The sequence below is a fragment of the Hemibagrus wyckioides genome, linkage group LG18, assembly GCF_019097595.1.
Source record: "Hemibagrus wyckioides isolate EC202008001 linkage group LG18, SWU_Hwy_1.0, whole genome shotgun sequence".
Lineage (NCBI taxonomy): Eukaryota > Metazoa > Chordata > Actinopteri > Siluriformes > Bagridae > Hemibagrus > Hemibagrus wyckioides.
The window spans coordinates 18,746,784-18,818,872 of NC_080727.1; the positions used below are offsets into that span (position 1 = coordinate 18,746,784).

A 72,089-nucleotide genomic window follows, 5' to 3' on the forward strand; every position below is an offset into this window, starting at 1 on the left:
CTCACCACTGTCTTGTACAACTTCCCCTTGATCCTTGCTGAAATTTTTCTATCACACAGAACTCCTGACACCTTTCTCCCATTCCAACCTCCCTGCACTCGCTTCTTTACCTCTTTCCCACACTCTCCATTACTCTGGGCTGTTGACCCCAAGTACTTAAACTTCTGTACCTTCTTCACCTCTTCACCCTGTAATCTTACTGTTCCACTTCCCTCCCTTTCATTCACACACATGTACTCAGTCTTACTACCACTGACTTTCATTCCTCTTCTCTCCAGAACAAACCAATTAGTAATCGATCAGTAATGTCAGTTATTACTTCTCAACATACTTTACTGACGTTTGTTTAGAACTTTCCTAACCTAAATACACCTGCATTCATTAATGTTTATTTACTACTACATGACCGAAGTTCACATAAATGAGCAAAAAAGTTGAATTACAGCGAGGTAACGAATGCTGCTCATTTCCTCAACTCCGAATCTAAATACCGGAAGTTGGGATTTGTTGAATTTGTTGAATTTATTGTTTGATTGTCGAGATCGTGATCAGGTTAGCGAAAATGTTGCTGGTTTGTTCATGTTCATGTACATGATTCAATTAAATACATTTAGTGCACTCCAACATTGACTTATTTGCCTTACTTTTCTTCAAAATACATTCGGATCCTTGTGCTAACTCACTGCTCTATAACATTTGAGATCGAATCATTGTCTATCAATCAAGAATATTGCATGTTTTTTCATCTTTTATTAGTTTTTGTTAGCTAATCAAGTCGTCCAATCAAAAAATGAAAAAAAAAGGAATGAAAACAATTCATATTTAATGATTAAACTGATCTTGGTTAGCTTAATGTCTACTCATTTCTTTGTTAGCATAATTAGCATTTACCATGCAGCTATTATTGGCTAGTGGCACGGTCGACTATATGCTATAATCAAGACTATAAGCAAGTTATAACATGGTAAGTTCACTGCAATTTGCCTTTTTGTGAATCTTTTAATAATATCGTTATTTGTTACTTATTTGTTTGATGGAAATCGTTTGAGGCCTCCACAAACGAGGCCTTCCCATGACAAAGCTTCAATTAATCCACATATTAAGCTTGCATTCTGAATATCGATTGTTAAATATTTCAATTCTATTTCATAATGATTGATCATGAACACCAGTGTATGTGCAAATTACTACGTAAGATCTGTTCGTATCTTAAAAGACCGGAACGCTTGGTAAACAATAAGCAGCTCTCGAATGGAGCCGAACAAATAAATGACGTCCTGAGAAGTTAAGACAAGATTGATAATTGAACATTAGGAATTAGACGCATGATATTTACTTACAGTTGTTAGTTGAAGTGTATTAAATCTAAATTTATATATATAATTTCATATTTAAGGCTACGGTAGCTTACCATTATTGTCAAATACGTTTCCCAAACTCAGCCAATGTAACCCAAAGTGCCACCAAGTGCCCTGGAGTATAACCACATGAATATGCGTCATGAAAATCAGCCTTAATTCTATATATTAAGCTAGACAAATGAATGATTCCATGTTAATGGATGTTAACATATTGTTAACATCGATATTTGTTATGAAACAATATACATAGTTTTAAATTCAAATTCAAATTTGTCACATACATATACATACACAGTACGACATGCAGTGAAATGTTTTTTCACGACTGTCCGGCATGTAAACATTTATAAAAAGTATGAGAGAAAGAGATCCATAAAAAATAAAGATTAAAATAAAACTAGAGTATCTTAAAAGTATAAAAATAGAAAATAGAAAATATAGTAAAATAAAATAGAAAATAGATAAATAAAAATAAAATATGAAAATATAGGTGTAAAAATATGAAAATATAGGTGTAAATAGATAAATAAATATATATATATATATATATATATATATATATATATATATGCACTAAACAAAGTGTTTTATTCCAACCAATAATTTTATATTGGAGTAACATTAAAGAAATTAATTAAGGATTGTTTTATGCGGTTTCTTAAATGGAAAGATGTCTAAGCACAGCCGTAGGAGGAGTTTTTCATTTCACTTCGTGCATAATTCTGTACATATATAACGTGTATGTGAAAAAATCTGGATCTCGACTCAGGACTTACCACAAGATCACAAAAAATCATCCCGGCTTCCGATTTCTTCCCATTGCAGATCCTCTTCAATAGAATTGAGTTTGTTCTTCAGCTCTGATCAACTACTGAAGCTTGTTAAAATCTTCAGCCTTTCTCGAAAGAACTGAAGATCTCTGCTGGAAGTTCTGTCTCCATGTGGACGGCACTAGGAATACTAAACTGAGTGTTTTAGTTAAAACTAATCGTTCAGTCTTTAAGGTAATCCTCTGAAGAAGGTCGTACTGTTAGACGTCTGGGTGATTTCTGTGGAGGCTGTTCTCTTCTCTGAGGTTTGAATGAGGAAGTGGATCTTGAGCAAATGATGAAAAGAGGACAAGGGTTTTTTTTTTCTTGTGGTTCTAAGTATCTTTAATCTTCTTCAAATCTGTCATGTTTTTCCAAACTATTATAATGTGCTAATTAAAGTGAAGTGACATTTATTTATTCATCCCTTTTTTCTTCATCAAAAAGAGCAAAAAGTAACATCATGTTCATCAGTACTTTCTTAGTGGTAACTTTTAATCTATTTTTATATACTATAACATTCCATCAAAAACCTGTTTTTTTATATTTAAATATATATTTAAAATGTTATGGTCTATGGTCAATTTCAAGACATCATTGCAAAGAGTCTTTTTGTTTAGAGAAATCTTTTTAAATATCAAATACCAATAAGTAACAACAATAAGAAAATTGAATTCTTTCAGTAGAACCTTGTGTGCTAATCTATAAAACCATCTCTAGTTAGCAGGAAACCAACATGAGTCAGTCGTATCTGTTATGGCTTTGAACTGCAGCATCAGCTTCCAAAAACAAGTCTAAAAAAGAGAGTGGACAAAAGTGTAGAAGTCACCTGAATTAATTTTGCAATTCTGACCTAAAATGGAAAAATGGGAGAGCTGAAATCATCCTGCATTGTCTGTATTTCCTGTATACAGTCAGGACCTGCACATTCAGCTGGTTTTATTAGTGTTGTAATGTCACAGTAATGATTCAATTAACAGTAAATAAGCACACAAGCACATAATGCATTTTCTAACCAATTTAAAGACACAAGTATGTTAAATATTAGGGATGTGATAGTCAATAGATTGTGGCAATTCCAGTTTAAAGTCATCTTCCAAGTGGTACCAGCCAAAGTATTTGTATTTGACTGGGAACCAGTGCAGGATAAGATAGGATAAGATAGGAGTGATCTGTTCATATCTTCTGCTTCCAGTTAGGACTCTATGCTGATGCTGTATTCTGGACAAAAGTACATCTTTAATGAAGGTAGGTAGGTAGGTAGGTAGATCTTACAAACCTATGTTACACAGTAGCATTGTCTATAATGCACAGCAATGACTGAGTAGGCAGTGCACTCACACACACACACACACACACACACTGAACTCTTCTAAACTCCAACACACACTCAAACATTCAACATTCCTCCATGTCTATAGCACCAAACATAGTATAACTGCAGTTTTTTGCACATTTACTCAATCTGCCGCTGTTGAAATTTTGTGTTGCACACATTTCAAACTGCCACCAACTACTGCTATAACAGAAGTGTATATGTTTTGCAAGAACTTTGTTTACAGTTCTCTTATTTTTGCACACTGCACTGTATAACATATTGTACAGAAGATGTACTAGTCAGCAATATGTTGTGTATTTTGTGTATCTGTCCTGTGCTGTTGTTTTGTTTGTCTTGCACTCTTTGCACTAGGTTGCATGTGATGCTCTTTATGTGGCTAGGACCCCTTACCAACCTTAGCTGTATGTTCTTTCCTGTGGCTTCAAGGTCCTGGAGAAATGTTCTTTGATTGTGTATTGCTTCAGCTATATGTGGTTGAAATGACAATAGAAGCGGCTTGACTTGACTTGACTTGCAGACGCAAGCAAGTTCTGTGCAAACATCAGGGTGAAAGATAAAAAAATAAATATATAAATAAAGTCCAGTAGTAGCAAGCAGCAAGAGGAATATGTGCAAGTGAAAATCTCCAGTAGCAGCAAGCAAAGAAAGAAAGAAAATGTAAGATAGAGAGTCACTCATCAGTTTGTGTTTCCACCCTGACAAAACAAAAGAGTTCCTCAGTCGTGCAGGACAGAGACAGCAGAACACACTCCTCTGCCTGGTTAATGTACCGTGCAGAGGGTGGTGGGTGTTGTCCAGGATGGAGAAACAGCCTTTATTATCACCACATATACATTAAAACACTGTGGAATTCATGCTTTATGGAGGACAGCCAATGATCTCTCTACTGTATAGGAGCAATATCTCCGAAATAATCATACCATTATTTTAATAAAGGGGGTCCAGGTGAAAACTTAGAGTGCATTCTATGTTTGTTTGTTTTTTGCAGTATTTAAAACATGCAAATATAACTTTCCTAAATAAAATGTAAGCAATTTAGGGACTGGAAACTCCAAAATATCCTCAAGAAATATTGCCACTTGGGACCTACATTAATATTTCCACCTGAAATATTTAAAATAATTCATATTTCATAGTCGTTTGTTTCTGTTATGAGATATGAGTAAGCTGACAATCTTGAAACCTGTTTACCAGAAAACTGCACGCACACACAAACCACATCCAACCCAGAAAACTGGTCACAAACACGTGGTGAAGTGGTGGTGATAACTTAAGAATCCCTTCATCCCTTCAGAGTTAAAAGACCTTTTTTTTTTCCTTTTTTTATAAAGAACCATTTGAAGGTTGTTGTATGTGAGTTGATGCACCCTGTGATTCTTCCTACTTTAGAGGAAAAACAGAAACATCACATCACCTCCTACTCATCAACTTGTGAATGATCAGGTCCTTTCACTCTTAACCAGTGATGTAAATCAACATGGCCATGAACTCTGCCTCAGCTTTAACATCATCATCATCATTATTTCTACTGAGAAAAATGATTTACTGCAATAACATCGGTACAGTTCCCACCCAGTTACCTGAAACAGTCATTTCTGTTAATTCTTCATTTCAGATCTACACTATACACTCTATAATCTGACTCGGAGAACATCTACCTAATTATCTCACAGTCTCTTATGAAATCTGGCCACAATTCTATTAGGATCATGTCGTACGCAACAAAAACACACTCTGGAAAGTCTATGTGGTTTTCTACCCAACCACCTTTTATGATGATGAGCTTCCTCCTACTACAGAATATTCTATTAAAAAAAAGAGAGAGAGAGAAAAGGACATCCTGTACCAGCACTGCTGCTTTCAGTACTGATGTCCACTGCTGTCTGAATATAATCTTTATAGATGGGTGTAATAGTGGATAAGGATGTGACCTGGTCATGTGACATGGCTGTAGTCCGAGAATGTTGAGTAATAAAATTCATGGTAGCCATATTGTTACTTTGAGAAACCTCGAGCAACACAAACACATAAGAAAAACACAAATGTCAAATAAGAGCAAAAACAAGAGTTAAAGTGACACAGTTGTTACTCATAACAGTTAGATTTTATCTAGAACAGGAAACTGCAGTGGACTACACATATACAACGCCTACAAATGTGTCAATGCAGACAAGTGGGAGGACAAGAACAGAACTGGCACAGAAACTCTTTCTTTCTTTCTTTCTTTCTTTCTTTCTTTCCTTCCTTCCTTCCCACAAGTCGATGTGTTGGAGCTGATGTGGTGTTTCTGGTGTTTTCCCCTTAATAGTGTGCTTCATCTCAGATGCAACATCATCATTTTTTATTTATTTTTTTAAAAAGGTTTTTAACACTGAAGGGATGATGGGGTTCAGTCTCAAATATGAATAGGATTTACTCAAATAAATTTGCTGTAACATAATTAAGGTTAATTAGGCTTCAGTTCCAGTGACCAATTCATATATTAATATTAATAACATATTAATAAAACAATAATAATGCAATAATAAATCATTTTAAATACATTTCCAGCTCTCCAACTTAATTCCACTTCAAAAACCATCATGCTTGTTTTGTAACTTATTATTTAGTATCTCAGAATGTTGTCTTTCCTGCAAATGTATATAAGCAAATATAAAATATAAAATGAAGCCATCATTCAAACTGTTCTTCAATTCACTTTCACACCACCGACTCTGATGATTTTTTCAATTTTTCCAAGTGACCCCTGAATATTTGGACGTAATTCCTGAATAATAGACTTAAACTTATTCAATTACCTAAATAATAAGACCTTAGAGGGTAAAATGTGTTGTCTTGGTGGAGTAGTAGAGTACGACATCACTTCACAAATAACACGGTAAACCACAGGGTTTTTGTTTAAAGATTTAATGAATTTCATTCATTTTAATGAAAAACATTCTTCTCTTCTACCAGCCCCTGGAGAAAAAGACATGGAGAAAAAGACCTATGTTTTAAACAGAGGTGGTAAAGAAGTACATTTACTTGAGTACTGTACTTAAGTACACGTTTTGAGTATCTGTACTTTACTTGAGTATTATTTTTTCTGGATACTTTTTACTTTAACTTCACTACATTTGAAAGACAAATACTCTACTTTTTACTCCACTACATTTCTGTCAATGTCATTGAGTAGAAAGTAGTTACATTTATCATAGGATGATTTTTTTTTCACTCTTGTAGCGTCACGTGTTGTAAAGTTCAGTGGTTTTCCATAATTTTTTGAACTCAACTGGTTGACAAAATGGACGAATATATGCTTTGTATGTTATACACCACCAACGCATTGGTAATGATGTTAGTTAACACACAAAAACGTATGCTGTGTCCAAATTCTCATACGATGTGTCCTAAATGGTATTCAAAAATAGAATTAGTATGCCCCAAATCGTAGTATACTGAAAAGAGTATTCCAAAAATTCCTGGATGGTCTACTACTTCCGGTAGAAATTCAAAGTGCAGAACAATGCACACTCTAACGGGTAATATTGCCCACAATGCATTGCACACAGGAGGAAGGATCCTGGACAATGGTGTAAATGCATATGAAAACGGTGTAAATGAATTGTGGAAATATATATAACTCTTTGTTAAAGCAGTGTTGCTGTTGGCTGGTTGTACAGCTACAGTTGTGTAGCTGGGTTTTAAAGCAGGTTAGATTTTTTTTCTGACCAGTCTTCATTTACAGACCATTTGATTGAAATGTACATGAGTGGATACACATAGATGTGTACAGGTACATCTCAAAATTTAGAATATAATGAAAAAGGTCAATATTTTTTGTCACTCAGTTCAGAAAGTTAAACCCATATATTATATAGATTCATTACACATAGAGTGAAATATTTCAAGCATTTATTTCTTGAAATTGTGATGATTATGGCGTACAGATAAGGAAAACCCAAAATTCTGTGTCTCAGAGAATTAGAAGTTCAATATTGGAAAGTCATGGTGTCGCACCCTAATCAGCTAATTACCTCAAAACACCTGCAAAAGTTTCCTGAGCTTTTAAATGGTCTCTCAGTCTGGGTCAGTAGGCTACACAATCATGGGGAAGACTGCTGACTTGACAGTTGTCCAGAACACAGTCAATGACACCCTCCACAAGGAGGGTAAGCCACAAAAGGTCATTGCTAAAGAAGCTGGTTGTTCACAGAGTGCTGTATCCAAGCATATTCATAGAAAGTTGAGTGGAAGGAAAAAGTGTGGTAGGAGAAGGTGCACCAGCAAAAGGGATAACCGCAGCCTTGAGAGGATTGTCAGGCAAAATCCATTCAAGAATTTGGGGGAGCTTAAGACGAATCCTAGACATGGCCTACAAATGTCGCATTCCTCGTGTCAAGCCACTCCTGAACCAGAGATAACGTCAGAAGCATCTTACCTGGGCTGTGGAGAAAAAGAACTGGACTGTTGCTCAGTGGTCCAAAGTCCTCTTTTCAGATGAAAGTAAGTTTTGCATTTCATTTGGAAATCAAGGTCCCAGAGTCTGGAGTAAGAGTGGAGAGGCACAGAATCCATGTTGCTTGAAGTCCAGTGTGAAGTGTCCACAGTCAGTGATGATTTGGGCTGCCATGTTATCTGCTGGTGTTGGTCCACTGTGTTTTCTGAAGTCCACAGTCAACGCAGCCATCTACCAGGAAATCTTAGAGCACTTCATGCTTCCTTCTGCTGAGAAGCTTTATGGAGATACTGAGTTCATTTTCCAGCAGGACTTGGCACCTGCCCACACTGCTAAAGGTACCATAAGCTGGTTCAATGACCATGGTGTTACTGTGCTTGATTGGCCAGCAAATTCGCCTGACCTGAACCCCATAGAGAGTCTATGGGGTATTGTCAAGAGGAAGATGAGAGACACCAGACCCAACAATGCAGATGACCTGAAGGCCACTATCAAAGCAACCTGGGCTTCCATTATACCTGAGCAGTGCCACAGGCTGATTGCCTCCATGCCATGCCGCAATGATGCAAAAGGAGGCCCAACCAAGTATTGAGTGCATAGAAACGAACATACTTTTCAGAAGTCTGACATTTCTCTTTGAAATATCCTTTTTTTTATTGATCTTATGTAATATTCTAATTTTCTAAGACACAGAATTTTGGGTTTTCCTTATCTGTAAGCCATAATCATCACAATTTCAAGAAATAAAGGCTTGAAATACTTCACTATGTGTGAGGAATCTATATAATATATGGGTTTCACTTTCTGAACTGAGTGACAAAAAATATTGACCTTTTTCATGATATTCTAATTCTTGAAATGTACTGGTACTTTTTTGTTGGGGCTGGTAGGAGTGTTAAATTAAAAATAAATGATTATACCTGTCTTTTTTGTCAATTCAGTTGTTTAATTTCTATATGTGTTGCAACATTCTAAAAGGTTTTAATTCCACAGAAAGTATTGCATACAACAGTGCAACAATAATAAAACAATGTGTTGACATTTACTTTTGATACTTAAGTACTTTTAAAAACAAGTACTTCTGTACGTTTACTTAAGTAAAAATCTGTCTTTACAACTTTTACTTGTAATGGAGTAATGTTTGACCAGTAGTATTTGTACTTTCACTCAAGTAAGGAAGTTGTGTACTTCATCCACCTTTGGTTTTAAAAATATATATATATATATATTTGTGTGCCTTGAAGCTATCTTAAACTATAATCTTATCAGATAATAAAATATATTAGTGAAATAAATTGACAAGCAAATGATCAAAACCAGCAGAATTAGCTAAAAATAAATAAATAAGTAAGTAAATAAACAAGTAGGTAAGTGCACAAGTAATTAAGTAAATAGATAGATAGATAGATAGATAGATAGATAGATAGATAGATAGACAGACAGACAGACAGACAGACAGACAGACAGACAGACAGACAGACAGACAGACAGATAGATAGATAGATAGATAGATAGATAGATAGATAGATAGATAGATAGATAGATAGATAGATAGATAGATAGATAGATAGATAAACAAATTAGTAAGTTAGAAAATAAACAACTAATGAAGTAAATAAATAAATAAATAAATAAATAAATAAATAAATAAGAATGTGAGTAAATAAGTAAGTAAGTAAGTAAGTACCTGTTTCTGTTCAGCTGAAGTATTGGGCAAGGGATTGCAGTCTTCAAGGTGTGACACTGCCGCAGGTATAAACCCCTGCCATATTATTATTATTATTAGTAGTAGTAGTAGTAGTAGTAGTAGTAGTAGTAGTAGTAAACATCCATTTTAACATTAGGTTAAGATTCAGATATCCAGCTTGATGTACTTCACTAATTAACATTAATTAGTAATATCAAATAATTCATGTCTAAGAAATGTTGCAAACTAAATACACCAGCACTGAATCATGTTTATTTATTACAAAATGACTAAAGTCCACATGTATGACTTGATCATTTGGTTAATTTGGTTAATTAGAGAGAGACACAGAGAGAGAGAAAGTGAGAGAGAGAGAGAGAGAGAGAGAGAGACAGCAGTCATTACAGAGGTAAACTTACTGGTAGCTGATTGAAGATTGGAAAACCCATCTTCATATAAAACCACAGCGTTTAAAGCCACCGGGTCGTCGACACACTGCTGAGAGAGCTACACAATACGCACAGAAATCCTCCTACTTTAAAAAACCCATGTGGGAATAAACCAGCATTTGTGTGCTTTAATGTCACATACAAGTAAGTAGGTAAGTAAGTAAATAAGGATGTGAGTAAATACGTAAGTAAGTAAATAAGGATGTGAGTAAATACATAAGTAAATAAATAAATAAGAATGTGAGAAAATATGTAAATAAACAAATAAGAACGTAAGTAAATATGTAAGTAAATAAATAAATAAGAATGTGAGTAAATATGTAAATAAATAAATAAATAAATAAATAAGAATGTGAGTAAATAAGTAAGTAAGTACCTCTTTCTGTTCAGCCATAGTACTGGACAACGGATTGCAGTCTTCAGAGTGTGTCGCAGCCTCAGGTATAAACCCCTGCCATATTAGTAGTAGTAGTATTAGTAGTACACATCCATTGTAACATTTTAAGTAAATAAGAATGTAAGTAAATAAATAGGTATGTGAGCAAATAAGTAAGTATGTAAGTAAGTAAGTAAATAAACAAACAAAGTACCCATCCATTTTAACATTAGGTTAAGATTCAGATATTCTGCTTGATGTACTTCACTAATTAACATTAATTAGTAATATCAATTAATTTATGTCTAAAATGTTGCTAACTAAATACACCTGTGCTGAATCATGTTTATTTATTACTAAATGACGACATAATTACTAAGTCCACATGATTTTTTTTTTTGTTTAATTAGAGAGAGAGAGAGACAGCAGTCATTACAGAGGGACACTCACTGGTGGCTGATTGAAGATTGGAAAATCCCCATCTTCATATAAAACCACAGCATTTAAAGGCACGACGTCATCAACGCACTGCTGAGAAAGTTACACAATATGCAGAAAAAAATCCCATTAGGGAATAAACCATCATTTGTGTGCTTTAATATCACCTTATTTATCTTGTTTTACTGATGAATAAAAATCTACTAGCTCAATAAGTTCCCAAGGACATTAGAAACTAATAGAATTAATGGAAAAAATCTAGCCATGGGGTAAGAGTGTAGGACTGAGAATAGGAACTGTGAATATTGGTACTATGACAGGGAAAGGTAGAGAGCTGGCTGATGTGATGGAGAGAAGGAAGGTGGATCTCCTGTGTGTACAGGAGACCAGGTGGAAGGGTAGCAAGGCTCGTAGTATAGGAGCAGGATTCAAGCTGTTTTATTATGGGGTGGATAGTAAGAGAAATGGGGTAGGTGTGGTCCTGAAGGAGGAGTTTGTGAGGAATGTTCTGGAGGTGAAGAGTGTTGGACAGGGTGATGAGTCTGAAGTTAGAGGTTGAAGGGGTGATGTTGAATGTTGTTAGTGGTTATTCCCCACAGGTAGGTTGTGAGTTAGAGGAGAAAGAGAGATTTTGGAGTGAATTAGATGAGGTGATAGAGACTATTCCCACGGGGGAGAGAGTGGTGATAGGAGCAGATTTTAATGGACATGTTGGTGAGGGGAACACAGGTGATGAGGAGGTGATGGGCAAGTTTGGAGTTAAGGAAAGGAACCTTGAAGGACAGATGGTAGTGGACTTTGCTAAGATGATGGACATAGCTGTGGTTACCACTTATTTTCAGAAGAGGGAGGAGCATAGCGTGACCTACAAGAGTGGAGGTAGGAGCACACAGGTAGACTACATCCTATGTAGAAGAGGCAATCTGAAAGAGCTTAGTGACTGTAAAGTGGTAATGGGAGAGAGTGTAGCCAGACAGCATAGGATGGTGGTGTGTAGGATGACTTTGATGGTCTATAAGAAGAGGTCAAAGATAGAGATAGAGAAGAAAACCAAGTGGTGGAAGCTGAAAAAGGAGGAATGTTGTGTGGAATTTAGACAGAAGTTGAGGCAGGCTCTGGGTGGTCAGGTAGTGCTGCCAGATGACTGGGAAACTACAGCAGAAGTGATCAGGGAGACAGGAAGAAAGGTGCTGGGTGTGTCATCTGGAAAGAGGAAAGAAGATAAGGAGACTTGGTGGTGGAATGAGGAAGTTCAGGATAGTATTCAGAGGAAGAGGTTAGCCAAGAAGAAGTGGGACATGGACAGGACTGAAGAGAATAGACAGGAATACAAGGAGTTACAGCACAGAGTGAAGAGGGAGGTGTCTAAGGCCAAGCAGAAGGCGTATGACGAGTTGTACACTAGGTTAGACACTAGAGATGGAGAGAAGGACTTGTACAGGTTAGCTAGGCAGAGGGATCGAGATGGGAAGGATGTGCAGCAAGTTAGAGTTATTAAGGATAGAGATGGAAAGGTGCTCACAAGTGAGGAGAGTGTACAGAGGAGATGGAAGGAGCACTTTGAAGAGCTGATGAATGAGAAAAATGAGAGGGAAAAAAGAGTAGAAGGGGTGAACTCTTAAGATTAGTTAATAACGTAATAAGATTAGAAAGGATGCAGTCAGGAAGGCTTTGAAGACGATGAAAAGTGGAAAGGCAGTTGGTCCTGACGACATCCCTGTGGAGGTCTGGAAGTGTCTAGGAGAGGCAGCAGTGGAATTTTTAACTAGTTTGTTTAACAGGGTTTTAGAGAGTGAGAAGATGCCTGAGGAATGGAGAAGAAGCGTATTAGTGCCAATCTTTAAGAATAAGGGTGATGTGCAGAGTTGCAGCAATTATAGGGGGATAAAGTTGATGAGCCATACAATGAAGCTATGGGAAAGAGTAGTGGAAGCTAGGTGAAGGAAGGTAGTGGAAATTTGTGAGCAGCAGTATGGCTTCACGCCCAGAAAGAGCACAACAGATGCAATTTTTGCTCTGAGAATGTTGATGAGCTGTGGTACTGTATGAGGAAGTCAGGAGTAGCAGAGAAGTATGTCAGAGAGGTGCAGGACATGTATGAGAGGAGCAGGACAGTGGTGAGGTGTGCTGTAGGTCAGACAGAGGAGTTCAAAGTTGAGGTGGGACTGCATCAGGGATCGGCTCTGAGCCCCTTCCTGTTTGCTATGGTGATGGACCAGTTGTCAGAGGAGGTCAGACAGGAGTCTCCTTGGACAATGATGTTTGCAGATGACACTGTGACCTGTAGTGAGAGCAGGGAGAAGGTGGAGGAAATCTGGAGAGGTGGAGGTTTGTTCTGGAGAGAAGAGGAATGAAAGTCAGTCGTAGTAAGACTGAGTACATGTGTGTGAATGAAAGGGAGGGAAGTGGAACAGTAAGATTACAGGGTGAAGAGGTGAAGAAGGTACAGAAGTTTAAGTACTTGGGGTCAACAGTCCAGAGTAATGGAGAGTGTGGGAAAGAAGTAAAGAAGTGAGTGCAGGCAGGTTGGAATGGGTGAAGAAAGGTGTTGGGAGTTCTGTGTGATAGAAATATATCAGTGAGAATCAAGGGGAAGGTGTACAGGCCAGTGGTGAGACCGGCCATGCTGTATGGTTTAGAAACAGTGTCACTGAGGAAGAGACAGGAGTCAGAGCTGGAGGTAGCAGAGCTGAAGATGTTGAGGTTCTCTCTGGGAGTGAGAAGGTTGGACAGGATTAGGAATGAGTACACCAGAGGGACAGCTCATGTTGGACGTTTGGGGGACAGAGTTAGGGAGGCCAGATTAAGATGGTTTGGACATGTCTTTGCTTAAGTATAAATAGGCTAGGCTTTCCATAATTAACATTATTCACTTTGTCAATTAATTGTTCATGTCAATGAATACATGTCTCAACTTACATCACTGAGATTTGTTTAAAATGTTCTCACTCACTGACTAACCAATAGTATTAAATTGTAGTGTTTTACTTCTACTGAACATTACAGAAGTAATACTACAAAAGATTGAATAATTTAAGAAATGAAAGAAAATTAGATATAAAAATGTATCAGACAATTAAAAATGCAGAAATATGAATAGAATTGATTTGTTCCATCTGCTGTGTATTTATTACATTACACATACTTACGTATTGTAAACTTGTAAGTAGCTAACATACTGCAACGACTAACAGTTCGACTTAACTGCTAACATCACGTTTAGCACCGAACGCAGGTTAGCATGTTAGCATGGACGTACGCATGTTTAGCGGCGTAGCACTAACTGGCTAAGAATTGCTAAATAACCAAAGCATTTCGATTTACTGTATATTTTGAACTTAGTGGGACAAAAATCGTCATTTTTTAATTAATATTGACAGAGATGCAGGTTTTGAGGCCTACAGGTGCGTCGAGGTCTGATCGATGGTCGCTAAACAAATAAACGTTGGCCTAGTGGCTAGAAGATATAGCGGCTTTAAAGCTATACAATTGACTATTTGGTAGAGATTGTAGAGATGTTAAATTGTTAAGACTATACACATAGAAGCTGAGGTATATTTAAAGCTAAAAAATATAACGCTTCAGCAGCTTACCATCTTTGTCTGCTATGCGTGGGTTAGCACTACCCCTGACCTGCTGTAAAATGTAGCGGAAGTATGTAAAAAGCTTAAAAAGGACATTAAAGCCCCGCCTAGATTTCGTACTACATCAGGTTAAAATAAATATCCGTTGCAATGGAGACTGTAATGATTATATGGATATTCCGTTTTTAAACAGACATGTTGTTTAACTCAAACCTACAGTATTAGGTGTACATATATATGCATATATATTATATATAAGCATATAAGCAATATTTACACAGTTCAGTGCATACCAGATTGTGAAAACCATCCTGATTGCCAGCTTTTTCTTGCCACAGCAAATTCTTTCACTTTTTTTTTTTTTTATCTTATCCTGGCAGTTCAACAAACAACTGGAGCGTCTCCATCCTCAAGCTTCCTCAAAGAAACTGAAGAGCTTGACTAAAAATTGTTTTCCAAAGTGAAGCTCGGAATATTCGACTCATTAAAAACTGATTTAAAGGTCATCCGTTTGAAGATAATTCCATACTGATGTATTCCGATGTATAATTCCATATAGAAACAAAGGCGATAAGAATTGTGAGCTGCTGTGTTGAAGTCTGGTGTGAGACCATTATGCAGGTATTTGCATTTGTGCATGGCTTTTATGCCAAGCAGGAAGGTATTTGTTTTTTGGTTGTATTTTCATATCATTAACATAGATAAACTAGAAGGCTGAATTTTGTGAAGGAAATTTGACTTTGATAGAGACCACTGACCAATATGGGAGCAGTGGTTACTAGGGTATTGCTAGGGGGTCGTGATGATATACTAGATATGTACTGGGGTGTTGTTAGGTGTTTGCTATGATTTTCCAGGTGGTAGCAATACCTAGCAACCAGCTGTAATAACATAGAAACCGCCTGGCAACAGCCTAGCAACCTGTCTAGAATACTATATCAAGCACTGAATAGAGACCTTGATAGATAAACATATCAGAGGGGATTAGTTACTAGGTTGTTGCTAAGGTGGTAGGTGGTTAATTACTAGGCTGTTGCTAAGGTGGTAGGTGGTTAGTTGCTAGGTTAGGTTTCTAGCGTGTTGTCTAATGTTGGCTAAAGTTGTGAGCAAGCTTTGATGTTGGCAGAACATTGTTCGGTGCTTGTTATGGTACTATGGCAGTGAAGGCTTGCTGCTATCATATTTCATGTGGTTGCTAGGGTGTTGCTAAGTGTTGGTAATTTCAGGCAGGTTGGTTGTTAAGGTGTTATTAGGTGCTTTCTATGGTTCCTCCACAGGGCAAGATCAGACCCAAAGTGCAGGGATAGCAGCCAGTCGGGACAATATACTTTATTTCTTTAAAAAACAAACAGAAATGTACACAGAGACACTCGGGGGGAAAAACTCAACACAAAATAAAATCCAGAGAACGGAACAGGCACACAATAACGACGAGGACTCAGCAAAAAACAAACACAACAAAACCCATATAAATAGGGAAGGTAATTATTGAAACATGAGGGACAAGTGTGTAGAAGCGAGAACGGGCTAAGGATTGGGCGGGGCAAACACACAAGAACACAAAACATAAACAAAGACACATGGCACAGGTATAAACAAACCCTGTCAGACCGCCCTCTGGTGTTCAGGCAGGAAACTGTCCAGCAGTCCATGACAGTTGCTAGGTGGTTGCTATAATATCACAGCTGATTGCTAGGTAGTGCTACCACCTGGATTATCGTAGCAACTACTTAGCAACACATAGTAATCACCTAGAACATTATCATGTCCCCTTAGCAACACCCAAGTAACCACTTTCATATTGGTCTCTTTCAAGCAAACATCAAATTTTCTTCACAAACTTTAGGCCTGTAATTTTATTTCTGTTAATCATTTTAAAAGGGAGTGACCACAAAGTTCACAGGTATTACGCAGGTAAATTTAGATATTAAAGGAAATAAAAAAACCACAGACGGTCTTCCTGCTTGTTGTAAAAGGATACATGCAAATGCACACTCTGGTGGTTGGTATGCAAAGACCTACACATCCGTCAGCACACCTCAACAGGAGAGCAACTTATAACTCACATAATCTTATTCACAAACATATATATATATCTTTAAATGAGCTTTAAGGACTTTTGATTTAGTATTTATGGCATCATATGGGAAAAGTCTTGCACACAGACTCAGTTCATTCTAAGAAGCTTAAAACTGGAAGAAGCTTCAGTTGTTGATCAGAGCTCAAAGTTCACAAGAATCTGCCTTGGCAAATAACCTGCAGCTATGTTTATATTCCAACTGAAGAAAATTGCATAGCGACCACCTTCAGTAGCATAGCATTCACTTAGTAACACCAGTGCAACCACCTGGTGATTGATACAGAGTGTCAGCTGCTTTCCTGGTTCTAGTAGGTGGACATAGTTTTAATCTTCTTCAGGATATCTCAATATAAAATCTTAAATCATGTGAAAGCAGGAAAAAATAAACACACAAAACAGGACAAACAAAGACTGTGCTGAATTTTCTGGATCTATTAATTCCATTGATCAAATACATCAAACCAAACCAAGGACATCAGTACTGAAGGAAGCAGGGCTGGTACATGAAGTCTTTTCTCTTTTTTTGTCCATTATAAATAGGGAGATCATCATCATCATCATCATCATTAAAGGTGGTAGAGTTAGTAATCCCACACAGAACATTTTTAAGGAACACTTTCTGACTTTTTTCTTAGAAAACTTAGAAAGCTGCTCAACAACACGTATCTTCCATCAGTGACCAAAGCCTGTGATTTCAGTGGTCATTTAAAGTGATCACGCTGTATGAAGTGATAATATGAGATTATGAGGTAGATGTTCTCCAGCAAATGAAGGGGTCACTGTTTCTGAAACCTGTAGCAGTCACTGATTTGACTTGTTTTTAATAGCTTCAGGATACAGCTTTGCAGTTATATTCTGAAATGGTTAGAGACATGGCAAGAAATGGATCATGAATATGATGAATACAATAATGAAGATCATGCTGCATGATTGTGGTCGAGCGAATGACCCCAGTATTTTCAAGGACTATTAGGAGACTTTACACTGAAAGTCAAGTATTGTGATTTAATTAAATTCCTGAAAAAATATCACCTTGGGAAAAGATATTACCACAAGATGGCGCTATTAGCTCTCGATTTAACCAGGGAGTGTATAATCGTAACGGAGGAAACAAATGATGAATTCAACCAGCATTGTCTGTCACAACACCCAACTTGCTTGAAATAACCAACACCTATCAACACCCTAGCAACCACATGGAATATGATAGCAACAAGCCTTCAACACCATACCATACCAAGCGCCGAAAATTCTGTCAACAAACTGGAATACCATAGCAACCACTTAGCAACACCATTCTATAATGTTTAATGGTCACTGTCAAGCCAACATCAAAGCTTGCACACAACTTTGGCCACCTTTAGACAACACCCTAGTAACCTTACCTACCTACCTTACCTAGCAAAAGCCTAGTAACTAACCACCTACCACCTTAGCAACAACCTAGTAACTAATCCCCTCTTATCTATCAAGATTTCTATTCAGTGCTCGATATAGTATTCCAGACAGATTGCTAGTTATTGCTACCACCTGGAAAATCATAACAACCCCCTAACAACACCCCAGGTACTACCTAGAATATCATCAAAACCCGCTAGCAACACCCTAGTAACCACTTCCCATATTATTCAGTGGTCTCTATCAAACCAACATCAAATTTCCTTCACAAACTTTAGCCTTCTATTTTACTTTATGTTAATGATATGAAAATACAACCAACAACAAATACCTAGTTGGCCCGCCTGCTTGGCATAAAAGGCATGTGCAAATGCAGATCCTCACGTAATGACCTACACGTCTTACTCCAGACTTTAACACAACAGCTCACAATTTTTTTCTTCTCAACTACAAAACTTTTGTTTCTATTATACATCGGCTTATACAGTTAACTCATCTGTATGGAATTATCTCCAAACAGATGACCTTTAAATTAGTTTTTAATAAGTTGAAAATTCAGAGCTTCCCTTTGGAAAAGAACTTTGAGTTGAGATTTTCAGCATCTTTGAGGAAGTTGAGGATGGAAGATGCTCCAGTTGTTCACTGAACCTCCAGGATTACATAAAAAAATTTGAAGGAATTTGCTGTTGAAAGAAAAATGGTTTTCACAAGGATGGTTTTCACAAGCTGGTATGTACTGAACTATATTGTTTATATGCTTGCAAATATATATATATATATATATATATATATATATATATATATATATATATATATATATATATATATATTTTGTAGGTTTGAGTTAAAAATCAGAATATCCATATCATCATTACAGTCTTCATTGCAATGGAATATTAATTTTATCCTGATGTAGTACGTGGTACATTAGGCGTAGCTGTAATGTCATTTTATGCTTTTTACGTACTTCCCCTACATTACAGCAGGACACGCAGTACTGCTAACCCACGCAAAGCAAGAAAAAGATGGTAAGCTGCTGAAGTGTTATATTTTTTATCTTTAAATATGTTTACAGTTGTAACAATTTAACATAAATCTCCACCTAACATTCATACTCAATCTTACAGTCTTAAAGCTGCTATATCTTCTAGTCTCTAGGCGAACGTTTATTTGTTTAGCGACCATCGATCATACCTCAGCGCACCTGTAGGCCTCAAAACCTGCATCTCTGTCAATATTAAGTAACATATGATGATTTTTGTCATAGTAAGTTCAAAATACACAGTAAATAAAAAATGCTTTGTGTTATTTAGCAATTTTTAGCCAGTTAGTGCTACATCGCTAAACATGCATAAGTCAATGCTAACATGCTAACCTGCGTTCGGTGCTAACAGTGACGTTAGCCATTAATTCAAGCTGTTAGTCGTTGCAGTTTGTTAGTTACATACAACATTTATTATACAATGAAATAAATACATAGCAGATAGAACATCAATTTTATTCCTATTTCTGCATTTTTAATTGTCTGATATATCTTCTGATACATTTTTATATCTAGGTTTCTCTTTTTTAAATGTTAAATGATTCAATCTTTTCTAATATTATTTCTGTAATGTTATAAAACACTACAATGTCTTGGTTAGTCACTGAGTGAGAACATTTTAAACAAACCTCAGTGAAGTAAGTTCAGATGTGTATTAATTGTTATGACCAATTAGTTGATAAAGTGAATAATTTAAATTCAGGGAATCCTAACCTAATATTTAAGCAATAACATTTTATTTTCATGATGATTCAGGGTGGGAACATCAGTAAAAGAATTAATGATTCTGAAGAGCTGCTGCTGTCTGCTTCAGCTGAAGACCAACAGGTAATAATAATATGGGGGATAATAATAATAATGATTTGGGGGATGTGGTAGCTTAGTGGTTAAGGTGTTGGACTACTGATCAGAAAGTTGTGAATCCAAAGTCCACCAAAGCTGCCACTGCTGGGCCCCTGAGCAAGGCCCTCAACCCTTAATTACTCAGTTGTATAAAATGAGATAAAATGTAAGTTGCCCAGGATAAGGGCGTCTGCTAAATGCTGTAAATGTATTGTATGTAATCAAGCTGCTTTTCCACTGATTGCATTGGTTTCTAATGTCCTTGGGAACTTATTCAGCTAGTAGATTTTATTCATCAGTAACACAAGATAAATAAAGTGATATTAAAGCACACAGATGCTGGTGTATTCCCACATGGGATTTTTATAGTCTGTCTTTTTTCTGCATATTGTGTAGCTTCCTCAGCAGTGTGTCGACGACCCGGTGCCTTTAAACTCTGTGGTCTTATATGAAGATCTGGATTTCCCATTGATCAAACAGCCACCAGTGAGTTTACCCCTGCAATGTCTCTCTCTCTCTCTCTCTCTCTCTCTCTCTATTTATCGATCTATCGATTATTTAGTAATATGACTCAGTGCTGGTGTATTTAGTTTTTCGACAACATTTTAGACATGAATTAATTAATATTACTAATTAATGTTAATTAATAAGTACAATAAGTATCTGAATCTTAACCTAATGTTAAAATGGATGTGTACTACTACTACTACTACTACTAATAATAATAATAATAATAATATGGCAGGGGTTTATACCTGAGGCAGCGACACGCTCTGAAGACTGCAATCCCTTGCCAATACTTTAGCTGAACAGAAAGAGGTACTTATTTACTTACTTACTTACTTACTTATTCAATTATTTATTTACATCTTTAATTTCTTTTGTACTTACTTATTTACTTAATAACTTAATTACTTTAATTTTAATTTTAATTTTTAGCTAATTCTGCTGGTTTTGATCATTTTCTTGTCAACTTATTTCACTAATAGATAAGATAAGTTAAGATAAGATAAAAAAAAAGATAAGATAAGATAAAAAAAGATAATCTGATAAGATTAAAGTTTAAGATAGCTTTAAGGCACACAGTTTGTGTTTTATTCCCACATACAGGGTTTCTAACTTAGGTCTTTTTCTCTATGTCTTTTTCTCCAGGAGCTGGAAGAAGAGTTAGAGTAAATTAGATTACTGAATGAATGTAATTAAAAATATCGTTAAAACACTGCTGTTTACTGTGTTGTTTGTGAAGTGATGTTGTACTTTACTCTCCAAGACAACACATTTTACCCTCTAAGGTCTTATTATTTACATTATTGAGTAAGTTTATGATTATTATTTAGGAATTACATTCACATGTAAGTTTTCAAGATGGCGGCGAGGCAGTAGCACGCAGCGGCCACTCCAGATCCTAAATGATGCTTTTCATGTGTTTTAGCCTGAATCTCAAAGTGCATGGACACTAAAGACAGTGGTGTTCACGTATACAACTGCGAGACACTATTACAGTTCAGAAATCATGCAATTACCAACCTACATGATGATGTACTCCTGTACTACTTTACCCTGGGAATTCACCACTATTTTCGTTTTCAGAGTGTACATTCCCCCAAGCGCTAATGCTAAAGAGGCACTATGGGAACTCTGTGGGGCTATTAGCAATCTTCAGAATGCTCACCCTGACAGACTGTTTATTATTGCCAGGGATTTCCCTAAATTCCATCAGCATGTTGACTTTGTGACGAGAGGGGCGAACACACTGGATCTTGTTTACTCAAACATGTAAACTGTATGGAGCCCCGTCCCCACCTTAGTCAGACCACATCTCTGTTATGCTAAGACACTTTAAGATAGTTTTGAAACAGGTAAAAACCTGGCCAGCAGGAGCCACCGCTGATCTTCAGGAGTGCACTGACTGGGAAATGTTCAGGAAGGCTGCAACCAATGGCGACTCTATAAACTTGAAGGAGTTCACGGCATCAGTGACCAGCTACATTGGCAAGTGCTTTGATGACGTGACCAAGACCATGACCACACGTTTCAACCAGAAGCTGTGGATGACCGCAAAGTTGCTAGAGACTCCGCCTTCAGAGCAGTGGACAAGACAAGCAAGGGCCAAACTGTCCCAAGCCATCAAAGAGGCAAAGCACGCACCTGCCCAAAGAATCCATGGCCACATTCAGGACAGTAGAGACTCCCGGAAAATGTGGTAGGGCATCCAGGTGAACTATAAGACAACATCACCTGCCTGTGACAGTGACGCCTCCCTCCCAGATGAATGACTTCTGTGCTTAGTTTGAGGTACAGAACAACATAGTGGCTTGGAAGACCATCTCTCCTCCTAACGACCAGGTGCTCTGCATATCCAATGACTATCATTGACTATCGGTCTGTTGCACTCACATCCATCGTGATGAAATGCTTTGAGAGCCTTGTCATGAGGCACATCAAGAACCAGCTACCACTCTCACTGGGCCCCATGAAATTTGCATATCATCCTAACTGCTCCACAGACAATGCCATCACCACAACCCCCCATCTAGACCTCACCCACCTGGACAATAAGGACTCATATGTACAAATGCTGTTCATAGACTTCAGTTCAGCATTCAATACAATCATCCCTAAGCACCTGATTAAGAAGCTGAGCCTGCTGGGCCTGAACATCTCCATTTGCAACTGGATTCTGGACTTCCTGACTGGGAGACCTGAGACCTCAGCCCACTGCTTACTTACGACTGTGCAGCAATGCGCAATGTTCTAACAGACTGCTGTAAAGCCAACAACCTGTCACTTAACATCGGCTGGTTTTGTTTATGGCAGTAAGCTATTGAAATAAATATTAGTAATAATGTAACATGAGTACACTATATTGCCAAAAGTTTTGGGACATCTGCCTTTACCTGCACATTAATGTAATATGGAGTTGGCCCACCCTTTGCAGCTATAATAGCTTCAAATCCTCTAGGAATGCTTACCACAAGGTTTAGGAGTGTGTTTAGGGGAATATTTGACCATTCCTCTAGAAGTGCATTTTTGAGGTCAAGCAATGATGTTGGACGAGAAGGCCTGGTTTGCAGTCTCCGCTCTAATTCATCCCAAAGATGTTCTATCGGGTTAAGGACAGGACTCAAAAAAAAGTTCCTCCACAACAAACTTGCTAATCAGTGTCTTTATGGACCTTGCTTTGTGCACTGGTGTGCAGTCATGTTGGAAGGGGCCATCCCCAAGGAAGGGGCCATTCTCGAACTTTTCCCACAAAGTTGGTAGTATGCTGAAGCAGGGGCATAATTTCCACTGGGGACAAGGGGGACATGCCCCCCCCACTTTTCAAAATCCTGTTTGTGTCCCCCCTACTTTTTAAATTAGTTTGTTATGATTTTTTAACCGCGCGCCGTCATCACCTTGGAGGTGTCCGCGTCCAAGAACGCTGCGTGCACACTCTAAAACAAGCTCATTGGAAGTCAGCGATGAAACGCTATAAGCAGCACCAGAAGACTTTAATGTCATCATGGACGAAAAGAAAAAATGGACATGTGACTTGGTTGATTCAGTAAATTAGCTCAGGTCAGGATCATCATATTTTCATGAACATTCTGTGTACCATGAAAACGAGTTGACTTTAAACTGCGCATTTTCTGTCAGCAATGTATGACAAGCAGACTCTGGATGCTAGTTTAATGTTAGACTCAATATGATCATAACTCAGTGGTTTTCATATCAGAGGACAGATGAGGTGGATAGTTAGCAGGGACGATTCTAGGTGTACCTGATCACACACACACACACACACACACTTGTCCTCTGATCCTCGCTCTGCGACGCTGCGGTCTGCAGATTAAGGAACGTGCTGAAAGACGGGGAGGAGCCAAAGTCTGCCGCCGTTTTCATATGAAATTTAAAGGGGACTGAGGCGGTCACGAATTTGTGAGAATCGCAAGAACACCCAAGATAGTATGGATACATGGAATGTATCCATGAATGGATAGATGGAGGACAATGTTCTTCATATTTTTTGTAATGGTGAGATTGTGTGCCAATCTTGCATCCTGTATAAGTAGTGTATCTATTGTGTTAGCAATTTTCTCATGGGGGGGCACAAAATGGGGGAAAATGTTTTTGATTTGAATCCCATTACCTGCATTTACATAAATTTAGGGAGTATGGTAATACATTCATTCATTCATTGTCTATACCCGCTTATTCCTAGGACTCCTAGGGTCACAGGGGTCTGCTGGAGCCTATCCCAGCGCACATAGGGCGAAAGGCAGGGGTACACCCTGGACAGGTCGCCAGTCCATCGCAGGGCATGGTGATACAAAAACCAGGAAATAATTAAGTTGATTATAATGATGAATTCTGCCAAAATGAATAGTAGGCTACTAAACTGTTTATATAAAAAAGATGTCTTACTTTCTTTATTGTTTAATAGGGCCCGATCACCAAGACTTCAGAGAATCATTTTATAAAGTCAAAAATGTTCACCATTATAACATGTTTTGTGTGTGAATAAAATTTAAATAATGTGAGAATCAATTTCCACTGTTAAACAAACTTTTATTTTAAACTAACTGCTGTACCTGAAAATGTAAAATAAATCGCTTCTTGCACAGGATGTCCGTCAGAGACACATCCACCAAAGGGGCTTAGAATAGAAAAAACAAAAAGCTTTCATGAACTGTGTGTTACATCACTACTGTGTATTATCAATTGCAGATACATCAGAAACATTAATATGGAATTATATAAAAATGTTGATCACTGCTTTAATGCATGAACAACCACCCTTATTTAATGAACAAATTTTCTGTGCAGCACAAAAAACCTAAAAAATCATTTTTATGCATGTATTATAGCAGGGTAGGAATAATGATCTGTAATCCTTACTTCTGTAATCCAAAAGCATGGGTAAATTGATAACACAATAGATACACTACTTATTTGGTACACACAAACATAAAAAAAAATATTGAAAACATTGTCCTCCATCTATCCATTCAATCACATCTTTCCATGTATCCTAACTATCCACCTCATCTGCCCTCTGATATGAAAACCACTGAGTCTAACATTAAACTAGCATCCAGAGTCTGCTTGTCATACATTGCTGACAGAAAATGTGCGGTTTAAAGTCATCTCGTTTTCATGGTACACAGAATGTTCATGAAAATATGATGATCCTGACCTGAGCTAATTTACTGAATCAACCAAATCACATCCCCATTCTTTCTTTTCATCCATGATGACATTAAAGTCATAACAAACAAATTTGAAAAGTGGGAGGGACAAAAACGGAATTTTTAAAAGTGGGGGGACATGTCCCCTCCTGTCCCTAGAGGAAATTACGCCCCTGGTTGGAGGCATAAAAATGATCTATTTTAGGTATTTGTGCTGCACAAAAAATTAGCACCAGGAATGTAAATATTTTAATTTGATCATTAACTAAGAGTGGTTGTTTAAATGGTTAACATTTTCATATAATTGTTATAAAAGTTATAAAACAATTTTGCGAAAATACTGATGTAACACACAGTTCATGAAAGCTTTTTGTTTTTTTTCTATTCTAAGCCCCTGTGGTTTGGTGGATGTGTCTCTGACGGACATCCGGTTCAAGAAGTGATTCATTTTACATTTTCAGGTAGAGCAGTTAGTTTAAAATAAAAGTTTGTTTAACAGAGGAAATTGAGTCTTACATTATTTATAATGTATTCACACACACACACAAAACATTAATGGTGAACATTTTTGACTTTATAAAATTATTCTCTCAAGTCTTGGTGATCGGCCACGATTAAACAATAAAGAAAGTAATACATCTTTTTTTATATAAACAGTTTAGTAGCCTGCTATTCTTTTTGACAGAATTTATCATTATAATCAACTTAATTATTTCCTGGATTTTGTATCATCATACTCCCTAGATGTATGTAAATGCAGGGAATGGAATTTAAATCAAAAACATTTTCCCCCATTTTGCCCCACCCCCACTTCTCAGACCAAAGCTACACCCTTGTGCTGAAGCATTAAGAGTTCCTTTCACTGGAATTAAGGAAAACAACACCAGAATTCAATGATTTGGAGGGGTGTCCCAAAACCTTTGGAAATATAGTGTAGCTCTTGGCCACCGTTATTTTGTCAAATTAAGGTGATCAATCTTTGTATTGATTTGATGCAGTGATGCTTTGCTAAGAGGAAAAGTCACAGTGTCACAGTCGACTCCAAAATTTTAATTATATTGACCAAGTATGTTTTTACTATGTATAAGATTTTGACTATTTAGCTCTCTCTGTGCTTGTATAGATATTGCAAGATAAAAATATTCAGAACACTCGCAATAATAATAAAATTTGGATTATTCAGAGCTAAGAATTAAAAATACTGAAGCAGAAGAAGAAAAGCTGTACAAAAGATTAAAGCTGGCTAATGCCGTATAAGTTTTCTAATCAATTTTTAGAAAAAAAAAATGTAATGAGCATTTTAACACACATTCTTTTGGGCATTTTTTCACATTTAAAGCTGAACATTGGTGGGGTGTAAACTTTTGCACATGAACATGTAGTATGCTTTTTGAGTGTTTTATTTCATTGAAAATGTGTTCTATTTCTATTAGTGTGGTTTGTATCCAATGAGTAATTTTGTAGATTGGATTTTTTGTGGATTTATTACTTTTTGGGATCTGGTGACTCTCTCTCCAGCCCGCACGGGAAGAGCGGGTCATAAAGGGAAAGCAGTCACATTTTTTACTGAGGCTGACACACCGCTACTGGGCAGGTATTGTTGATAGTCATATTTGTTCTCACACTAAAGTGTGTTCTCACACATTTGTTCTCACACTTCTAAAGAAGTGGAAAAACTCAACTGGAAACTGAGTCATCTCAATTGTCAACTACTTAGATCATCATCTGGGCAGATTCTTCAGTCTGAGTGTAGATGGTAGGATACACAAATTGTATCCTCTCGGGCGAGGATCCTCCCCGAAGGGGAATATGAGAGTGGAGGGAGGCATTAAGAGTAAAATGCTGTGTGTCTTTCTCTTTATTCACCAGCTTTGCCTCAGTAATAAAACAAGCTGGATGTCCTGTGCCTGATTACATGATTGGATTCAAGAAACTGAAAAGGTATATTTTGTTATAAATGTCTAATATCTTTAGACATTTATAACAAAATAACCAAAGTTATTTAAGAGTGTTTTTTTCTCATGATTTAAAATCCCAGGAAAAACACAGCTGAAGCCACTTCTTTTTTTTCTTTTTTTTTACTTCTGTTTAGAAACTGAGGGTTGAATGTATGTTCTCTCTTATTTCTATAGGATTGGATGAAAAAGGTTTAACATTCACCATGGTATTTTATCAAGTGTGTGATGTTTAAAGATGTTTTCCCTCTCCACAGCAAAGTGAAGCGACATCTTGAGAAGAAACCCCCGAGAAGAGCAACAATTCGCACCATGCCTCGTATTCTCATGCAAAAGAATCCTGGCAAAGTGAAAAGTTAGTGGTCTGAATTATAATAAAATATATTGAGGAAGTATTCATACCTATTTTCTGAAACGTTGTTACTATAAAATTGATTATAATGATTTTCATTTCTTAGGAATTAAATAGTGTATACACACTACAAATAATTAAGCCATGAGGTCAAGTAGATCTCTGTAGATCATCTGTAGACCTCAGAAAAACTCTCAGGCCATGAGAACCAAGATTCTGGTCTGGTCTGATTGGCTTAAAAGCTGACTGTTATGCCTTGAGAAAATTACACACCATTACCTTTTCCAGTCACGTCTAGTTCCCAGTCACACCACATTCCCGTGTGCCCCCGGACACAATCCCAGTCACCACTGGTCCCCATTCCCTGTCATCCCATCGCCCCTGGTCCCTATTCCCCATCACCCCTATTCCTGGTTGTCTCTGGTCCCCATTTCCAGTCGCCCCCATCCCCAGTCACCCCTGCTCCCCATTTCCATTCACCCCTGGTCTCCATTCCCAGTCATCCTGGTCCCCATTCCCAATCACCCCCCAGTCCCCTTTCCCAGTCACCCCAATACCTAGTTGCCCCTGAACCCCAGTCCCAGTCTCCCAGTCCCTTTCCCATTACCTTCCTTGAATCTTATCATTCTAGTGCAGAGTACTCTGAACTTTAGATTGGGATGAAGGGTCACCTACCAGTCAGACAGTGAGCCAGACTCTCTGACATGCCAGGTCAAGGAACATACCCCAAACTTTTATAAAAACCTTGTGAACACCCACTTTTTTTAAATTATTTTGCAGATTAATGAGAGAAAGCTGTATCATAACTTAATGAAGAAATCAAGAATTTATTTATAATGCACATGACCAAAGTTGATAAAAGTGGTGTGTATTATTAAGATCACATAATAGCGCAAAAGAAAGACGTACATCATGTACTATTATTCAGACCTGGGTAGTCTGGTGAGTTATTGAGGGGGCAGCAAGTGAAGCATGTTGGAACAAGATGAGCAAAAAAGAGTGACTAGTTCCTCTGCACTCAACTGCTTTGATGCAGCTGTAATAGACCTTTCCTGACGTCTGTTTAGATACATATCTGAGAAATGGGAAACACTGAGGAAACACTGAGGGCCAAGAGGGACATGTAGGAATGTTAGGGCTGAAAAGATCACAGTCATATTTATGAAACCAGTTTGCTTTGTGACATGGTTCATTATCATGGTGGGCGTGGCCGTTAGAATTGCGGCCATGAAGGGATGCACATGATCAGCAAGTAATGATTGGTTGGTGGTGATGGTTAGGATTTTTTTTGCTGTTGTTGTTTAATAAAGCATTTAATTTTTATCATTTTAACTTATTTTATATTATAGTAAGACATACCTGCATGGCCCTGATACAACAACAAAAAACAATGGAAAAGAATCAAAAGAGGTGTCACTCAAGAGGGATTATTTTAGAGGCCTAAAGTGTTTGAAATAATAAATAATAATATTGGTTAATAACCAAATTGGATCTTAAGCCATGTGATAGATTTGATTTTCCTCCAGTTGATACGTGGCTGTCTTTATTCACAATCTGGAGGTGGAAAAGCTGCTAATTTGGTAACAATCATAACAGAAGAAATATTTTCCTCACCAGCCTGCTTACATGTAAGAAATCTTACACTCAGAGAATTAAAACTCATTTCATCAACTCCTTTTTAAACACCATTTATTTGGACCTGGTTACTGTTGAATAGATTCATTTCAATTATTGCATTTTAAATGAATTCCAAACTGGTAGCCACATAATATTCATAATGTTTTTATAATTATGTTACATTTAAAGCTGAACATGTTAGAAATCTAAAATCTATTTTTTTCCCTTGTCACTTGTGTTTTCTTTTCCCTCAGGGTTGTCTAAACCATCTTCCAAACTGGTAGCCAAATAATATGAATATGAATATTAATAATATTAATTAAAATTGTATTCATAATGATTGATTTCAGGTTTTGGATTTCTTTAGAGCTTTAAAGAAACAAATGGAAGCCCAATTTCCCAGCATCTACTTCATGTGTTATTTATTTTTCATATATGCTCCTTTATTATTACTTCCCTCTTTCATACCCTCTCTTTTCTTTTTTTCTTCCGAACTAGATAACCATTACTGGCATCACTTCTTATTTTGGTGTTTCATGGTCAAAACTGTAGCAGAAAGTTCTCATGATGGAAAAAAACGAAGCTGGTACGAGCCACCTTTAATTTGTGCTTTCATTTCCTTTAACCCTTTTAGACTAAATCTTTCTACCATTGTGTAAACAGCACATAAAGAACATTTAGACAGTATGTTCATGTCTCCTTATGACTGATCTCTGTCTTCCAAGAAAATTGCAGAAATCACTGATTTTGGTTTGTTTGTGTATTCTAACTGTTCTAATTGGATCAAACAACCTGTTTCTTTGAAGCAGAATGTAGGAGATAGGAAACAGCAAACTGCTGACTTCCTGTAAGTAGAGGACCAACCACAAATATACTGCATTGACACACTCATAGGCATTCTAAGGTGCACCTCAGTGGTATCAACTGAAGTCACAGACTCTCAACAACAACCTTTTTTGGTTGTTATCCATCTGAAAGAAATGTGCTTAAAATTAGTTTTGGAAATTTTTCACTTTTTCTACATGGTGTACATAACTCCATGTGGGAAAAGACGTTCAAGGAGAAATTGTAGAAGCTTCAGTTGATTGGAGTTCATGGATTTATTCAAGAGACTCTGCTGTGGGAAGAATCTGGTGTTCAGGATAATCTGATGAAATGGTAAGTAAAGAGCTTTACGTAATAGAATATGTAATAAAAATAAAATAGAATACGTAATAAAACTTTACTTAGATATAAAGCTGAAGGTTTGAGTTAAACAACATAAATGTGTTCAAATTTATAATATCCAAACAGATCTACTAGTAATGAATCATTGTTACATGGAATTATTAGAATTGTTAATGTTTTTGTTAGTTTATGCTGGAACCCTTCACTTGTAAGATATTGCAAATGCTCAATTTCACTGCTGCCTTAAACAAAGTGAATAAACTTGACTTAGCTTTGTTTCTTCTCAGAAGTAGTCAAGATGATGGATTAGTATAATTTTTGAAAATTTGATTTCAGTATCCACAACTTGTCATGATAATTGGAGTCAAAGAGAAGAAAAAGGTTCACGTAACTTTAACGCGCAATCGTGTGGGTGGAGCTACTGTTGGTGGTGACGTAACTTGAATCCGTATCATGGTAAGATGGTAAGGCGTCAAATAAAATTCATACATTTTTATCCATAAATATGCCAACATCTAAGTGTGAAACTTTAACAGCTGAACTGAAATTTTTTTTTTGAATCCCTATTGTTAATCTGACAATCAGACCTCGTTTATTCGTTCGTTTAGTCCTCGGACGTTGCCGATTGTTTTTATCGTGAGTTTTGAACAGATTTGACATAAACAGTTGATACAGGTGTTCATTTTTAATCGTTGTAAAATATAAGTACATGGTGAGCTGTTTAACATTTGTTGATCAACATGCAAAAGGAAAATGCGTAGGTTCAGTTTGACCTTGTGATGACCGACGACAGGCCTAATGTCTGGCAATGTTAAGTTTAATTTAAAAAAACGCAACAAAACAAAACAACAGGACATCATTTAAGTTTTGCAACAGGGAGGTGTGTTAAGTTTAATCAGTCGCTTTGTGGCTTGTTTTTCTACATTTCTAAGAACCACGCTAACCTGCTAATGCTAATCAGGACTAAAGTGATATCCTAGCTACCATGGTTGCCTCCCGGGAACTTGAGCTAAAGAATAACAAATGCAGATTTCATTTAATTTTTTTTTTTTTTTACTTAGTGGCATTAGATGAATTTGAGCTTGGTTGTTGTATATGGTGTGTTTGTGCACTGTTTTACACTGAGGTTCTTTAACTAACATTTAATCGCTAGTTAAAGGGAACAAAACAGGAAGTTTGACGTCAGGTAATTTCCTATCAGCAACACACAACGTCACAAAAACGTTTCAGGAGTTCCAGGAAATGATAATCTGTCAAGAAAATAAAAAAGCTGTAATTATGTTATCATGTAATTGTGGACTTTAAAGTCCATCCCGTGCTCTTATTGCTGTGGCTCAGGTTCGATTCCAGGGCAGGGAACTACCCCAGCCACCGAGGGGTTAATTCCCAAGCCTGGATAAAATGGGAAGGTTACATCAGGAAGGACATGTAGTGTAAAACCTGTGCTAAAATCAAATATGTGATTCAGATGATCTGCTATGGCAGCTCTGAACAGGGAACACCTGAAAAAAACAAGTGATTTAACGTTCATCGAAGGAACCTTAACGTAATATTGTTACTGCTACTCTTCTTACTTCTACTAGTTCTTCTACTGCTACTAGTACTGATGATGATGATGATGATAATGATGATGTTACAGGGTCTGATTCTGTGCAAGAATAAACAAAGGAAGCCCTCCGAAGAGGACAGAGGAAGCCCTGCTTCACCTGGACAAGAGCAGGTAATCAAACTGCTTCTTCCAATAATCCTATTGGATACTAACATCCTTGCTAACGTATTCAGCTAGAACATTTACATTTACATTCATGCCATTTGCCAGACGCCCTTATCCAGCGCGATAAACAAAATTTCGTCAACTAGACAAAAACTAAAACTAAAACCCTAAAGCTTTTTTCCTGCATGTTTTGTAGCTTCCTGTGCCGTGTGAGGATGATTCGCTGCCTGCAGAAGCAATGGTCATTTATGAAGATAAGGACTTCCCAATGAATTCCCTAAATCAGCCACCAGTAAGTTTCCTTCTGTTATGGCTGCTTTCTGCCAGCTACATGGGGCTGTTAAGTGATTGCTGCAGTCACATGCCTCCTATTGCATTCTGGGTATTGGTCAGTGAGAGAGGTTATATCACAAAGCCTTGATAGGATAGTGAGAGATTTACAGAATGTCACTCAACTGATTTAAACTATATTTGAATGCATAATATTAGGATTCGATTTAGGAAAGAACATATATGTTTCTTGTTTGGTTTTATTTCTTTATTTATTTCTTTTATGTTGTAATAAATCTCTAAAGAGTAATCAGACATGAACAAAGTATACATCAGTATAGATCTGTAATATTGTTCAGATCTGAAGCTGAGTCATGGATAAACTTTCCTCTATTTATGTACCTAGTGTAAACATATCGGTTTAAATATATCTGTAATACTGAATTGATGCCTTGTTTTGTTTTTCAGCATGGAGAAAACTCTAAGGATGACGGTAGAAAATGACATGTTCTACAAGCATTGATGTATTTATTTAGAAATACAGCAATAGAAGAATAAATGTCCTTACTAATATGAAGCTGCTGTTTATCATGTGATTATTTGTCACATATATATTTCTGCACAGTGAAATCCTTTCTTCGCATATTCCGACATCTGAGAGGTGGATGAGTGGAAAAAGTTTTGTCAGGTCAGTTCGCTGGGTGTGAGAATGGAAAACACCATTAAAGTCCATCTCAGTACATTTACTGCAATGGTTTTGGGAGGTGAGAGGAAACCAGAGAACCTGCAGCAATCCCATATGGACACCTGCATGCAGAAAACTCTGTACACAGCAATCCAAGCTCAGGATTGAATCAGGATCCCTGGAGCTGGGAGGCTTTGAGGCTGGGAGGCAACGCTGCTTTGCCACACCCTGCCTCCTGTTAACAAACATCTGCACCATATTATCAATTAAATACATTTATGCAACACCTCACAATCAGCCAATTACTTGGCAGTAGCACAATGTATACAGTCATTTCAGTTTGGCCGGAAAAAGCCTTGGTGAGAGAGAGAGACAGACAGACAGACAGAGAGACAGACAGACAGAGATGGGGGGGGGTGAGAGAGAGAGAGGAAGAGAGACTTTTTTTGCGTTTTACAATACTTTATTTGCACAGAAATCAAGATGACTCAATAAATACATTAAAATTGTTTCAAAAAATTAGGATAAACCTAGGTGTTTATTAATTTAACTCTGGTGCAAAGCTAGGTTTTCCATCTGCAACAGAGCACAAAGAATTCTCAGAACACCACACGCATTTAAACACATCCAAATCATTCATACTTTTGTAAAAGTTAAAAATTCTTTATTTTATCTCTCCACTTAAAAATCTTGATTTTTAAGCTCTCCACTCTGGCTTAACATCATCATTAAAACCAAGTACACTTCTCCATGGGGTATCTACCCACCCACTCAGTTTTTTCTTATTTAAAACCTTAACACAGGCTCTGTACAGCAGCTTCCTCGACACTGTCTGTTTCAGTCGTTCAAACGCAGAGTTTGCAGTCTCAGTCCACGTCACTTTGCTGTGTGCTTGCAGGCCTTGTCCGTGAGCAATAGCGCTCAGCGGTGCCTCTAACACAGCATAATCGGGTACGAACATCCTACAGTATGAACAAGAATGACATTAACTGTTTTTAGTAACCGGTTTGGGAATTTTCTGTATTGCTTCCACTCTCACCGACTCAAGTCTTTTTTGACCTTCTGCAGAAATTAAATGTCCTAGGAACTTCACTACTTGTTGTACAAATTGCAGTTTTGACAGGCTTGCTTTATGTCCTTCTTTAGCGAGGTAACAGAGCAATTAAATGGTGTCTTTTTCACACTGCTCTTTAGTCGGTGCGGCCAAAAGAATGTCATCTACATACTGAAGCAACACAGATTTCTCAGTTAACTGCAGTGTCTCTAAACTGTTCTTTAATGCTTCATTATAGATTATAGGTGACTCACAATAGCCCTGACATGAGCGTGTGAAAGTATAGGCTTTTCCATTAAAGGAAAATGCAAACCAAAATTGACAATCTGGATGTACTGGTACGCTAAAGAATGCATTAGCTATATCGACAACAGAGAACCATGCACTGTCAACTGGAATTTGGGACAAGATAGTGTATGGGTTAAGAACATTAGGTGCTCGTTGGATCATTAACCACTTTCAGATCTTGTACGAATCTCCACTCCTCCGGCTCCCCTGGACCTCTTATTTTTCTTACTGGAAAGAGTGGTGTTCGCACAGGAGACGTCTCACATGGCACAATAACTCCAGATTTTAATAGAGAATTAAACACCGGTGTTATTCCTGCTTCTGGTTTTAGGGGATATTGAGCTCTCTTTGGCCTGTAATCCGATTTTGGTGTAATGATCACTGGAGGGCAATTTTTAATCAGACCTACATCATATTTTCCACTCGCCCACAATTCCTTGGGCACTTTTCGTAGTCGTACATCTGAAAGTTCCAATTTAGGTAGGGCCAAGTCGGTTTTGTACCATGGATTGGGATCTGTCCCGTCATCAGGAAGGATCACCACGCCTGGTTGGTTCCCAATCATGACTTTGAGTAGCCTGTAACATCCATTCTCCCAAAAATTCCCACTCGTCATTGACAGATTTGATTAGAGAGAGATGTGGAGATCCATGATTCATTTGGAATGGGTGTGGATGACAAGCCCGAACTGAAACCCGAGATAAATCTACCTCTACAGCACATCTGTGTTCATTCACACGCTTCAATATCAATATGTCTGGCCTATCTAACTTCCTGTACCATTCTTTCTCATAACTCTCATGTGGTTCGTGTCTGTGTATGTGCGCAGCACAGTGCAGTGCTTTCAGTGTCATGTAGTCTGTCTGAGAAAAGGAGGTGAGAGTTTTTGCTTACTCCACTAGAGCGTTTGTGACATCAGTGAGAAAGGAATTACTCAGTTTCCATTCATACACATAGAGCAGGGGTCTGGGATCATATTGTACAAAGCAGGAGTTATCTCCCCATTCTATCCTAAGGCCTAGTGATGTGCTGATCAAATTTAAGTTTAGTTTGCACATCAAATCTCGACCCAACAGATTTATTGGGCAACACTCAGAAATTAAAGAAGAGAATTCAAATTGTTTCTGTGTAGTTACTATCTCACATTTTAAGGGCACAGAGAATGTCTCAATTACTGACATCCCCGATGCTCCTGTAGTACACAGAGCGTGATTGCTCATTCTAGGTGAAATAGAAAATTCACACAATCATATCACAGAATGCCCTGCTCCTGAGTCAACTAGAAACTGTATCGGTATTTGCTCAACAAGTAATGTAATCACAGGCATTTTCTTAAATTCCGGTTCATGATATTTAGCATAAGTTTCATTCATAAGTGAAATAGCAGCCTCTGAGTCTTTGCTAGGCATTGGACTAGTGACAGGTGGAAATGGAATGGTTAGCTTAAGCTTTTCTTCATTGCATTGCACAAAAAGATCAGACTTACTCTTCCCTGGTTGCTCACCCGTCCCTGACCCAACCAAACCTCATGTTTCTGTATTCTCTGCGTGCACAGCATGTTGTTCAATCAGAGATAACTTTCCAGTGTCCCAAGTAATGCACGTTTGTTTGACGTTTTCTTGCAATGTCCTCTTTTAATCCATTTATGAAACTGTTTCTCAAGTGTGCCTCATAGGGTGTAATATCTGCTGCAGCCTCTGTGAGCATCATGCTCATTGAGTGTGCTGGAAATTGGATCATCTGGTCTCGTTTCCTTCAGAATCCCCTTTTGCTTTCGGCCACAGGTGTGATAGCACACAGGGGAGTAAGGGTAGAGGCTCCAGGTCCCATATAACAGGGAGGAGGGTCCCACTCAGCTGCTGTGGATGGTTGAGGTGCAGAGGTGTGCAGTTGGAGTGGTTGTCTGTGTCTCTGAGGCGGTGGTTTGGGAGGGCAGCTGTCCAGGTCTGGGTCTACAAGAGATTTAGTACACTTCAGAGAGGAAGATTGAAAGTTAGTTTGTGCATTTGTTTTGCGTGCTCTGGTTTGGGCTTCAGTTGCCCACATATTATACGCAACCCAGTCTACTTCTCTTCTCTTTTTCCCTTTTTTCTTTGAAGCCTCACATTCTTGTAACCTTTCTCTCAACTTTTCTAATTGTCTTTTACTAAAACTACCTTTCTCTGGAAATCCATTCCATCACCCACATAAATTGAACATTAGGATGCTTACATGACCTCAAGAAATCATCACTCTTATCCTTACTTTCCCCACTACCCATTGTCCGTGTTGGTTCCTATATTCTCTCAACAGTCGATCAACAGACAAATGCCTTATTTACCTCTTTTAGCCTGATTTTATCTGCGCAGGTCACTCAGTTGTGCTCGTCAGCACCAGCGACGGCTTTCCTCAAAGTCTGCTGAAAGTAGTTACATCAATAAATACTACCATAGTGTATAGTTAGTTCCCAGAACTATTCATGTAACTTTACCAGTTCCCAGAACCGTTGGCCAGAATCCAAGCTTAAATTCTGCCTACCTGAAGCCGATTGCCTGAAGATGGAAAGAGCGAGAGTTTAAATAAATTAAACTCTTACCACCTAATTCCAGATCCCTTCACTGGGGCAGTCTCATGATTGTCCAGATCTCTCCCCTCCAGTAGTCAGTCGCGTGGTCCGGACCAGACCGATCAGGGATCAACCCCGAGACTGGCTCTCAGACGAGGGATCTCAGTGGAACCTCCAGAAGTGTGGTGGCAAGTCTGCACTCTGACTTGAAATAATTAACAAACTATACATAGTTTAGGACATAGTTAACGCAAAGAGATAAGAAGAATGGTACATCTCACTTCCATAAAAGGAGCTAGAGCATATAGAAAGCCAAGATATACAATGTTCTTGCATTCCACGAGTAGAGTCGCTCCTGGTACTGACAGCCACCTGGTTAACATCTTCCTTTCCACACACACACACACACACACCAAAGTTCCTAAAGGGTTACTTATTCATCTATGTTACTTGTTAAAATTTCCACTACACTTTGAGGAAACTTAAATAACTACTCATTAAAACCGTGGTGAGCAGAAACACATCTCAGAATCATCTCAAAACACACACGCACCATACACAGTGCAATACACACTGAATCTTTAACACACTAATCATGGCTTAAGTCAACAGTATACAGTAAAAGAAAAGTCTGGTTACTCTTAATGCTTTTTCTTTGTGTAGTTTATAAACGGTTATTTTTCTTGCCACCGTCACCAGTGGCCAGATTTCTGTAAAGCTACCTTGTGACAATGTTTTTAGAGGTACACCGACGAAAATAAAAATTAAATTTAATTGAATAGAACCTTGAGGTTTTGGTGAACATCCACATATGCAGATCTTTATTCGTAAATCCACAAAAGAACAAGCAAAAATCCAAATGGGCAGACGAGAAATGTAGATGGAAAAACAGGCAAACAATCGTAAACACCAGGAAGACAGACAGCATAGCAAACAAATCCTAAACACGAAATCCAAACTCGGCAACAGTGAAACACAGAAACAGGCTCAATAGCAAAGAAAGCAAACGATAAACAAACAACTTGTAATTGCATCAATAACTAACAATACTTTACACTGATAGTAGAGTGAGCATGGTTTATAAAGTCCGTGAGCCCAGAAGTAACCATGAGGGTCGAGCCGATCTCTCTGGCAGTTCGTTGAGGGTGGTACAGATGGAGATGCTACAGTCAGACTCTGTGGTGTGAAAGTAAATTAAAGAACAGTTCCGACGATGGCTTCATTTTATATTTTATATTTACTTATATACATTTGCAGGAAAGACAGAACTCAAACATGATGATTTTCAAGTGGAATTAAGTTACAGAGCTGGAAATGTATTTAAAATAATTTATTATTGTATTATTATTGTTTTATTAATATGCTATTAATATCAATATATGAACTGGTCACTTGAACTGAAGCCTTATTAACCTTAATTACGTTACAGAAATTTATTTGAGTAAATCCTATTCATATTTAAGACTGAATCCATCATCCCTTCATTTTTTTTTTTTTTATTTTATAAAGAACCATGTGATGAAGTACACTATGATTCCTACACTAAGAGGAAAAACACCAGAAACACCACATCATTTCCAACACATCAACTTGTGCTGGTCTTCTGAATGATCAGGTCCTTTCCCATTTACACAGTAATACAAATCCACATAGCCATACACTCATAGCCATACACAGGATTTTCTATAAGTTTACAGCAGTGTCAGCTTTAGATCAGTTCATCCACCCACACAGTAGCTGATTAAATCGGAATTGAATAGCCCCAGCCTCATCATTTCTGTTAATTCTTCATTTCAGCTCTACACACTATAATCTGACAAGGAGAACATTTACCTCATTATCTCACAGTCTCTTATGGAATCTGGCCAAGATTTTGTTAAAATAATGTCATACAGTGTGACAGGAGTTGTTGAGCAGCTTTAGATGTTCTAAAAAATAAAAAGTCAGAAAGCAGGGAAGTCCCGCTTAAAAATGTTCTGTGTGCCATCTATAAAGATTATATTCAGACAGCAGTGGACATCAGTATTGAAAGCAGCAGTGCTGGTACAGGATGTCTTTTTCTCTTTTTGTTCTATAGGAGGAAGCTCATCATCATAACGGGTGGCTGGGTAGAAAAGCGCATAGACTTTTAAAGGGAAACTCCCAACTTTAGGAGTTGTGTGTGACTGAAGGTTAAGATTTGTTCATTTTATACTTCATAATTCTAAATGAATTTTTTTGGAATAATAACAAATCACTAGAAGCAGGAAAATTGTTTCTAAGCAACAAAAGATTTTAATTATCACTGTTTATTTGTTCAAATGGAAAACAGCAACCTGTAATCTATTTCCTGTCATCACTCAATATCATATGGACAAAGATTTTGCTGTGTCTCAAAGATACACTGATGGTTCTTGAGACCTTTCTTCCCACAATTTTTTTTTTTATCAAGGCATGTCATGTTTTACGACATTTAATTGAATAAATCATAAAAAGATTAGCTTTAAACACACACTCTAACAATTCGCCAAGCCTATAATCATCTTTACAATAAAGTCAGCTGTGTCTGCATGAGCATTGAATCATTTAAATTCCTATTTATAAATGAACATAGAGCTGACTGATGAAACACTAAGAGTCATTGAGATTCTTAAGTCTAAAATATATCTGACTAGTTGTGTAGGTGTCAACTGTTGTGGGTTAGTGTTTAGGGTTAGTGCACGTTTCCAAAAGATTCACATTTTACTTTTGGTTTCACTTGGTGTAGCACAAACAGAAAGTCCTAGCAAATAAGTGTAGTTTCTGTCCTTTATCAATAACACTTTTGCATGTTACACAACAGTCATACTGTATTCACATCATCATGCAGCAGAAAGAGAGAGATGTGGCATGTCTGGACAGATTGGTGGGAAGGCAGGGCAAGGCAGGGCAGGGCAGGGCAGGGCAGAGTGGGGTAGATTAGGTGGTTAGGGCTCTGAAATGTGGATCGGGGTTCAAGCCCCAGCACGACAAAGCTTTACTGTTGGGCATCTGAGCAGAGAATCTTCTATGCTTCAGCTTCTCTGACCTTAACTTCCTCAGCTGGAATACATTAAGAAAAGAATTCCATTTCTATTACCCCATAACTTCATCGTTTTTTGTGAGTCAGAACGAAATCATCTGCTTATGATGCAGCTTCGATGGAAGTGCAAGTACATTTCACTAAATGTGTATTGTGCAAAGGGAACAGACAACAACATACACTGACTCATGTAGGTTTCGTGTTGACTAAAGATGTCTTTTGCAGGTCAGTACACAACTACTGAAAGAATTCCCATGGTTTGATTTTAAAAAACAGACTTCTCTAAACAGAAACACTTGCAATAACGTCTTGAAATTGTTCTTTTTTTTCTTACATTTTACATAGGAAATGCACCAGAGATTTGTGTCACTTGGTGCATTTGCGATGTAAAATGTAGACGATGAACAGTTTCCAGACATCAGTGCAAAGTGTTTCTCTTCATAGATATTTCTATTTGTTTTTAAATGAAATGATTAGTTAAAAGTTACTGTGATGAAAGTACTGATGAAGGTATGATGTTACCTCTGGGGATGTTACCTCTGAGTATACACTAAGGGAAAATAACAGATAATGTTCCCTGAATGTTGTTAAAAGTGCTGTAAGTAAACCACAGGAAAAAACCCACCCCATCCTGTTTTTGGAGCCTGCCTATGACTCAAAGATCTACGCCCTCTGTCAGTGCAAAAGAAAAAAGAAAAAAGCAGAGATCCATACCCCCCTGAGGATCTCGCTAGACATCTGAAAGGACAAACTTCTTCAGAGAATTACCTTAAAGACTTAACAAGCTTTTTATTAGTTTTATTTAAAACACTCTCCTTGGTATTCCTAGTGCCACATGGAGACAGAACATCCAACAGAAATCTTTAGTTCTTTCGAGAAAGTCTGAAGATCTAAACAACCTTCAGCAGTTGATCAGATCAGAGCTCAGGAACAAACTTAATTCAGTTCAAGAGGATCTGCGATGGGAAGAAATCGGAGGCCAGGATGATTTTTGTGATCTTGTGGTAAGTTATGTGTCGAGATCTGTATTTTTTCACGGACTTTTTTTTTTTTTTTTTTTGTATTTTTTAGGGGGGTATGGATCTCTTGTGCTTTTCTTTTGCACTGACAGAGGGCGTACATCTTTGACTCATAGGCAGGCTACCGAAACAGGGTGGGGTGTTTTTAATTCATAAAAAATATCGATACATCCATAAACATGGAATAATTTAATTGTCTAACTTGATAAAAATCAAGCCAGATTTTTTTTAACACGCGTCTTCCAGTTGTTATACTCATACTGGACACTAGGTGGCGATTTCACGTTGTGTTTGGAAAAATAACTCCAACAGAATGGTAAGCTACCATCGCCTTAAATACGATATATATGTATTTATTTAGCTTTAAATACACTTCAGCTAACAACTAACCGTAAATATCATGCATTTAATTCCTAATGTTCAGTAACAAATAACGATATTATTAAAAGATTCACGACAATGCCAACGGCAGTGAACTTGCCATGTTATAACTTGTTTATAGTCTTGCTAATAACATAAAGTCGACCGTGCCACTAGGCAATAACTGCATGATAAATGCTAAAGAAATAACAATAAGTTGACATTATTAAGCTTGCCTCGTTCACTTTCACTATTAAATATGAACTGTTTTCATTCTAAATTTTTTTTTTTTTTTTTCATTTTTTTGATTAAACGATTTGATTGGCTAACAAAAACTAATAAAAGATGAAAAAACATGCAGTTTACTTGACTGATAGACAATTTTGAAGAAAAGTAAGACAAATAAGTCAGTGTTGAAGTGCATTAAATGTATTTAATTGAATCATTTATATGAACATGAACAAACCTGCAACATTTTCGCTAACCTGATCACGATCTCGACAATCAAACAATAAATTCAACAAATCCCAACTTCTGGTATTTAGATCCGGCGTTGAGGAATTGAGCAGCATTCGTTACCTCGCTGTAATTCAACTTTTTTGCTCATTTATGTGAACTTATGTGGACTTCGGTCATGTCGTACTGAATAAACATTAATGAATACAGATGTATTTAGGATAGGAAAGTTCTAAACAAACGTCAGTAAAGTATGCTGAGAAGTAATAACTGACATTACTGATCGATTACTAATTGATTAGTAACGGATTGATGACTGATTACTTACTAATTGATTAATTACTAACAGATTTATTGCTAATTGATGTTCATTAATAAAGTAAATAATGTCAGTTAAGGGAAGCTTAGCTTAGTTTTTTAACCAATGTGTGAGCTTAGAAATACTCCTCCTACTACTACTACTAGTAGAATAGTAGTAGTAATAATAATAATGATGATGATGATGGTGATGATGATGATGATGATGATTTCAGGGCTGTCTGATGTCACGGCTCCGTCGCTTGTGCTCTCCCTCAGCTGAACAGGTAACTACTATATGCTGCTTTTTCTCTAATTGCATTTTCATTCGCAGCATTCAGCAGACATCTTTTTCCAGATTGATGCACAGAATTGTTTTCTCATGATAGTTCACAAGACTCACTCTTCAAACTCTGAGTTCAAGTCCGTTTTTACGAGTTGGGAAGTCATAATTGCGATGTCAGGTGCGGTCAAGTCACTTTGGCCAGAGCGAGATGGAAGTTCAGCTTCTCTTAATTTACTACAAAAAGAAACAACAAAGGTTTTTTAGTTAGTTCATAGTTCATGGTAAATTTGATCTTTTCATAGTATTATCGTAATTTGCATGATGCATAAACCGAAAACAATTAACATCATCTTCTGAGATCAGAACACATTCAATTTCAACAAACTACAGATGCCGCATCATCGATTCCTCAATGTTTTCTTACTGACACACTATAACGTCCAGTTATCATGAACCCGGACCTCCGTAGTGGTGCCTGCACCCATTCGTGGGATTCAGACAAGCACTGCTTCAATAACATAAACACAAGACATGGGGAAGACTAACCTAATAACTAAGACATGATTACGAAAACAAAAACAATGACCGACAAAGACAGGTACAAAAGGATTCCTATATATAGGGCAAAACATTAGGGCTAATAAGAAACAGGTGACATGGCGGGAATGAGAACAATGGAGAAGGAGAGTCACAAAATACACATGACAAAGCAGGCTCCAGTGATTCACCTGCCAGCACCCCTTCCAGTGATCTGGCAGGGAACTGTCCAGCTGTTCCTGACACACACCTACAACTTGGAAAATCTGAGCTCAAAGACAATCCAATCATTCCGACATGACTTAAACGCACCATAATATAATATCAGTCTAATCACCTTGTTAGAGGAGTTTTTCTGTTCTACTGGTTCATAATGCATCTAGTCTTGTTAACTAAGCTAATTAAGTTTTAACCCTAATTAAGCAAGCCTCTTAAGCTCAGCAGTTTACTTATTTAATTCGATCTCAGAATAAAGACAGCATTATAGCACAAAGCTGGTGTTTCCTTCTCATGCTGGAATGTAGGAATATTTCTCCATGTTTTGCAGCTTTCTGCTCAGTGTGTGGACCAATCAATGGCGTTGAAAGCTGTGATCGTCTACGGGGATCAGGAATTCCCCATAACACAGCTGCTGCAAGTAAGTTTCATTCTGTCATGAGCGCTCTCATTATTATGCTAAAGGTAAGAAGCAAGAAACAAGAACAATGTTCATGACATGTCAAAACATCTCTTAAAAACGCATCAGACCCCTGAGCTGCTTATTGATTCTTTTTTGCCAGTGTCACCTATTGCATTCTGGGTATTATGTTGCCTTCATGCTTCTCAGATGAATGAGCATTCAATTTCAATAAATTTACCATCACCTACAGACAGGCCGTCCTTTGATTTCCACCAAGAAAATGTTTTCTTACGTCCCCAACTCAGATTAATGACAATTCAGAGTAATCCTCTTTACTACGGCAATTTTTTGGTGTTCATGTGTGTAACTTGTAAACAAAATCTTCCCGAAATGATGTTTTGACATGTTTATTATTGAGAATTAAGAGGTCATTCCTGAGAGAGAGAGAGAGAGAGAGAGAGAGAGAGAGAGAGATTTGCACCATGTTGTAAAGACAAAATCAAACACATTCAGTCAAAAACTAGTGTTTACAGTGTATCATCCATAAGTGAAATGAAACCCACAATCACCAAGATGAACTACAGTCTAAAAATTCAGAATTGAGTCAAAAACAAACGAGTTACAAAATTTATACATAGAGACCAGAGCTCTAAAAACAAGCTTACATTCCTTGAACAAGTGACCATTAATCAGTGTTAAATCAACACAATATCATTTTCAACAATCCAGAGCTACTTACATTTATCTCACTTTATACAACTGAGGGTTTAGGGCCTTGCTCTTGGCAGTGGCAGCTGGGTGATGCTCACAACCTTGCCACTGAGCTACCACATCCCACTAACAAGTTCAGTTTATAAGATTTAACTACATTTTATATTATTTGTAAGACACCCTTCAACCAGAGCGACCTACAAATACATCATTTATATAATGCACTTGGGGTTGAGGGCCATACTTAGGGGCCCAGATGTTTTGAACACACAACCTGCCGATCTGTAGTCCAGCGTTCCAACCGTTAAGCTACCAATCCCCTGCATGCTGAGCGAATCAGAGACTCAGAGAAAACTCTTACAATGTTATACTAATCTTTTCTTTGTTTTTTATTTTGTTTTTTTTACAATTCAGGTGGAAGATAACCATTGGAGAAGACATCTTCAACTGAAAATATGAAAACTGTTACATAATAACTGCTGTGACAGTATGAAATAAAACAGTTTCCAAGTTTATGTTAAGTATCTAGTGATGTTGTCTTTTGTATCAGTGGGTTGTATTAGAGGTGCTTGCCTGAGAACAACACACACACACACTTCAGTGCATGTCTTCGGATTGACTGAGGAAGCTCCTGGAAGCACGTGAAGAACATGCTACTCCACAAACACAGGGGTTTCTGTACCTATTGTCAACAGCTGGAAAGAGATTATTTCCCCAAATGTATTTAAAGAGCTGAGATTTTTTACCGCACATTAGATGGCGCCTCTAGCTGTCCGAAATGATCCATCTGTTAACGCATTTTAAAACGCGGCAGATTTTCAGTTTAATTGTTTAAGGCCATTTCAATCTTTATACAGTCCATAATCCTGCCTTAATAGATACCTTGCTTTATGAAAGGTTTTGCAGCATTTTTCCCTCAACTTATTGCTATTGTAAAAAAAAAAAAAAAAAAACGGATTTTACACAATTTATGTCAGTCGTACTTCTTAAATCGGAAAATATGTATTTCGTATTTATCCCGAAAAAGCACATCAACAACAATGCAACAACCAACCACCCTCAACTGAGTGAAGCCACGCCCATCTACCACAAATGGATTATAATCAGTGAGTAAAATTTACTTAACAGACATTTAGCTTAAAAACCGTAACATTTAAACCAAATCCTGTCTCGATAAACTGATATATATAGTTACTTACATGTGTGTAAATAAACGTCAAAAAAACACTGTTCTGTAGTGCATGATAACAACACTGAGATGTAACGAACATGTCAGACACTGTAGTCCATTAGATTTCAATAAGCGATATCTTAAAATATTTGATTATTATGAGTATTAATTAACTGATAGATAATTAACAGACTAATGTAGCTATGACTTAACAAAATTAGTTTTATAGAATATTTTACTCATTCGATTTACAAAATATGAAAATAAATACATATGAACCCAGGCTCCACTAATAGAAGTTAAATGAATAAGAAGTGTGTGATTGTGAAAATGAGAAATGAAAGTGTGGCTTCAGCACATGCCATGGAAAGACTTACAATATTTGAATGATGATTAATGAATGGAGATGATGAGAGGTGGTAGACACCCATTCTGGGGCCATGCATTATTATATTTTTCTCTTTTTTCTTGTTTTCTTGTGATCAAGACTTAATTTTCTTGTGATCTCGACATAAAAAAAATCATGAATGTTTCTGGTGTATATCTTTGTGCCTTTTTCACAAGTGTCAGACAATTTTGTGGAAGATGTCAATCATTGACAGACATAAAGCTCTTTCAGTCTGAGTGAATCACTGATTAAAGTAAAAGCGAATCAGATCATCCATGATGCTGCCTCTAGAACAGAGGTCTTATGCCGAACACACAGAAAAAAAAATTAAGTAGTGATCATGAGCAGTGGCAGACTGGGACAATAGGACAATAATTCAGACTGGGAATTTGACTCCATCCTAGGCCACCTTTGCTTTCGCCGTCACCTCCACCTTATTCATGTAATCCACCAGACTGCTGATCTTGTATGCTAACCCTATTAGTTGATGTAACAGGTAGATTACCAGACGAATTATAAATTAAACAATAGGCCTAAATGAACCCTTAAAAACTCACTAGGAATACATCATCTATACTACCACACCACAGAGAAATATAAAATTGGCTTACACTTTTAAAAAAGGGATAATATCTTATTATCTAATATCTATAAAAACATAATACAGTGACCTGCAAATTCTTGTTGACCCATATTCAACTGAAAACACAACAAAGACAATATATGCAATGTTCAAACCGCAAATATTCACTCATTTTGAATTTGATGCCTGTAAGACGTTCTAAAAGAGCTGGGACAGGGGCAACAAAAGACTGGGAGAGTTGGGGAATGCTCCAAAAACACCTGTTTTGAACATTCCACAGGTGAAGTTAATTGGAAAAAGTTGAGCGTGCAAATAGGCCAACAGTTAAGGAACAGCTTTCCTCAATGTACATTTGCAAAGAATTTAGGTATTCCATCATCTACAGTCCATAGTATCATCAGAAGATTCAGAGAATCCGGAGAAATCTCTGTACTTAAGCTGCAAGGCCAAAAACCAACACTGAATATCCATGACCTTCGATCCCTCAGGTGGCACTGCATTAAAAACAGACATTATTCTACAAAGGATATTACCATGTGTGCTCAGGAACACTTTGGAAGACCACTGTCAGTTAACACATTTCGTCGCAACATCTACAAGCGCAAGTTAAAACTGTACCATGCAACCCATACAACAACAACATTCAGAAACGCCACTGGGTTCTCTGGGCCCAAGCTCATCTGAAACGGACTGATGCAAAGTGGAAAATTGTGCTATGATCTGATGAGTCCACATTTTAAATTGAAATCATGGATGTCGCGTCCTCCGGGCTAAAGAAGAAAAGGACCATCCAGATGCTATCAGTGCAAAGTTCAAAAGCCAGCATCTGCGATGGTATGGGGGTGTGTTAGTGCCTATGGCCTGGGTTACTTGCACATCTGTGGTGTCACCACTGATGCTGAAAGGGAAAAACAAGTGGAGCAAAATTTGCTGGCATCCAAGCAACGTCTTTTTCAGGGACGTCCCTGCTTATTTCAGCAGGACAATGCCAAGCCACATTCTGCACATGTTACAACAGCATGGCTTCGTAGTAAAAGAGTATGGATACTAGACTGGGCTGCCTGCATTCCAGATCTGTCTCCCATTAAATATCAAAAGAAAATTGAGTCATTATAATGAGAAAACAAACTTTTGTCAAGATCACGAGAAAATTAAGTCTTGACCACAAGAAAATTAAATCGTTACAACGAGAAAAAACTTTTCTGTCGCAATCACAAGAAAATTGAGTCGTTATGACAAAAAAACAAACTTTTCTGTTGAGATCACAAGAAAATTGAGTAGTTATAATGAGAAAGCAAACTTTTATGTCGAGATCACGAGAAAATTGAGTCGTGATCATGAGAAAATTAAATCTTTACAACAAGAAATCAACTATTATGTTGATATATTACGAGAAAATGAGGTCATTATAACAAGAAAACAAACTTTTCTGTCGAGATTACAGGAAAATTAAATCGTTATAACAAGAAAAAACTTTTCTGTCGAGATCACAAGAAAATTGAATTGTTATAACAAGAAAACTACAACAGGTTACGTATGTAGCTCCCTGTGCACACACGCCAATTCATTGGCTCAGATAGGACACGTGATGGAGGAATATGCACCAGCATGTCCATATAAGGGCATCTACGTCACATTCATTCAGCTTGCCTTTGTCTGAAGGAAGCGCGAAAGGATGCATGGGGTGTGGCCAGCGACGCATCGTCTCGTTGCCTTCTCAGGGAACCAGGTTACATACATAACCTGTTGTAGTTCGCTTTTGAGGGAACTCAATGCTGCGTCGCTGGCCACACCCCGAGCAGAAGGCCTGCAGGATGACTGGACAACCGGCCATCCTAGGCAACTTTGGGACATATCCAGCCCAGGGGTGCAAGATAGCCTTGAACATGCCAGGGGCAAACTCTAGGCAGACGGGGGCAACCAATAGAGCCTGCAGAACTCTTAAGAGTCAGAAACTTCTCTGAGGCTGACTCCATGGGCTCAAAAGGGGGCTTCCAGCAACCTGTCCAGGACCACCGAGAGGTCCCAGGAGGGGTGGCGTGGTCTGCAGGAAGGCCTCAGCCACCTGGCATCGCACAGAAAGCAAGAGACCAGAAGGTGCCTACCTAGGGAGACACCGAGGACAAGGGCGTGGTTCACAGCAATGCCGGCCACGTACACCTTTAAAGTAGAAGGGGACCGGCCCCGAGAAAGGCGAGACTGTAGGAATCCCAGCACTGTACCGATCGGGCAGTGCAGTGGGTCCTGCTTACGTTGAGCGCACCAGAGACTAAAAAGCGTCCACTTTAGAGCATACAGCTTCCTATTGGAGGGAGCCCTAGCATTCAGTAGAGTCTACACCACCTCTGATGAGAGGCCTGCCTCTAGGAACTGGTCCCCCTCAGTGGCCAGACCCAGATCTTCCATATCTTTGGGTGGGGGTGGAGAATCGCCCCTGAGAGAGGATATCTTTACTGACGGGAATCTCCCAAGGAGCGCCATCTAGGAGGGAGATGAGGTCCGCAAACCAAACTCGAGCGGGCCAGCAGGGAGCCACTAGAAGAAGGTGGACCCCTTCATGCCGCACTCTGGCAAGGACTTCTGGGAGCAGAGCTACCGGGGGAAAGGCTATAGACGCAGCCTCGGCCAGGTCTGTACCAGAGCATCCACGCCCAGAGGGTACGAAGCCCACAACGCATAACCCTTATGGCACTTAGAGGATCCCCACGGGGATAAAAGCCTGCACCTCTGAGTGGGATATCGTTGGCTGCTGCCACCATGAAGCCAAGCACTTTGTTCTAGCTGAATAGTATTCACTGCTAGCAGTATGGAAACCACCAGGAGATAGACATGCCTGCACTGCGGTGGAATCCAAAATTACCCCCAAGAAGGGTAATTGAAGGTGAGGCTGGATGATGGCCCAGGCTTCTTGTTGCAGCGAGGGGTAAACTCTTTAAACGCCACAGATTGACGCTTCATCTCCTGCTGCCAGTCGATGACAGCGCTGACAGCATCACCAAATAGGTCCTGAGGTGTCTAAGAGACAGGACTTGTCCTTGTCCTTTATCCCCGTAAGACTGAGCCACAGGTGCCTCTCTGTGGCAACCAGCGCAGCCATTAAACGGCCTATGATGTGGGCCATCTGCTTTGTGGCACGGAGCGCAAGATCCGTGGCTCTATGCAGCTCAGAGACTGCATCAGACCTCAGAACTTCAGCGCAGTCAAACTCTCTCAGCAGGTCAGCCTGGTAAGCCTGCAAAACCACCATGGTGTGCAGGGACGCACCGGCTTGGCAGGCTGCTGTGTATGCTTTTCCCACAAGGGCTGAAGTCGCCCTATATGGTTTAGAAGGGAGTGCTGGCTTCCTCCATGTTGCCAATGTAGGGAGAGATAGCCCGCAAATGTCTGTTCCACCTTAGGCATGGCAACATAGCCATGCTCATCCAGCCCTATAATGGCTGAAAAGGCTGAGGAAGCCAGAGAAAAATGGCATGCCAAATATGGATTTTCGCAGGACCTTGATACTCAGCATGGAAGTCTGGAAAAAAGGCAGCTGTCTGCGTGGGGGGGAGATGTGTCAGGAAGGAAGCGGTAGTCTAGCTTTAACGAAGGACGCCAGCTTCCTGCTCCGGCCAGTCTACATTTAATTCCCCTACGGCACGCGTAATGTCAAGAAGCTCCTCGAATGCCACTGGCAGCAGTGGCAATTCCAGTTGAGGAATTCCCTTTGTCACTAACATCAAATTCCTCAGAACCCAACGCGGACAGAGAAATATCCACTTTCGGGTTGGGAGAAATCGCAGCGCAAGCTCCCAAAGGGTGAGGACAACAGAAAGGGAAGAACCTGTCTCTTGTTCTGCTAGCTCCATCTGCAAACCCCATGATCTAAGCCACCGTTCCGCCTCGGCAGACAATAAACAATGCCAAATGGGACCGGAGTTTGCAAGGGAGAAATCTCCCGCAATGCACGCAGCCGGATCCCTCGAGAGTCGACCAGGGCATGCTCCTCACCCAAGCAAACCACGCAAAGAGCATGTGTGTCATCCTCCATAAGAAAACACAGACACAGATGCACACACCTCTTAAGTTTTTAGCCATACCTGCCTTCGACAGACACTCAACACTCATACAACGGAACGCTTCCTGTAGACAAAAAAGCTGAATGAATGTGATGTAGATGCCGTTATATGGACATGCTGGCATGTATTCTTCCATCAGGTGTCCTATCCGAGCCAATTAATTGGTGTGTGCACACAGAGCTTCAGACACACTTCCTTGACAAAGTGTTCCCACAGCATCAGTCATGATGCAGCGCCAAGCCGTGGCCACGAGAAAATTAAATTGTTACAACGAGGAAAAAGTTTTCTGTCACGATCACGAGAAAATTGAGTCGTTATAACGTGAACACAACTTTTGTTACCTCGAGATCAATAGAAAATCGAGCCATTATAATGAGAAAGAAAACTTTTCTGTCGAGATCACAAGAAAATTGAGTCGTGACCACAAGAAAATTAAATCATTACAATGAGAAAAAACTTTTCTGTCGTGATCACTAGAAAAGAGTCGTTATAATGAGAACACATCTTTTGTTACTTCAAAATCAAGAGAAAATTGAGCCATATTTTTCTGCTTTTCTGTACACACGACGTATGTGTTAAAAAATATCTGCTGTCAGGAGCATGCCTAATCAACAGGGGGTGATATACATCTAAGTGTAAAGCCATGTTGGTCAATCAAAAGCCTAGACAAAACGCCATTACCGGTTCCGGTAGTTTAAAAACAATGGGGCGTCGCGGGAAAGTTAGAGTCATATGTTTGGACTGACAGCTCACTCAGCAACAACAGTGATGCCCTTGACATGCAAATGTTTTCTTGCCATTCCTCTGCAAAGTTGTCCCACTATGTAGAAGTCCGACTGGGTCTCTTCCAAAACCGCCATGGCTGTCTGCGTGGTCTGTGTTGTCGGAGTTTTGTATGTAGCAGCAGTGAGCTTCATATTACATTCCGGCACCTCTGTCTGTTAACATAATGTGCGAGTAACTGTGTGTGTATGTGCTTGCATGTGAAAAGTCCAGTAAGCAATGTTGACACAGTCACTAGTTTACGTAAGTCTGCCATTGCACAAAATATCTTCATAAACAAAGCTGACGTCAAATCAAGGAGACAATTCGTCAAAATCTCTGTTTCCCCCGTCCACACAACACCACTGAAAACAAAGTTTTGGAAAATCTTCACCTTGGAAGGAGTTTTTCAAAAGCTCCCTTTTCAGCGACCTTAAACTGCATTTTCATGTGGACAAAAGGCCAAAACGCAGAGAAAAATCTCAGTTTTTAAAAATACCCGGCTACGTGTGGACATGGCCTTAATAAATAATAATATGTGTATGAATCTGGAACAGAGGATTTATGTGCAGTTTTGTGCATTATACACTCTATATACAGCTGTATAATTATTTTTTCAAGCCAACATACTGTTTTCCTATTTAAGCTTCTTAGGATTATTTTTCTTAGACAATTAATTATCAAGAGTAACTCCTCCTAGAGCTTTCGAGCTACATGCACCAAACTTGGCAGGTTTGTTGGGTCTGGTCTGAAGTTTGTTGCTGTTACTTTTCTAAGGAATCAGAATTCCAGTATTCCCGGTACAGAAGCTCAAAGTGGCCTTTTTTTGCAGATAGAATTCAATTCAAAAATTTGGATGTTTATAACTCGGCCGGCTTTCGAGATATCGACACCAAACTCAGCCAGCTCCTTCAGAATCTTGGGCAGGATGAAGCTGTAAATTTTGGATTTGGATTTGGGATCTGATTGGAATTCTGGTTTTCCCATATAGCCCCGCCCCAAAAATGGCAAAATGACAAAACCAGCATACACATGTGACATATCAAAACACTCAGCACAATGAGGGGAACTTCATGACGTGTGTTGGGTGACGTCACATGATGTCATGTCCGCACCACGCCCCCAAAATAAGTGGATTTGCAAAATTACTCCAACATACACGTGATATTTCAAAACATTCAGCACAATGAGGGGAAGTGCGTGACGTGTGTCCGGATGACGTCACGTGACGTCACGTCCACGCCACGCCCCCAAAATAAGCAGAATTTCAACATTACCCCAACATACACATGTGACATATCAAAACATTCAGCACAATAAGGGGAATTGTGTGACGCTTGTCCGGGTGACATCATGTGATGACTTTACTGTGACTGTGATGACCAACATCAAAGTTTGTCGCAACGAACTTTACAAATCTAGTTAAAGATATATGCTTATGTATTTACATAGTGCTAGAGAAAGAGGCAGTAATTAGAGATGGAGAATCAATAACAGAAATGAATTACAGAACACAGGTAATATTTCCTGTGTTAGCTGTTTAAACTGGAGATGGAGAAATTGGAGAAAAAAAATATTTTTTGCCTAGATGTACACACAGTGCACAGAGATCTGTAGCATCTTCCTGAAGGGAGAAGTGCAAACGGGTTGTGGCCAGGGTGAGAGGGGTTTGTGATGATGTTACCTACCCGTTTCTTCATTCTAGAGTTGTACAAGTCCTGAAGACTGGGCAGGTGTACATGAGAAAACATGAAAGAAAAAAAAAATAATTCATGGCCTCTTAAAACTTAAAACTCACTGTACTGAGGTGAGTGCACAGAACCGCACCCATTTAGACCTTGGGGAAATTTACAATAGGCAATCCACCAACTGGCACGTTTTTGGGACGTGGAAAGAAACCGGAAATAAGAAGTCCACACAGGGAGTGTCACTACCGTACCTGCCACTTCCTGTCACCGCTAACGTTTTTGCAACAGCCTAGCAATATTGATTCTTTTGCGTTTAGTAGTAACATGAAGGATGGAAGGAATTCATTCATTTATGAATAAATAAATTAAATGAATAAATAAGTATTATGTGTGTTTCTTAAATGCAGACATTTCTTAAAGGATGCTGAAATATGATCTTTAGAAAATTAAATATTAAATGTAAAACACACCCACATTTATACATTTGTATTACCCAAATGAAGTGCCAATTTAATCAATTACTCAATTTAATCAATATTATTTAATTAATATATTTTACCAAAAAAGCTTATTTATATCAAGAGAATCACTAGCAAAGAACTTTTTCCGGCACAGATCGTTTAGCATCAAAAACACATTATAACATTATTTTATATTAGTTTTCTCCAAGTCAGCACAAAACAGTCTGGCTGTTCTGCTCTGATCACTCTCTTTCTTTGTCTCTCTCTCTGTCTCTCTCTCTCTTTCTGCTTCTCTCTTTCTCTGCCTCTCTTTCTGTGTGTGTCTCTCTCTAAGGCTTTTCCGGCCAAACTGAAATATTGATTGATTGATATTTGATGTGAACATGAACTGAGACTTTTGAGCTGTATCTGCATGACTTTGTGCTACTGCCATGTGATTGGCTGATTGTGATGTGTTGCATCAATTCACAGTTACATATAGAACTGATAATATGCTGTAGATGTTTGTTTGCAGGAGGCAGGGTGGAGCAAAGCAGTGTTGCCTCACAGCCTCACAGCCTCCCAGCTCCAGGGATCCTGATTCGATCCTGAGCTCGGATTGCTGTGTGTACAGAGTATTCTGCCTACAGGGGTCCAAATGGGATTGCTGCAGGTTCTCTAGTTTCCTAACGCTTCCCAAAACCATTGCAGTAGATGCACTGAGCTGGATTTTAAGTGTGTTGGCCTGCAAATAGTCCGGACCTCAATCCAATTGAAAATCTATGGTGGAAATTAAAGAAAATGGTCCACAACAAGGCTCCAAGCTGTTATAAAAGCCAGAGGTGGTGCAACAAAGTACTAGTGGTGTTTTTGAGCGGTCGTTCCATAATATTTTCCTCAGAATTGTGTGATTCCATATTTTTTTTCCTCTGTTTGATCTGTAAAAACAGTTGCAACTGACTATAATTTTCTTTCGTTTTTATTTTTGTAAGTGTTTCATAAAGCCAGATGGTTGGAATGTTAAATGAAAATAGTTTTGTGGCATGTCTGTGATTGGTTTTTTTCTACACAATTAAACAATTGAATGAACATCTTTCAAGAGTGGTGATTCCATACTTTTTGCCAGGGGTTGTATAATTAATCAATGAATTGAAAATCATGTTTTAAAATATCAAGTTTAAAATCATCAAGTTTTAAAATACTTTATAGATGGAGCAATTCCGACAGCTAGAGGCGCTGTGTGCGGTACACCCTTAAAATCTCAGCTGTTTAAATAAGTTTGTTAAAATAATCAAAAGATATAGAAAAGCCTTTGTTTGTGGAGTTGCATGTTTCTCTCAGGCTTTCAGGGATCTCTAAATTGTCTAAAGTGTGTGTGTGTGTGTGTGTGTGTGTGTGTGTGTGTGTGTGATGGAAACACCAATTTTAAGTCCCATCCCAGCTGCTTTTGTTCTCAGGTAAGCACCTCTCATACAACCCATTCATACAAAACACAACATCACTAGAGAATTAACATGAATCTGGAAACTGTTTATTATATACTGCAGCAGCTGTAATTATGTAACAGTTTCCATATTTTTAATGGATGACGTCTTCTCCATTGTTGCACTCACGATTATCTTCCACCTGAATTGTAAAAAAAAAAATTATTAGTATAACATTGTGAGAGTCTTCTCTGAGTCTATGGTTCACTCAGCATGCAGTTCAATTCAATTCAGTCCCATTTTGTTTGTATAGCACTTTTAACAATGGACATGGTCTCAAAGCAGCTTTACAGATTAATGTCAGGGGATTGGTAGCTTAGTGGTTGGAACGCTGGACTACAGATCAGAAGGTTGTGTGTTCAAAACATTTGGGCCCCTGAGTATGGCCCTCAACCCTCAAGTGCATTATATTAATTATATGTATTTAGGTAGTTCTGGTTAAAGGGTGGCTTACAAATAATATAATATCTAACATCTTAGAAATTCAACTTGTTAGTGGGATGTTGTAGTTCAGAGGTTAGGTAGGTGTTAAGTTCAAATCCCAGCACCACCAAGCTGCCACTACTGGGCCCCTGAGCAAGGCATAAAGTGAAATAAAAGTAAGTAGCTCTGGATAAAGCTGTAAATGATATTGTGTTGATTTAACACTGATTAATGGTCATTTGTTGGAATTTGAATGGAATGCTTATTCCAAAAAAAAAACACTTTAATCACTTTTAGAGCTCTGGCCTCTATGTATAAATGTTGGAACCTTGTTTTTGGCTCAATTTTGAATTTTGAGACTGTAGGTCATGTTGGTCATAGTGGGCTTCAACGCTAGTTTTTGACTGAACGTGTTTGAATTTGTGTGTTAGGGACGTGTCAGTAAGAAAACCTGGTGGAATCAACTGATGCAGTATCTGTAGTTTATTGGTAAATTTGTTGAAATTGAATGCTTACTCATCTGAGAAGCATGAAGGCAACATCCTTCCCAGAATGCAATCGGTGACATTAGCAAAAAAGAATCAATTAGCAGCTGAATGTTGTTTAACCCTTAGAGATCTGAAGAGATGTTTCGACATGTCACATAACATGAACCTTGTTCTTATCTGTAGCATATTAATGAGAGCAATCATGACAAGGAAACTTACTTGCAGCAGCTTTGGCATAGGGAATTCCTGATCCTCAAAGACGATCACAGCTTTAAATGCCATCGGGTCATCCACACACTGAGCAGAAAGCTGCAAAACATGGAGAAATATTCCTACATTCCAGCATGTGAAGGAAATGCCATCTTTGTGTTGTAATGCTGTCTTTATTCTGTGATCGAATTAAATAAGTAAACTGCTGAGCTTAAGAGGCTTGCAACTTAATTAGGGTTTAAAGCTCATTAACAAGACTAGATGCAGTATAAACCAATAGAATAGACAAAACCTCTAAAAGGGTGATTAGACCGATATAATTATGGTGCGTCGGAAAGATATTAAAAAAAAAAAGTCGTAATTAGGAGTGGGAAAATCTGGATTGTCTTTGAGCTCAGAGTTTCCGAGTCGGAGGCGTATCAGGAAATGATGATCCTGTGTCTGTAGTTTGCTGAAATTGAATGTTTACTCGTCTCAGAAGCTGATTTTATTTGTTTTCGGTTTGTGCAGCACAGAAATTACGATATAAAATGTAACGATCAAATTTACAATGAACTAATTACAGAAACCTTTGATGAAACCGAAGTGACTTGACCGAACTAGACATCGTAATTACAATTTGTAACAACCCAACTCGTAAAAACGAATTTCGCAGAGGGACTTCAGTCACTGTGAGTTTGTAAACTATCATGAGAATACAATTCTGCTAAATGCTGTGAATGATAACGTAATTAGAGAAAAAGCAGCATAGTTACCTGTTCAGCTGAGGGAGAGCACAAGCGATGGAGCTGTGACATCAGACAGCCCTGAAATCAACATCATCATTATTATTATTTCCTTTCATTTGATTGTCTATACTGTTTATCTAAATTCTCAGGCGTCATTGGGCATCAAGGCAGGATACACCCTGGACGGAGTGCCAACCCATCTCGGGGCACACACACACACACTCATTCACTCAGGCAATCACACACTACGGGCAATTTGTCTTTGGACTGTGGGAGGAAACCGGATCACCCAGAGGAAACCCACCAAGCACGGGGAGAACATGCAAACTACTAGTAGTAGTAGTAGTAGGAGGAGTATTTCTAAGCTCACACATTGGTTAAAAAATTAAGCTAAGCTTCCCATAACTGACATTATTTACTTTATTAATGAACATCAATTAGCAATTAATCTGTTAGTAATTAATCAATTATTAAGTAATCAGTAATTAATCTGTTACTAATGAATCAATTAGTAATTAATCAGTAATGTCAGTTATCACTTCTCAACATACTGTACTGACGTTTGTTTAGAACTTTCCTAACCTAAATACACCTGCGTTCATTAATGTTTATTTACTACTACATGACCGAAGTTCACATAAATGAGCAAAAAAGTTGAATTACAGCGAGGTAACGAATGCTGCTCATTTCCTCAACTCCGAATCTAAATACCGGAAGTTGGGATTTGTTGAATTTGTTGAATTTATTGTTTGATTGTCGAGATCGTGACCAGGTTAGCGAAAATGTTGCTGGTTTGTTCATGTTCATGTACATGATTCAATTAAATACATTTAGTGCACTCCAACATTGACTTATTTGCCTTACTTTTCTTCAAAATACATTCAGATCCTTGTGCTAACTCACTGCTCTATAACATTTGAGATCGAATCATTGTCTATCAATCAAGAATATTGCATGTTTTTTCATCTTTTATTAGTTTTTGTTAGCTAATCAAGTCGTCCAATCAAAAAATGAAAAAAAAATGGAATGAAAACAATTCATATTTAATGATTAAACTGATCTCGGTTAGCTTAATGTCTACTCATTTCTTTGTTAGCATAATTAGCATTTAGCATGCAGCTATTATTGGCTAGTGGCACGGTCGACTATATGCTATAAGCAAGACTATAAGCAAGTTATAACATGGTAAGTTCACTGCAATTTGCCTTTTTGTGAACCTTTTAATAATATCGTTATTTGTTACTTATTTGTTTGACGGAAATCGTTTGAGGCCTCCACAAACGAGGCCTTCCCATGACGAAGCTTCAATTAATCCACATATTAAGCTTGCATTCTGAATATCGATTGTTAAATATTTCAATTCTATTTCATAATGATTGATCATGAACACCAGTGTATGTGCAAATTACTACGTAAGATCTGTTCGTATCTTAAAAGACCGGAACGCTTGGTAAACAATAAGCAGCTCTCGAATGGAGCCGAACAAATAAACGACGTCCTGAGAAGTTAAGACAAGATTGATTATTGAACATTAGGAATTAGACGCATGATATTTACTTACAGTTATTAGTTGAAGTGTATTAAATCTAAATTTATATATATAATTTCATATTTAAGGCTACGGTAGCTTACCATTATTGTTGAATATGTTTGACAAACGCAGCAAATGTAACCCAATAAAGTGCCACCAAGTGGTCCGGAGTATAACCACATGAATATGCAATCAGCCTTAATTTTATATATCAAGCTAGACAAATGAATGTTTCCATGTTAATGGATGTATCGATATTTGTTATGAAACAATATACATAGTTTTATTCCAACCAAAAATTTTATATTGGAGTAACAGTAAAGAAATTAATTAAGGATTGTTTTATGCGGTTTCTTAAATTGAAAGATGTCTAAGCACAGCTGTAGGAGGAGCAAGGCGGGTTTTTCATTTCACTTCGTGCATAATTCTGTACATATATAACGTGTACGTGAAAAAATCTGGATCTCGACTCAGGACTTACCACAAGATCACAAAAACCATCCTGGCCCCCGATTTTTTTCAATTGCAGATCCTCTTCAGAAGAATTGAGTTTGTTCTTCAGCTCTGATCAACTACTGAAGCTTGTTAAAATCTTCAGCCTTTCTCAAAAGAAGTGAAGATTTCTGTTGGAAGTTCTGTCTCCATGTGGACGGCACTAGGAATAATAAGCTGACTGTTTTAATTAAAACTAATTGAAAGTCTTTAAGGTAATCCTCTGAAGATGATCATCCTGTAGACATCTGGTGAATTCCGTTGTGGGTGCAGTTCTACTGAGCTTCTCAGATGCGACTGGGGGAGTGGATCTAGAGCAGGAAGGAAACAGGACAAGGTTTTTTTTTCTGTGGTGTTTCTAAGTGGTTTTAAGTATCTTTAATGTTCTGTCCTTTTTTTTTCAAACTATTACTGTGTACTAATTAAAGTGAAGTGTCATTTATTTTTTCATCCCTTTTTTCTTCATCAAAAAGAGCAAAAGAAACATCCTCAGAAAAAACATTGTATATTCATCAGTACTCATGGTAACTTTTAACTATTTATTGATATAAACTATAACATTCAATCAAAAATGTAACTTTTTTATATATTTTTATATATATTTAAATATATATATATAAAATGTACATCATTGGAAAGAGTCTTTCTGTTTATAGAAATCTTTTTTGTGTGTTTTTAAAATACTGACAGTACAGTAAAAACAATAAGAAAATCAAACCATGAGAATTCTTTCTGTATAACCTTCTAATCTACAAAGCCAGACAGCTCCAGTCAACAGGAAACCCGCATGAGTCAATCATATTGGTTATGGCTTTGAACTGCAGTTTCCACACTGTTTGCAAGAACAATACTGCCCAATACTGCAAAAGTTTAGTTATGTTTCATTTCGTTTCATTTTATAACACAATAAAACAGCAATCGTTGACTATTGTGCTGTACAAAAATTATAAGATCAAAATAATAAAACACCAATTGGCACAGGAAATGGTACACACAGCACAGGATGACTCAAATGTTAAAAGCCTTTTCTCAAAGATGAGTTTTGAGTTACAGTTTAAATGGAGATTCTGTAGGGATTATCCTAATAGATAAAGGTAGGGTATTCCACAATTTGGGGCCAACTACTGCAAAAGCCTGGACTCCTTTTCTTTTAAGCCTTGATCTGGGAACCTTTAAGAGTTTCTGAATCGATGACCTTAAACATCTAGCAGATATGTTAACAATCACAACAGATAAATAAGAAGGTGCCAGACCATTTAAGACCTTAAAAACAAAGAGTAAAATCTTAAACTCTATTCTAAAATAATCCGGAAACTACCACAGAGAGAGTAAGATGTGCTCAAATTTACATCAGTAAAGGAGCCTAGCAGCTGCATTTTGGAGTACTTGCAAGCGGTTCATATAGGAATGACCAATACCTAATAAACTGAATTACAATAGTCTAGATGAGAAGAGAACGCATGAATTACTCTCTCAAACTCAGCAAGGGTTAAAAAACTTTTGACTTTGGCCAGTAGTCTCAACTGGAAAAAACATGATTTGACCACTGCATTTACCAGCTTGCCAAATAACAGGGCAGAGTCAAAGACAATACCTAGGTTTTTAACAGATGGTTTTACATAAGCAGCTAAGCCTTCTAACACTTGATTTAAGCTACCAGAGAAAGCTAACGGACCAAACACAATTGCCTCAGTCTTATTCTCGTTTAAGTTAGGAAATGTTTGGCCAAGCCTTAATATCTGACAAACAGGCAGGTAAGCAGATAAACCAGCATTGTCATTTTGCTTGATGGGCACATATATTTGAGTGTCATCTGCATAAAAATGAAAAAATAAAAATTTTCTAAAAATTGTGCCCAAAGGGGGCATATATAAAGAAAACAGAATAGGGGAAAGAATTGATCCTTGGGGAACCCCGCAGGTCAGATGTGCTTTGGAGGATAAACATCCATTTATATAAACAGAAAAGGTTCTATTGTTCAGATTTGAACCAGTTCAGTGCCTGACCTTTAATACCCACAAAGTATTCAAGACGAGAAATAAGAATGTCATGATCGGCAGTATCAAAGGTCGCACTCAAATCCAACAACAGAAGTATTACCGAGTTCCCAAAATCAACAGATAATAAAATATCATTTGACACTCTTAAGAGAGCAGATTCTGTACTGTAAAATTACCTGAGACCAGACTGGAAAGATTCAAAAACTCCATTTGACTCTAAAAAATGTAATAATTGGATAGAAATTGAATAGAAACACCTTATAACATATTGTACAGAATGTATACTAGTCAGATTGTTGTGCATTTTGTGTATCTGTCCTGTCATCTTGTTGTCTGTTTGCATGGTCTTTTTGTCTTGCACTGTTTGCACTAGGTTGTACACGATGCACTTTATGTGGCTAGGACAGCTTACTTTCCTTCCTTAGCTCCATGTTGTTTCCTGTCGCTTCAGGGTCTCAGAGAAACTTTCTTTCATTTCACCTTGTACTGCTTTAGATATATATTTGGATGAAATGACAATAGAAGTTGCTTGACTTGACATGACTTGCAGATGCAAGCAAATTCTGTGCAAACATCAGGGCGAGGTTTAGTGGACAAGTGTGTGTGTGTGATCAGGAAGACTCGTATTTGGCTTGTTCAGTACTCAAATGTTACATCTATGCAACATAGTGGAATGCTGCAATAAGTTTATCATCCTACCCTATTAGTCAAACCTTTATTATATTTATTTCATTAATAAATTAATCATTTTAAATACATTTCCATCGCTGTAACTAAATTCCACTCTTAAAACCACCTCGTTTGATTTGTAACTCAGTATCAGTAACTCAGAATTCTGTCTTTCCAGCAAATGTATAAAAGTAAATATAAAATATAAAATGAAGCCATCATTCAAACTCTTCTTTAATTTACTTTCACACCAGAGTCTGACATTTTCATGATTTTCTTTTCATTTTTCCAACTGACCCCTGAATATTTAAACATAACAAAAAACACAGGAAACCGCAGGTTTGTTTCGAGCGATGATCAGAGGTGTGTGTGTGTGTGTGTGAGTGTGTGTGTGTGTGTGAGTGAGTGAGAGATATCAGGAAGAACCGTATTTGGCTTGTTCAGTACTCAAATGTTATAGACATCTATGCAATACAGTGGAATGCTGCAATTAGAGCTGGGCGATTAATCGTTATTATCGATTAATTCGAATTTATGGTTTATGTCGATGTTGAAAAAGCGAAAAATGATTTTACGATTTCACTTTCGTTAGGCAGAGCAAGCTTCCGTAGTTCTGCGACGCAAAAGAGCTCGTTTCCAAGAGAGGCGCAGTTTCTTCAGTCGGATTGAAGAACGCGCTGAAAGACGGGGAAGAGCCGAAAGTCTGCCGCCGTTTTCATATGAAATTTAAATGGGACTGAGACGATCATGAATTTGTGTAGAGTTTATGGAGAATCGCAGAATTACTAGGGTGGCTGAATAGAAATTCAGACTTCGGCTCTTCCCCGTCTTTCAGCGCGTTCTTCAGTCCGACTCTACAAAGATCAGAGGACAAGTGTGTGTGTGTGTGTGTGAGAGATCAGGAAGACTTGTATTTGGCTTGTTCAGTACTCAAATGTTATATACATCTATGCAATACAGTGGAATGCTGCAATACGTTTACCATCCTACCCTGTTAGTCAAACCTTTATTTTATTTATTTATATTTTTTACTATTATACCCTCACTGGGGGATGAGTCCCCCTTAAATGAAAACCCTAGACTCACCCCTGATTGTGCCCATGTACACAGATGTAAAATGCTGTCTGGCTCCTGTTTGATTTTATTGATCATGTTAGTTGCGTGTTGAACTGATTTACAAAATTGTTTTTCTTCAGGAAGTTTTTTTCTAGGTGACAATTATTTATTTTATAAAAAGTGATTTAAGTCTGCAGTTTGCACTTTACAAATCCCTCATATTTTGTTATATTACTTTATTTTACTAGAATAATTTGAACTTGTAAAGACTGGTGAAAGTATGCATTTTATAAATCCCAAAAAAAAAAGGTTTTTATTTTGTTGTATTGATTATTGTTTTTCTAAAATAACAAAAAAAAAAAAAAAAAAAACTTGTTAGCAAAAGTAAGTTTGCACTTTTAGTCCAAATTAGCAGTTCATATGTTTGGTTATACTGTTTTTGCTGAAATTAAAAAAAAATCTGTTCTATAGTCTCTAGTGTTTTATTACATTTTTTTAAAAGAAAAATAATCATTTTAAAATCGAAAATCGAATTTTGTTTTAAATAATCGGAGATTCATTTTTTAGGACATATCGCCCACCTCTAGCTGCAATAATGAAATAATACCATTCTTTTATTAAAGGGGGGTCCAGGTGAAAACCTAGAGTGCATTATAGTATTTTCTGCAGCAGCTAAACTTGCAAATATAACTTTCCTACAAGCTAAATTAGTGCAAATACTAAATGATGAATCATCATTAAATAAAAATAAGGTAAGCAATTTAGGGACTGGAAACTCCAAAATATCCTCAAGAAATATTGCCATTTGGGACCTACATTAATATCTGAAATATTTAAAATAATTCATATTTCATAGTTGTTTCTTTCTTTTTATGATTTATGCAAGTAAATGTCTTTGTTATGCTTGAACAAAACATGCGACATGTTTTGATAAAAAACAAAATATTGTCAAAAGAATGGTCTCAAGCACCATCAGCGTATCACTGAGACTTTTTATAATAATGAGCTTCCTCCTTCTACAGAACATTCTGGTTAAAAAAAAGAAAAGAAGAAAAGACATCCTATACCTTCAGTACTGATGCCCACTGCTGTCTGAATATAATCTTTACAGATGGCTGAAATGAGAAGTGGATACGGATACTGAAAGAAGCAGTACTGGTACAGGAAGTCTATCTTTTTACAATAAAGGAGAGTACTGTCAGTATGCCAGTCCTACACAGAATATTTCGAAGGGGGGACTCCCTTTTTCTAAATTTCTAGAGCCACTTGGGGACTTCCACACCATCACAGATCTGCCATTTCATCTGTCAGCTTCTGACAGCAAAGAACTAGTGTCTATAATAACTTCAGAAACTACACTGGAGTAGTCAGAGGCAGCGACCCGCCCATATACACTGTTTCTATATTTGCTGCGTCACATTTCGGATGCTGCGTCCTCCGGAGATTGCAGTTTGCTGTATACATTATCAAGAATGTCTTTTTTAAGAAAAGTAACCGTAATAAAATCGGTATTGTATAAAGTACCCAAAAGCCATACTTGAGTAAAAGTACAGGTATTTTTTTAGAAAATGACTAAAATTTAAAGTCAACCATTATAATTCTACTTGAGTAAAAGTCTTAAAGTATCTGAAATAAACTGTACTTACGTATAAAAAGTAGAATTTTCATGAATGTACTCATGTATGGAAAGTAAAAGTAGAAGTAAATTTTAAAAAAAAAAAACAAGACTAATAATTTGGAGAATTATGAATTTTATTCTGTATTGCTTTCTTTCTTAAACTTTTCAATAAGTGCACCACCAAAAAAATAAAACTTGCATGAAAGAAAGAAGAGGCCTTTAGAACTGTATTGTAATGAAGTGTACAGTGTCAGTGTTTCCATACATGTGTGCTTGTAACTAAGGCCATGTCCACACGTACCCAAGGCCATGTCCGCATGTACCTTCTTATTTTTAAGAAGGGAGATTACTCTCTGCGTTTTGGCCTTTCGTCCACATGCTAACGCAGTTTGAGGTCGTTGAAAATGGAGCTTTTGGAAAACTCCTTCCAAAGTGAAGATTTTCCAAAACAGAAATTTTGACGAATTGACGTCATTGTCTGTGTGCCGGTCTCCTTGATTTGATGTCAGCTTTGTTTATGAAGCTATTTTGTGCAATAGCAGACTTGCGTAAACTAGTGAATATGCTGACATTGCTTACTGGACTTTTTACATGTGTGGACATACACACGCAGTTACTCACACATTATTTTATCATTTTATTTTATCAGCCTTTTTAAAATTCTTGTGGCATCACAGTCAGTGTTCTGTGCTATTTGGTTTTTTTGGCTCAGGTATATCACCATTTTGGGCATTAAAATGCTCAGTAAATACATAAACAGTGACTGTAACCTGGAGCAGTAAATGAAAGAAAAACTATAAATAAATGAAAAACAGTTTCTCTCTGTGAACATTATAATTAAAAATTGAGTGGGAGGGTAGACACCCCATGGAGAAGTGTACTTGGTTTTAATGATGATGTTAATCCAGAGTGGAGATCTGCCAACCTCCAATGTAGGATTTTACATGGTATTATCTCTGTGAACTCTTATCTCCATTTTAAACCCTGACTCTGCACATGGTTGTTCATTTTGTTCAACTTCAGAAACTGGGGTGTCTACCCTCCCACTCAATTTTTTCTTATTCAAGAAAAAACTGAGTGGGAGGGTAGACACTCCATATTATGACTGCAATCTCCGGAAGACGCAGCATCAGAAATGCGACTAAGTGAATATAGAAACAGCGTATATGGGCGGGTCGCTGCCTCTGACTACTCCAGTGTAGTTTCTGAAGTTATTATAGACACTAGTTCTTTGCTGTCAGAAGCTGACAGATGAAATGACAGATCTGTGATGGTGTGGAAGTCCCCAAGTGGCTCTAGAAATTTAGAAAAAGTAAGTTTTTTCTGTGTAGGACTGGCATACCGACAGTACTCTCCTTTGTTGTAAAAAGATAGACTTCCTGTACCAATACTGCTTCTTTCAGTATCCGTATCCACTTCTAATTTCACCCATCTGTAAAGATTATGAGGCAATCGGTAAAGAGCTGTCTCGGTATGGCGAATGAAAATCTCCCTTGGTTGCAAGCCTACACTGATGAAACACTTGGTGACTTTTAGGAGAATGTTTTTTTTGGTTTTTAAAGAAGGTTTGGAGGAGCTGAATGCTGTTTTTAAATTCTGTATTGATGGATTTGATTACAACATATTTGTTTCCTCTGATGCAAACATGAAGTGTTTTAAGTGTGGTAAAACAGGGCATCTTGTACTGGCCTGCCCTGAGAGGCAGAGTGACAGGGGTGTTTCTGAGCGACCGGGGCAGGATGCAGCTGAGCCAGCAGGGGTCGTTCCTCCTGTGGCTACAGTTCAGCCGGCTGCTGAGGGCCCCGGAGCTGCTGCTACACAAGAACCAAAAGAGAGTGAGCCCCAAGCCCAGCCTGCAGCCCAGAAGCCCACTGGAGCTACACCAACCCCGGAAAAGCCATGCTCGGCCGAACTGGCTGTGGAAGAGCCATGCTCAGCTCAACCAGACCAGTAGAAGGCGTGCTGGAGCTGTCTGCACTGGCAGAGGCAGGCACAGAGGTGCAGAGCAACCGCCTGGAAACACCGGACACTACACCAGTGCAGAGGGACAGAGGAGAGGTGGAGATGGTGGATGAGCCTGTTTTGCTGATGTTCAGGAGGAGATTGTCATCCTGGCACCATGTTTCCAGGTTTTCAATCTCCTCTAGGTAGGCCATCTCATTGTTGTTGGAAATCAGGCCCACCACCACAGTATCGTCCGCAAACTTGATGTTGGTGGAGCTGGAAGTGGCCACACAGTCATAGGTGTACAGTGAGTACAGCCGAGGGCTCAGAACACAACCCCGGGGGCTCCAGTGCTGAGGGTGAGTGAGGGAGAGACATGGTTGCCCACCCAATCTGCCTATGGTCTGTCTGTCAGGAAGTTGAAGATCCATCGACATAGCGACAGGCTAAGGCCCAGGATCTCCAACTTAGTGGTGAGTATGGAGGGAATTATGGTGTTAAACGCTGAACTGTAGTCAACAAACAGCATTTTAACATAATTCCCCTTTCTGCTGTCCAAGTGATGGAGGTGTGTGATGGCATCCTCAGTAGATCAGTTGGGCCGGTATGCGAACTGTAGTGGGTCCAGGTTGTCAGGTAGGGAAGTGATGAAGTCTCTGATTAGCCTTTCGAAGCACTTCATCACTACTGAGGTCAGGCCTACTGGACAGTAGTCATTGAGGCAGACGGGCTGGGGTTTCTTGGGGACAGGAACAATGGTGGACTGTTTGAAGCACTTCGGGATTATTGACTGTTCCAGGGAGAAGTTGAATACATCAGTGAACACAGGTGCAAGCTGGTCAGCACAGGCCTTCAGGACCCGACCCGTGATCCCATCTGGTCCTGCTGCTTTCCTGGTATTCACTCTCTTGAATGCCTTTCTTCTATAAAGCAGTGTCCATGTCCACCTGAGGTGGAACATAAACGGCGTTGACTATGACCAAACTAAATTCCCGAGGAAGGTAGAAAGGGCAATATTTGATGGACAGAAGTTCCAGGTTGGGTGAGCAGGAGCGTAAAAGAGGTGAAATGCTTGCGCTGTCGCACCAGCTGTTGTTTACCATCAGACACACTCCACCTCCTCTTGTCTGGTACCACTGGCCCTGAGGTCATCGAGTTTGTTTTCCAGAGACTGGACATTGGCTAACAAAATGCTAGGCAAGGGAGCCTGGTGTGCGCATGCTCTTAGCCTGTTCCTGATGCCTGCTTGTTTGCCCCTTGGTCGCCACTTCGGATCGCATACTTTGTTTCTCAGAATCTTGCTCAGCCAGCATGAGTCCGGGTTTAAAAACGGTGGTAGGCGAGTAGATTGTAGACCAATAGAAATAATGTCTCTGTCATATGTAATAATGTCCGTTGTGTAGGTAGATATGTTCCAATGTGGTCCAGAGTGCAGAAAATAAACAAAAACAAACAAAGCGTGGTCCAAGCAGTCATGACGGCAGCAGACCTTACCGGCGCCATCTTGAAAGTAAAAGTAAGTGTCTGTGGGAAATGATGGAGGCCCACGAGTTAAATGATATATGGAGAACTTGATGGGATAGTGGGATGTTACAGGCAGTAAGCTTCTGTTTGAAGCTGTACAGCAGTGAGCGGTCAGGGGCACAAGGTGATGGAGGAGGGCTTCCTTGTGGACCTGCCAAAGCTCTCCATGCAAGCGGCCAGGGAGTTGGACAGGGAGCCTATGCTGGAGGAGCTGGAGAAGGTTAACGGTGGTCTAACCCCTTTTATAGTGTACAGAGGTATCAGGCAGGGCTGTTCCCTCTCAGGCATGTTGTACTCTCTGGTGATTGATTAAGAAATCATCTCTCTGGTTTTAATATTCCACATGCTAATGCCTTAAAATGTTTATCAGCTAATGCAGATGATCTGGTAGTCATGATAAACACACATGAAGATGTGAATGTTTTAACCGATATTTTTACTGACTTTCAAATTTTATCCTCTACAGAGGTTAACTGGACAAAGAGTGAAGCCATTTTAGTTGGGGAGTGGGGAGGTGGGCAACCCACACCATCAGATCATTAAAACACTTCATGTCTGCATCAGAGGAAACAAATATGTTGTAATCAAATCCATCAATACAGAATTTAAAAACAGCATTCAGCTCATCCAAACCTTCTTTAAAAACCAAAAAAAAACATTCTCCTAAAAGTCAACAAGTGTTATCATTGTAGGCTTGCAACCAAGGGAGATTTTCATTCGCCATACCGAAACAGCTCTTTACCGATTGCCTCATATGAGATGAAAAGAGGGACATTTCATAACATAACTTCTTAGCTGGGGAACTGACAGGGTCGGTTGGTCATCAGAACAGCCAGACTGGTTTGCGCTGACTTTGAGGAAACTTAAATAACTACTCTTTAAAACTGTGGTGAGCAGAAACACATCTCAGAATCATCTCAAAACACACACACACCCCATACACAGCACAATACACACTGAATCTTTATCGCTTATGTCAGTAGTATACAGTAAAAGAAAAGTATGGTTACTCTTAATGCTTTTTCTTTGTGTAGTTTATAAACGGTTATTTTTCTTGCCACCGTCACCACTGGCTTGCTCATTAGGGACAAAATTAAAAATTCATGTCCAGATTTCTCTAAAGCTGCCTTGTGACAATGTTTTTAGAGATACACCTACAGAAATAAAATTTAATATAATTGAATAGAACCTTGAGGTTTTGGTGAACGTCCGCACGTATGTGGATCTTTATTCGTAAATCCAAGCAAACAGAACAAGAACAAGCAAAAATCCAAACGGGCAGATGAGAAAAAGCAGATGGAAAAACAGGCAAACAATCGTAAACACCAGGAAGACAGACAGCATAGCAAACAAATCCTAAACACGAAATCCAAACTGGGCAACAGTGAAACACAGAAACAGGGTCTATAGCAAAGAAAGCAAACGATAAACAAACAACTTGTAATTGCATCAATAACTAACAATACTTTACACTGATAGTAGAGTGAGCATGGTTTATAAAGTCCGTGAGCCCAGAAGTAACCATGAGGGTCGAGCCGATCTCTCTGGCAGTTCGTTGAGGGTGGTACAGATGGAGATGGTACAGTCAGACTCTGTGGTGTGAAAGTAAATTAAAGAACGGTTCCGACGATGGCTTCATTTTATATTTTATATTTACTTATATACATTTGCAGGAAAGACAGAACTCAAACATGATGATTTTCAAGTGGAATTAAGTTACAGAGCTGGAAATGTATTTAAAATAATTTATTATTGTATTATTATTGTTTTATTAATATGCTATTAATATCAATATATGAACTGGTCACTTGAACTGAAGCCTTATTAACCTTAATTACGTTACAGAAATTTATTTGAGTAAATCCTATTCATATTTAAGACTGAATCCATCATCCCTTCATTTTTTTATTTTATTTTATAAAGAACCATGTGATGAAGTACACTATGATTCCTACACTAAGAGGAAAAACACCAGAAACACCACATCAGCTCCAATACGTTGACTTGTGCTGTGTCTTCTGAATGATCAGGTCCTTTCCCATTTACACAGTAATACAACTCAACATAGCCATACACAGGATTTTCTATAAGTTTACAGCAGTGTCAGCTTTAGATCAGTTCATCCACCCACACAGTAGCTGATTAAATCGGAATTGAATAGCCCCAGCCTCATCATTTCTGTTAATTCTTCATTTCAGCTCTACACACTATAATCTGACAAGGAGAACATTTACCTCATTATCTCACAGTCTCTTATGGAATCTGGCCAAGATTTTATTAAAATAATGTCATACATTGTCATAAGTTTTGACCACTAAAATAACAGGCTTTGGTCACTGATGGAAGATACGAGTTGTTGAGCAGCTTTAGATGTTCTAAAAAAATAAATAAATAAAAAGTCAGAAAGCAGGGAAGTCCCCCTTAAAAATGTTCTGTGTGGTATTACTGATTCTTTTATGACTATAATTTGTTGTGAATAACAACTGTCACTGTCGCTCTTGTTTTTGCTCTTATTTGACATTCGTATGTTTTTCTTATGCACTTGTGTTCCTCGGGGTTTCTCAAAGTAACAATATGGCCACCATGAATTTTATTACTCAACATCCTTATCCGCTTCTCATTACGCCTATCTATAAAGATTATATTCAGACAGCAGTGTACTGAAAGCAGCAGTGCTGGCACAGGATGTCTTTCTCTCTTTCTTTTTTTTTAACAAAATGTTCTGTAGGAGGAGGAAGCTCATCATAAAAGGTGGCTGGGTAGAAAACCACATAGACTTTTAAAGGGAAACTCCCAACTTTAGGAGCCTGGGTTTTTTGGTCTTTGGTGTAGCACAACAGGCATTGACTCATGTAGGTTTTGTGTTGACTAAAGATGTCTTTTATAGATTAGCACACTTTCAGTTTCTACTATGAAAATTCTCATGGTTTGATTTTCTTATTGTCCTTACTTTACTGTCACTATTTAAAAAATAAAAATAAAAAAAGACTTCTCTAAACAGAAACACTTGCAATAACGTCTTACGCCTACATTTTACATAGCACCAGAGATTTGTGTCACTTGCGATGTAAAATGTAGACGATGAACAGTTTCCAGACATCAGTGCAAAGTGTTTCTGTTCATAGATATTTCTATTTGTTTTTAAATTAAATGATTAGTTAAAAGTTACTGTGATGAAAGTACTGAAGGAGGTATGATGTTACCTCTGATTATGTTACTTTTGCTCATTTTGACAACTTTAATTAGTATACAGTAAGAGAGTAAGGGGGAAAAAATGACAGAATGTCCCCTGAATGTTGATAAAAGTGCTGTAAGTAAACCACAGAAAAAACCCACCCCATCCTGTTGCACTGCTTTATTAACATAAACACAAGACATGGGGAAGACTAACCTAATAACTAAGACATGATTACGAAAACAGAAACAATGACCGACAAAGACAGGTACAAAAGGATTCCTATATATAGGGCAAAACATTAGGGCTAATGAGAAACAGGTGACACAGCGGGAATGAGAACAATGGAGAAGGAGAGTCACAAAATACACATGACAAAGCAGGCTCCAGTGAGTCATGAGCACTATCATTATTATGCTAGAGATAAGCAAGAAACAAGAACAATGTTCATGACATGTCAAAACATCTCTTAAAAACGCATCAGACCTCTGAGGGTTAAACAACATTCAGCTGCTTATTCATTCTTTTTTTGCCAGTGTCACCTATTGCATTCTGGGTATTATGTTGCCTTCATGCTTCTCAGATGAGTAAGCATTCAATTTCAATAAATTTACCATCACCTTTTTTTTTTTCTTTTTTTTTATTTAAATTATGTGGGCTTGGTTAACTGAATAATCATTACATCCCTTAAACAAGTGACCATTAATCAGTGTTAAATCAACACAATATCATTTTCAACAATCCAGAGCTACTTACATTTATCTCACTTTATACAACTGAGGGTTTAGGGCCATACTTAGGGGCCCAGATGTTTGGAACACACAACCTGCCGATCTGTAGTCCAGCGTTCCAACCGTTAAGCTACCAATCCCCTGCATGCTGAGCGAATCAGAGACTCAGAGAAAACTCTCACAATGTTATACTAATCTTTTCTTTGTTTTTTGGTTGTTGTTTTTTTACAATTCAGGTGGAAGATAACCATTGGAGAAGACATCTTCAACTGAAAATATGAAAACTGTTACATAACTGCTGTGACAGTATGAAATAAAACAGTTTCCAAGTTTATGTTAAGTATCTAGTGATGTTGTCTTTTGTATCAGTGGGTTGTATTAGAGGTGCTTGCCTGAGAACAACACACACACACACACACTTCTGTGCATGTCTTCGGATTGACTGAGGAAGCTCCTGGAAGCACGTGAAGAACATGCTACTCCACAAACACAGGGGTTTCTGTATCTATTGTCAACAGCTGGAAAGAGATTATTTCCCCAAATGTATTTAAAGAGCTGAGATTTTTTACCACAAACAGCCGCTAGATGGCGCCTCTAGCTGTCCGAAATGATCCATCTGTTAACGCATTTTAAAACGCAGCAGATTTTCAGTTTAATTGTTTAAGGCCATTTCAATCTTTATACAGTCCATAATCCTGCCTTAATAGATACCTTGCTTTATGAAAGGTTTTGCAGCATTTTTGGAGATTTATCCCTCAACTTATTGCTATTGTAAAAAAAAAAAACAATGGAATTTATGTCAGTCGTACTTCTTAAATCGGAAAATACAGAAATTCATATTTATCCCGAAAAATCACATCAACAAAAACGCAACAACCAACCACCCTCAACTGAGGGAAGCCACGCCCATCTACCACAAATGGATTATAATCATTAAGT

The 72,089-nt window shown here is 38.1% G+C and overlaps 6 long non-coding RNA genes across 7 annotated transcripts in view; 3 read left to right on the forward strand and 3 right to left on the reverse strand.

Moving 5' to 3' along the window:
* Positions 1–2,543, reverse strand: part of LOC131369437 (uncharacterized) — a 6,105-nt gene extending 3,562 nt beyond the window's left edge. Inside the window, exons 1-2 of the long non-coding RNA XR_009207265.1 lie at positions 2,138–2,543; positions 1,412–1,472 (exon numbers count right to left, since the gene is read on the reverse strand). This is a non-coding gene — a long non-coding RNA (uncharacterized LOC131369437). The remainder of the gene's footprint in view (positions 1–1,411; positions 1,473–2,137) is intronic.
* A 15,699-nt stretch (positions 2,544–18,242) lies between these two features.
* LOC131369450 (uncharacterized) lies at positions 18,243–20,664 on the forward strand. The gene is made up of 5 exons (XR_009207268.1): positions 18,243–18,688; positions 18,943–18,987; positions 19,758–19,829; positions 20,241–20,330; positions 20,590–20,664. It is a non-coding gene; the product is annotated as an uncharacterized LOC131369450 (long non-coding RNA).
* Positions 20,665–29,808: 9,144 nt separating this feature from the next.
* LOC131368820 (uncharacterized) lies at positions 29,809–33,987 on the forward strand. 2 transcript variants are annotated; one of them, XR_009207202.1, is made up of 5 exons: positions 29,809–30,097; positions 30,443–30,570; positions 31,746–31,826; positions 32,017–32,112; positions 32,559–33,987. It is a non-coding gene; the product is annotated as an uncharacterized LOC131368820 (long non-coding RNA). The 2 variants fall into 2 exon arrangements; XR_009207203.1 differs by having other exon boundaries at positions 30,443–30,562.
* A 1,852-nt stretch (positions 33,988–35,839) lies between these two features.
* LOC131368821 (uncharacterized) lies at positions 35,840–36,842 on the reverse strand. Its single transcript, XR_009207204.1, has 3 exons — positions 36,693–36,842; positions 36,438–36,515; positions 35,840–36,069 (listed from the first exon to the last, which is right to left on the reverse strand). It is a non-coding gene; the product is annotated as an uncharacterized LOC131368821 (long non-coding RNA).
* A 3,518-nt stretch (positions 36,843–40,360) lies between these two features.
* LOC131369576 (uncharacterized) lies at positions 40,361–44,502 on the forward strand. The gene is made up of 4 exons (XR_009207279.1): positions 40,361–40,706; positions 42,071–42,121; positions 43,205–43,294; positions 44,402–44,502. It is a non-coding gene; the product is annotated as an uncharacterized LOC131369576 (long non-coding RNA).
* A 9,933-nt stretch (positions 44,503–54,435) lies between these two features.
* LOC131369577 (uncharacterized) lies at positions 54,436–58,791 on the reverse strand. The gene is made up of 4 exons (XR_009207280.1): positions 58,423–58,791; positions 56,438–56,488; positions 55,692–55,781; positions 54,436–54,703 (listed from the first exon to the last, which is right to left on the reverse strand). It is a non-coding gene; the product is annotated as an uncharacterized LOC131369577 (long non-coding RNA).
* Between the last annotated feature and the right edge of the window lie 13,298 nt (positions 58,792–72,089).